Below are 72,089 nucleotides of genomic sequence, written 5' to 3' on the forward strand. Positions count from 1 at the left end.
TCTGTCGTTCGTGAGATCTAGGGTCCAAGTCTTGTGTGACTACCATGTGCACAATTGCGTGTTGGAACGCTCGGAAACAATCTGTGATCTTGGTGTGTTACTTGACAAGCGTCTCAGCTTTAGGCCGCACATGGAGAATGTTTTGAGTAAGGGCAATCAGCTATTAGGTTTAATTTTTCGTTTGACTAAGGAATTTCGAGACCCGCTTACTATTAAGGCTTTGTATTGTTCAATTGTGCGTCCTGTACTAGAATACGCTAGTGTTGTATGGTGTCCCTCTGCCACCATTTGGTCCCAAAAGATTGAAAGCATCCAACGAAAAGCAACACGCTATGCCATTAGGCTACTTCCTTGGAGGGCAGGGGACACCCTCCGTTCGTACGATGCCAGGTGTCTTTTGCTCGGCATACAACAGTTGTCTTCACGCCGTAAGTCGGCCCAATGCCTCTTCATAGCAGGACTAATTAATAATCACATCGATGCGCCTAACTTACTGAGTGAGATCCATTTTTCAGCGCCATCAAGAATGCTTCGGCCTCGACATTTTCTAAGGGAAAAGCATTTTCGCACAAATTTCGGACAATCAGAACCAATCAATGCTATGACTGCAGTTTTTAATGAGAACTCAGACCTCTTTAGCTGTGAAATGTCCCAAGTAACTTTCCGTGACTCTCTGCGTGCGCGTTTTGCCTAGTTTTGTTATATAGTTCATAAGTGTTTATGTAGACTAATAATGTCCGATGGACCAAATAAATAAATAAATTATCCCCCCTAATCCTTGAAATCAATGTATTCCTAGAGATTCCTTGTCCACAGTTTTACTTACTATATTTTTTTGGTGGCAGTCCACCTAACCTAACTGATCGCCTTACTGGAGGAGACTTCGACTCACTACGTCTTCGTTTCTTCCCAAAACACATCCTTGTACACATCATTCTCATAATAGTATTTCCCATATGGACGTAGTTTATAATGGTGTACAACCCTCGCATTTCCATTAATATTAATCTGATATAATGACTAATACGTTTCAAAACAATAGCAGGAATCCATCTAATCAATTCCTTAAAATGATTTCTATACATGACATTTGTACGTGGTTTATAATCCTTCACTTCTTGGAAATGTTTTCCGTCTTGCTCTTTATCTGCATTTGTACTCGATTTTACTTGAACAGTCTGTTATCTTTGAGTCCTTCGCCTTCAGCTTACTTAATAAAGTATGAGGCATGTTCTGTATGTAGTCCACTCTTTATTGTATGCTTTTGATAATGAACACTCGCGATGATAGTTTAGCACGGAATGCCATTCTATCTAGACGAGCTGTCAAACGTCCGTGCTGCCAGGCCGTTGCATATATAACATTTCCTCCCCCTCATGATGAAACTGGATGTGCCTTCTTTATGTGGGTGAAATTCTAAGAGGAGCTCGTCGAAATCTTGTTGAACGCCGTGGTGGCTGCGACGGATGTTCCTGTTGTTGTGGACTGCTACTGGGTGTATTAAATGAGTCGTCTGAGGCGGTGTCTTCCCTTAACGCAGCTTCGGATGTTGTGTTGGGCCGTGACGATAAAGTTGGCTATTGGTATTTTCCATGGCATCATATATTTGTACATCTTTCGGCATATCCGCTGTTATCGTCAATGCAGGAGGGGTGACGCTAGATGGGGTACATACGATCTCATTGTTGTGGTTGTTTTTGTTGTCTGGAACATGGTAGCGTATCTGGTCGATGTGTCGCTTCAAATGCTTTCCCCTGTACTCTATTTTGTAGTGCAGATCTCCTATGCGTTTAAGTATTGCGCCACGAATCCATTTATCTGTTTTGGCATTCCCCGATAGCGAGTAAACTGTTTGTCCAGGTACGAACGTCCGGAAAGATGGTTGAAATGCTGATTGTTGTTTCTCCATAATGTTTCTTCTGGTATCTTGCGGTCTGACTAGGTCTATCTGTGTCCGTATGTTTCGACCCAAGAACAATTTGGCCGGCGATTCTCCTGTTTCACTATGTTGGAAACTGCGTTCGTACATAGCGTTCGACTTGACCGTTGGTTGCCGGGTGGTATGGTGCTAACAGTTTATGGTACTTCACACCCCTTCTCTGCAGGAAATATTTTAATTCGGTTGCTGTGAATAGCGGACCGTTATCTGGTAATTGTAACTGGTATCCCGTGTGCAGCAAATAACTCGTCCAGAATTTTGATGGTTGATGTTGTGGTCGTAGATGATGTGGAACCATATATTCGAGAAAAACACAAGTGTGGGCCCGAGCTAGCAAGTTGAAATGTTCTGACCGTCGGTAGCCCTAGTCAAGGTGCACTTATCATTATATGGGGCCAAAGTGCCAAGCAGGTCTCCAAGTGGGCCATATGGGTGTTCCAAGGTTTGCACTCAAATGAGTAGAAAACAGGGTAAGGTACGGTGTACCAAGAATCACTCGGGATATGGATGGCCGAGTCAAATGGCATAGCGTTGGAAAGGTCTCAACGAGACCTAACTACCCTTAAAGTATGAAGACCGAGACTTGAACGACCGAGAAGTTATTAAGTGGACAAGTGGTAAAGTTGCACCAAAGTCCGTGTTACCCGAAGTGGTACACGAACACCCAATATTCGACCAAAACACAAGTTTGGACACGAGCTAGCGAGCTACATAGAGCAAAATGGTACCAAGGTCGAAGGAAATGGGACTTGGACCAAGAATACCACCAAGTTGATGAAGAGATAGCAAGTTGGCGTAGAATAATTATAAATTGGTGGTGATAATACCAACAAAAAAGTATATGAGGGCAGTTACATCCATTTACTATATGCGTCCACGATGATTAGTAGCATTGACCCCGCTACAGGACCAGCGTAGCCAATATGGATACGCTTCCACGGGGCACTTGGGTATGTCCAATGATGACTATTGTATTTAGGGGGCGTTGGTCCGTGGCGTGCGCATTCCGTACATGACTCTCCTTTATGTCCCCTGAGATGCCGATCCTGCCTTCTCTAAACCTAATCAAAACGCCAAAGAGCGACGCTACAGCCGTGGGCCCTGGTAATAGTTGTGAATTAAGTGAAATTCCATTATTTTTTGCTGCCTCGTCAAATACGAGTCGCGGTTTCGGGTTCGGCTTATTCTCATTTATGACCAAAAAACGTGGAATATAATTAACCCTCCCTTCGATACATGCTGTCCCACGCTCAACCCTTCCTGCGTATCCCTTTTCGCAAGAGGATCGTATCTCACTGTGATACCACAAGCGAAGGGTTTCGTTTCTTTTCAATCTTCGTTCAAAGCATTCCAGTCTCCTGTACGCTTGGGCATAGCTGTTGGGTAGCTTAGGAGTGTCACTTTTCCACAATAAACCAATTTCATATCCGTATTTTCCCTTTACGAGCGTTTCTTTCATTAGCAGCTTAGCTCGCTCAATTTCCGGGGATGCCAATAATTTTGAATCTACCCTTACCCCGAACTCTTCGGTGGAAAAATAGCTCCTTATCAAACGTTGCATTTCCGCGACTTCCTCGTTTGCTTCAAATATTGTAAGCAACTTCCCCTGTGAGGCACCACCCTTTCCACCCATGACCACCCAGCTCAAGTGAGTTTCGGTGGACATCGGTTCCCCCGGATGTCCAACCCGAGTATTTTTCCCGTACGTTAAATGGGCGTGGGGCAATCCAAGGAGAAGCGTTGGAGTGCCTTCATAACTTTCGAGGTCGATTCCAGCTAAGTGTTGATAATGGCGCTTTAACTCTCGTGCATCAACTGACTGGGTGGGGAGATTCATTTTACTCACCGTCCTTATCCCGTCGAGCTTTAGCAGGATTCCCTTTGCATCCATATTCTCTATCGAGACCTCTTCGCTGTCCGGTTCCTCCTGCAAATCGCCATTCCTCCACGATAAAGTGAGTGGCTTCAACGAACCTTCGACGTTAAGGAGGTCTTGGGTTTCCTGCGACAACAAACTCGCCGAGGATCCCGAATCAATTAGGGCAAATGTTTTTACTATCCTATCCCGGTGACGTAGTGTCACTGGTATAATTTGGTACAGCATTTCTACATGAATGGAGTGCATCAAAGTTTTCTCTACTGGAGTGCTCTTTCCTGCCATTATTCGATGCAACAAGGAATTGTGGCGCTCCTGCAACCATTTTCTTTGCACTGTTGGGGGAAGGCTGCACCCCCGTGCCTCATGATCGGTTGCCATGCAACAATTCGCGCAAACTCTTAGGCGCCTCACTGTATCCCACCTGTCATCTAACGACATATTACGGAAACGCCGACATTCGACGGTTGCATGATTGTTCCCACACACCAAACATTTAATCCATTATCGTGACTGCTCCGGAGAGGCTACTGTTACCGCCGACCGTGATGGTTCGCCCGAGCTTTCGGCATGGAGCCGCAACGCCAACCGTTCCTTTGGTCGGAGCCATTCAGCCAGGTCCTTCAGGGTACGAAACCTTTCGTTGCCTTCATTAAGCCTTTGTTCTATCCATGCGTATTTTTGATCTTCTGGCAGCTTATTTACCAGGTCCTTAAGGAGCCGTTGGTCGTTCAAATACTGCTCCTGACCGAGCATGGTCATATTAATGACCATGTCGTTCAACGCGTTCATAAAGAGAATGAACGACTTCGGCTCAACCATGGTGGGGTTCTGGACTTTCATTAGTTTGTTTAAACAAGCCGAATAAATAATGTCGGCGCTCCCAAACTCTTCCTCTAATCGTTTCATGATGTTCTTAACATTTTTCTCGTCCAGCATCATCCCACTGACACTGACTGCCGCCTCGCCTTTGAGGTTTTCGAGGTCTGTAAATTTTCCCTCCTTGGTGGTCTTATCAAATATGGACTTAAACCGAGTCCACATTTTAAAATCGCCATCAAAGGTTGGCAGTTCCTCTAGGGAACGTCTTGGAGGGCCCATGGCGTTCTCCTTAAAACTCTCTACCAAACTCCTCACGAGGCCCTCCAGGCCCGAGGCCTCGCTGGGCTGTTTCGGTGGATCAGTGCTCTCCACCCTCTCGGATTTGCCCGGCGCTGGGAAATTGATTACCCTGATCTGCTCTTTTTGTTCCTCACTTGTCTCACTTGGCCCAATCTCCCTCTCTAGCTCAACTACTCTCTCTTTCTGCATTGCTTGGAGAGCTTCTTGTAGCTGGCTCATCTCTTTGCGCACTTCCCTTTCTACTTGTTCTCTCTTGTCCCTCTCCTGCATTTCCTTCCGCATCTCGCAAATTATAACGTACATTTCGGTCGTATCCCCTTGTTGTTCTTTCGTATTTCGTTTTGTTGCCATGTTTTACTCACTGCGTGGTGGCTCTGCTGCCCGATGCTGTTGCTACCGATGACTGCTGCTGCCCCATGATGCTGCTCCCCGATGATGCTGCTGCCCGATGATGCTGCTCGATAATGCTCCTACCGATGACTGCTGCGATGACCGACCGACTACCGCCGGTGGTGTTTGTAGACTGCTGGTGACCGACCGATCGAGTACCGCCGGTGGTATTTGTAGAGCTGCTTGCCTAGTCCAATCGACTACCGCCGGTGATGTTTGATGTGCTGTTTCGTGGTCCGACCGACTACCGCCGGTGGTGTTCGATGAGCTGCTTGTGCTGGTGGCTGTTGTCCCAACTTCCTTCTCTTTTTGACTTCACAACTTTCACTTCCGATTCTGTCGACAATTTTTCACTCACTGTTCGAATCACTTCCTGATCGAATTTCACGCACTCTCTCCTTATTCTGGCTGCCCATTGGTTATGGTGGGCTGCTCCTGCGATTGTCCTGCTCCTTCCGGCTTCTGTCCACCACTTTCACCTTTGCGCTTCACTGGTTCACACACACACACACACACTTTGCTGCCCGACGGCGAGGCCTCTTGGTCGAGACGAGCGCCTCCTGTCGGCTTGGCCGGTGCAGGGCCTCCTGTCCGATGCAGGGCCTCGTGGCCGGGACGAGTACCTCTTGGCGACTGCCCGTCGAACGGCTGGCCGGTGCAGGGCCTCCTGGCACTAAAGTGCCTTCCGGCCGCTAACTACTTTCGAACCGGTGTCCTTCCCAAGTTTCTCTCTGAAGCCAATGAAAACGTCAGACAATAAACCTGCACGGTTTTCTCCAAGCCCGTAGTCGCAACTCCAACGAGGAAGCAAAGGGATGAGTCAGGTAGAGACACTAGCCGATTGGTTGCAATTTTGTTCTTATTTTAGGTAATCCAAAAAGTTTCTGGCACTCGCTAAATATTGGTGAAGCCCGCTTTACAATATTTTCTGCCATCGGTCTATTTGATTTAATTGCCTTTGGCATGTTATTTTTTGCCTTAAAGAACTAAATCTCTGGTGTTCTATAGTCGATGTTGCTTAATAATTCTGTAGTTGGATGATTTGTATTGTTATATTGCGTGACTGCTTGTTTTTGTAATAATCTATTATCCGATCGTTCGTATTTGTGCATGTTCGTATTCAGAATATCCGTTATTGCACAGCGTGTGTTTCTAATCTGTTCATTTGATTCAGAATAAAATGTACGCACAGCTATGGATACAACTAGTCTGTTCTGTTATTATAAGGTTGTTGTGTTCGTTTGGTTGTTTCACATCATCTCCTATTGTCGTTGTACTAACATAACGTTCTTTTGTGAAATTGTTATTGCTATGTGTTTCTGGTAGTGTACTAACATAACGCTCTTTTGTGAAATTGTTATTACAAAGTGTTTCTTGTTGGGTTTGCATTACAGTTTCTTCTGCTAATATAGCAGTTTGTTTTCCGTAATAATCGCCAGATCTTTCGGCAGAATGAATGGTTTCTAAACTTGAGGCTTCGGAGTTCGTAGTATCTAAGAGGTGTTTCTTAGGACTCGAAGAGTTTTTTGTTAATGTTTCATTTGCATGAATTTCTTGTGGTATTCGACTAAGAGCGTCAGCGACTATGTTTACCTTTCCTTGCTTATACTTCACTTCGTAATCGTAATCTTCTAACTCTAATCGCCAGTTAAGTATTTTTGAATTTATTTTCTCTTTGACCTGCCAAAAATTTGTCAAAATTTCACCTTCTTCACCGCCGAAATTTTCAGTATTATGTGAAGGAATTTCATTATTGTTAATAATGTTTCTATTGGCTGTAAACCGACTATTCGTGGAGGAATCTACTTCTATTTTTTCTGTATGAGTTTTAAAATGGTTTTGTTGAACTGGGTTGACCTGTGAATATGTTTGACTTGGCCCTTGGGTATGCACAAAAGATGTTTTTGCATTTGTATTAGTTGCAAATGTCTTGTTAACTGCACCGGATTTTTGATATTTTGTTTGTGTCAATTGAGAGGATATTTTTTCATTTGCAGTGAATTTGCAAAGAAATGCATAAGCAGTTTCAATACTATCAGGCTTAGATGCTTGTACATAACCGAAATAAGGGTGCTTTAGCCCGGCAATGAATGCGGCAAGTACATCGTCTTCTATAAACTTGCAGATGGCTGTCCATCTTTCACTGTACACGCTGTTCTGCTTAGCAATTGTTTTAATGTTAAGCATCAATTCTTTTGTTTTCTTATAATATGCATGATCACTTTGTTTATTCGACCAAAGCTGGGCTTTATATGTGGCCAGCTCTTGACGATCACCAAAAGCTTCTATTAGTACTATTTTTACTTCTTCAAAATTTATCGGGTTACCAGCTAAACACAGCACGTCCTTAGCATTTCCACAAATTTTATTTAAAATAGATTGTACGTAAATAGCGTACACCTGGGAGCTTACTAAATCTTTGAACATTTTCAGAGTGTTTTCTACTACTGTTAACCAAGACTGTAACTGTTTTCGATTTCCATCATAAGGCGGTATCGATTTGATTGGATCGGGGATCCGAAAAACATCACTAGTAACAAGAGGCAATGAAACAGGAATGGAGACGCACTGTCAGTGCACTATGGAGCGAAAAGAGCAAATTGCCGGGATAAAATTCGGAACCAAATGTTTTGCAATTTTTTTATTGTAATATCGTGTAATACTATTATATTACACGAAATTATGATGTTTCTGGACAATCCCGCCAGGTGGCGCTGCAAAAACCACATATTTTTGGACTTTTCTATGGGTGCATTATTTTTTCAACATTTTTTTTAATATTAACTTAAGATTTTTTTTAGTTTGATGGAAAACAAACTAAATTTACAACAAACTTTCATTCAAAATATTGTTAACTGGAAAATAATTGATATTTAAAGCATCTAACGCGGACATAACGTCTCCTAACGAAGAGATACTATCTGAATATTCTTAATTTGTATCATCATCTTCTTGGTTTTGAATTGGCAAGGGTCTGTTACTATTTGAGGAACTGTAATCTACGAAAAATGTGTTTACTGCGTCTGGGTAAGAGATTTGTTTTTTTATTTTTCAACCATTTAGCCAGAGATATTGTTGAAATGTATGGATCGGATGATTATAATGCTCTCATAAAAATGTCTTTAATATTGAATTCTCGTGACATTTTACGGGCGTGTTCTCTTCTATCCTGTCTGTATATTTTATTTCTATCTTCTGCTGCTTCCTCTCCTAAGATTTACAATGATTTCACCTACATGCGCAAGAACTTTATGGACAGTAGAAGGCATTTTTTATCAATTGTAATAATGTATGTAAAACAGTTATGTGTCTTTACAATATAGACGAATAGTTTTTGAATTTAAAGGCTGTGAACAGTTGATGGCTATTAACATATTTCGAAAGCTTTCTATAAGTTCAGTTTCTATTTGCAAAATATCGCTCAATTTTTCTATGTTTGAAAAATCCCGACGACAAACATTTCCCGTCGTACTTCTTCTTCTTGGCGTAACGACCTCTTGGTCATGCCTGCCCGTTAAGGGCTTACGAGACTTGTTTCCCTGTTGTAGTACGTGGATAGTCAGTCCTCTCGTACAGGGGACGGTCCTCGGTTGAGATTCGAACCCACGCCGTCGAGGTGGTGAGCCCCGGCGCTCATGAGCCGATTTTCTAACCGGCGCTACCGCTCGGCTGTCGCGGACCCCCGTCGTACTATTTCCATCCATTTGCCTTGGTTCATCTACTTTAAATTTTTTTCTCCAATACATTTTTTTTTCGATCATTATACTTGCTTTTATATTTTTTAGTAACCTTCCATTTTTTAAATCCAATTCTGTATTCTGTTTTGACTCTTTCGCAATCTCGATAACAATTGGCTTGCAAACCTTACACTTTGTGGCATCAAGTTAATCCAGATGATACCTGAATCGTCACTAATGAACGAGAGACGGATAGGCGTTAACGCCGATACTAGTAAATCACTGTCTGATGCGGTATTTTCTCCGGAACCATGAAACGGTTGATTGTAAATGCTGTGTCCACTAGATCCGTCAATGCCCCACGAGCACAATAATACGACGCTTAGTGAATTACACAAAGAAGATGAAAGGTGCCGCAAGATTTCTGCTTTTTGTATTTCAATTATTTTACACGCAGTGTGATTGATGCTTACTTTACTTTCAATGAACTCTAACGCATACCAAATGTTTTCCTTGCAAGAAACACTGTTTTTCAAAATGTTTATGATATCAAAACGTATATGATGTGTAAGAGTACAAACAGAATGAAGAGTTAGTGTAGGGTACATTATTCCGAGGAATTTTGGGTATAAAAAGATGGGTTTGTGAGCTGTAGAACAAGTAAAAGCGACATGATACATTCAAAGCAAACCAAACCAAATTTCATTCTTTGCCAGTGAATTGGCTTGTCTTTCCCCTTTTACGTGATGTTCAACCACTACCCTGCTTCACATTTTTCATTGAATGAGAAATTCAAATATTTCTTACCACACATGATGTTGCATATGGCATGATGGAGACGCCCAGTAGGTGATAAACTATAAGCCTCACATACGAAATTCAAAAAAACAGGTAAAGTTCGCGCGTATATGCAAAAAAAACCATCATTTATTGTTACAAAACATTCTAGACTATAAGTGGGTATGCAACATATTACAATCTTTTACGATCCTTAGCGATGGCGTAAGGTTAAAAACAGAAAATTGAAAAAATTTCTAGGAGTTTAACGAAACAATTCTTAATATTTTGTGACATTCAATTCCAATTTACTTAAACTGTCATCAATTTCAAAGCAGGATAATATACCTTTCCAAAACAATGCATGAAATTTGATTCCGGCCATTTTTATAGGAGTTACAGACCTTGAAAGTTGATGGATTTTTTTCAATTTTTCACGCAATATTTTCACAAATCTTGACTTTGACGGGCTGTTTCTCAGAATCTGGAAGAACAGGGGCTCTAGTTTTTGCGTCATTTCTTAGTTTCATCTTGTTGTTTAAGAAAACATATTTCATTTTTCTGAAATCCAAAAATGAATTTTTGATTTTTATCCCGGCTTCGCTCCATCGTGCACTGGTTCGTTCTCGTAGCCTTCGGCGCTGCGAAGTGGTTGCCCTAGGTGACAGTTGTCGATGCCGATCAGTATCCTGGGCCTCACTTTCTCATAGAACGCCAAAGGCAGTCCCTTGAGATGCTGGAATCGCATCGAAAGTTCTGGCACCAGGACACTCTGTTCGGGCAACGCCAGACTGCGCAGGGCGTGTACCTTCGAGAGCAGGTAAGATTGGCGCTCTCCCAGTCCCGACAACCTCAACGAAAGCTGAACCGAATCCTTCTCGTCACGTGTGGTCTCCCCGGTCATTTGTATACACAACGGATTGGGTGTCCCGACAAGACCGAGATCATCCACCAGCTCTCGTTCCACGAACGTCGATGATGATCCGTCGTCGAAAAAGGCGTACGTGTCTACCGTTCCTCCAGGGCCATGTACCGTTACCGGGATGTAGCGGAAGATAACGTTTCCGCAGTCCACCACGTGGGCATTGCAGCTAACATGTAGTAAGTCGTGGTGTGTGGAGTTGCAACCGTCCTTCTCGCATAGCTTTCGAGACCGGCACTGTCCCGTCTACAGAGCTTCCGGTTCTTCACAATCAACCAGCGTCCTTCAACGTCCAGCTGCCCAAATGTGCTGCAATCAGCGAGCTTATGGTTCGGCTGGTTGCACGCAGCGCATAGTGCTTTGCCTTTCTTCTGCGCGTCATGAAGTGTCGGTTCTGGTGTTCCTGTAATAGTGTGCGTGTTAATGCGGCTCACCTGGTTGCGACGGTTGTGTTGTGATACCTTGTCGTCGTGAAAAACCACCGACAATCTCGAGTCGAGACGAGTCGTTCCAGCCAGTGCTCGAGGTCCGTGAGCGTGGCTTGTGGTAGGTCAAGGCGGTGATCGTTCCAGCGCAGTCGTTCCGTCGGTGGGAGCTTTTCAACGATCTCGTGGAGCAGTGTCGGGTTGCATTGGTACTCCCACAAGCCGCACGCCTTCACGGTAGCACACATATTTAAGACTGCTTCCCCGAAATCCACCAGCGTCTCGGTTCGGGTTGCGTCCGGTGATGGCATCCTTCGTAGTTTTTGGACGAGGGAGTTCGCTATGACCTCCGGTCGTCCAAACAGCGTCCGGAGCATGTTAATCGCCCCGTCAAGGCACGAGGGCAGCAGCAAGCGGAAGAGAACCTCCTGCGGCTTCAAAAGGCGTTGAAGGGAGCACTGGAAGCCGTTAGGTACCGGAGTGTATCCGCACAATGCCGTTGGCCTCGTGTAGCTTGAGATGAAAACCGGCCACTCTTCCGGGTCGCCGGAAAAGGTCGGGAGCTCGCGAGTTAAACCTTGACAAGCCGTCAGCCGACTTGCCAAGGTCGTTTGCTGTGCCCATGTGTCGTGCATCGTGTGTGCCTGCTGCGGTGAAGTGTGGAAATTCGGTGTTCCGTTGGTCCCGGGATGTGCAGTGAAAGGTTGGGCTAGCGCTTGTGGGGTCGCCGCATCCGCCATCGTCGGGTTCGCCATTGCTGGATTTAACGATAGGCCAGCCATCATTTGCGTCGCTGACGGCCCTGTCCTATCGTACGCAAATCCGGGTCCAACGAAAGACCGGTCATCATACGGCTCGCCCAAGGCCCAGCCGCCGGGAAAGGTGCCGCAGCTCCCTGGCCACCATAGGTCGTCGAGCGCCCGGTCATCCTTGTAGCTGCATCTATCGGTCGCACCCACACTGTGCAGACGCCATCGTGCTTTCGGCTGCTGGTGTGCCGGCCATCATGTGCGCGTACGATGCTCCCGGCGTCAGCTGTTCGGCCATTGCCCTCGGCATCAGCTGTGTGTGCGATGCACTTAACGCGTACGGTGCACTAGAAGTGAACGCGGGTGCGGCCGGGACGACGTTGGCCACGCTACCCGTAGCGCGGGGCGCCTGTGCTGATGATGCCGGTGGGCAAAATCTCGCTTGCATTTCGAGGTTTTCTGGGTGACACCCCGCTCCCGACACGGTGGACGCCCTTTCCCTCTCGAGGCGTTGCAGCTCGAAAGTAATTGCACGTAGTCGGTCGAACTCGATTGTGTGCTGAAAGGACAGTTCTTTGATGATTTTGCGATACTTTTTGAAGTGTTATACTTTTTAATGATGTCTGAATCTGTTAGTTTGCTAATGTAAGTCTAATTTCATATGTTTTGAAATCTTTTTCCATCGTTATGATGGATAAATTATGACGTTTCGCTCCAACAAAGTGGTGTGACGCATATTTCAATAAAAACTTCAATAATATAATAAACCGAATCATCCGAGTGCTTTGTGTCGAAACTAACTTACACACCACTTTAGCTAACAAAAATACGATGAAATGTAACTGTCCAACTTTGCGATTGGCCGTCAAAATTCTGACTTTTTCCACTCTATTGTTTATTGCGCCGCTTGGGTACGATTTTTTTCACCGTTCTTTTTGCACGTACTTCGTAGGAAGGTGCACCAAGAAGATGCAATGAACAAAAATCATTGTGGTCGATTTTAGAGTACTTAGAATTGATAACAAAGTCGGACGCATGCTCATTTTTTGAGCGTCCGGATTAACTTTGGGCTCAGTGTATACCATACCATACTCACCTGGCTTCGTCCACACAGAAGCATACTCACCCATATACGGTGCGCGTTTTTGACATCCGTCAAAAACTCACTACTAGAAATCCGGCCCATACTCGCTGTGTGGAAACGGCCCTTTAGGCCGCTCATACCGGGCCGCTACACGAACCGCAAACTCCAACCGAGAACTCAAAAACCGTATAAGGTTACGTCAAAATCTTTTCGGTTCGTGTAGCCGCGTTTTGTGGTACCAATGCTGTCGCCAGTCAATGCAAGCGAAAAGTTTCTGACAGTCTATGCATGTGTCAGTCTCTGCTGTTTTTGTTTTTGTTATCAGTTAGCTCAAAAAGCTGCCTTCGAAGCAAACAAGATATCATCTTCAGTTAACACAAAAAGTTAAATATGGATAATCTGTTGATGAGTGAAGAGTGGCCAACAACCCTATCCAGGGTCATCGAGTTAAGTACCCAAAACTCTCAACAACGCAACAGGCAACGCAACAGGCGTATTGTGCGTAGGTGGTGGATGCGTCCAATTTTTTTCCGGCGGCAAGAAGATGGCAACCGTTTGCTTGACAATATTGTAGCAGAGCAAGCAAATGAAACCATGATTAACTTTCTTCGCATGAAGAAGGAAGATTTTGATGTTCTCCTTGACATGATACGCCCAGAAATAAATAGAATGAACACAAATATGCGCGACTCCATAACAGCCCAAGAACGGTTGCTTATAACGCTGCGCTACTTGGCAACTGGAGAAACATTCAGTAGTTTGCAGTATTTGTTTCGGGTGTTCGGGGTCAACATTCTTTTTTTATTGTAGGTGTCTCGTTCCTCTATAAGCAATATAGTCAAGGAAACTTGCTCCTGCCTTACTAAAGCTCTACGGTCATCGGCTTTGTTCTACGTCCTAAAATAAATAATATATATGTAAGAATATTAGTAAGTAGAATAAAGTAAGAGTCGCGGGGGTCCGCGACAGCCGAGCGGTAGCGCCGGTTAGAAAATCGGCCCATGAGCGCCGGGGCTCACCACCTCGACGGCGTGGGTTCGAATCCCAACCGAGACCGGACCCTCCCCTGTACGAGAGGACTGACTATCCACGTACAACAGGGAAACAAGTCTCGTAAGCCCTTAACGGGCAGGCATGACCAAGAGGTCGTTACGCCAAGAAGAAGAAGAAGAATATGTAAGAACCGTAATCTTACACTAACCGTTCATATTTTTCATAAAAAATGTCCGTTCTCACCTGACGCGCGTACTATCTCTTTGATTCGGTTCCGCTCATCTTGCCTTGTTTACCAGCGAATTCCGGATGAATATTTTTAGATGAAATTAGCTGGAGAATTCAAAACCACATATATTAACAATAAAAAAAATACAATCGCACACACAGTTTGAGCACGAAAGTCACTTTACTTTTTAGTATTTCGCGGTTATTTGTTGTGCTTCTTTCCCACTTGATCCTTACGTGGTGCCGCTTATCATTCGAGTGACTTCCCGCTCTCCGGTTTGCCAAACCCTTTATCTCGGGAGCCCTTTGTTGTTATCCAGCATCCATCACATAATCCCCTTATGCATTTGCACCGGGTGCCACATTGCCGAAAAAAAACCTGCCTAGTAACCTTAAAATCCAACGGAAATGTAATTTAGTTTCATCACAGGCAGAGACGAATGACCGAGGAGGTCAAAGTCTCTGAAATTAAAAAAAAAGTTTCATCACAGGGAAAAAAATCTCAAATTAAAAATTATAGCTATAAAATGACAAAATATTACCGTAACTACAAAAGAAACACGTAAATTTATCACCATATGTTCGTTTATTTTGTTTTTGAGATTTGTTATGTTTACATTTATTTCTTTTTCGTCTTCTTCTTCTGACGCATTTGAGTTTTCGGTTAGCTGCCAAAAACTTCTCGGGTGCAGTTTTCAGCTCACGGAGCTGAAAAGTTTTTTACGTAAACTTCTCGGTTGTTCCCCTCTTCTCGCCGAAAAGTTTTTGAGTTTGCGGGTCGTGTAGCGGGGCTCATAGACGGCGCGTGTCCGACGCGTCCGCGTCCCGAATGTTATCGAACATCACTCAAAATTGGGTCTAATTGACGATTAACGAATTGTCATTTACCCGCGTGGGACGCGCATCGTCTAGGTGACCACCCGCCATTTTGAACGCGCGTCGCCAGTTATTTGTTGTGTTTTATTAAAAGTGTTTGAAGTTGTGCTTGAAAAGATAAGAAATAAATCGGGAAGCAAAAGAAGCTGCTCTTCGTTTAACTAGTGCATGGAGCAATCTCATCAGATTGTACATGACTTCTTTCCAACAACCCCCGACCAGGGAATGGATGAAGCCGATGCTGCTGGAGAGGAATGAGCAAGCAAGTATGCTGCTCGAGACTATATTGAAGGAGGAACTAGATACGACCATAATTAACTTTATGTGTCTATCAAGAACTGACTTTGATTATTTGCTGGCCCAAATCGGCCCAAAAATATCAAAATTAAATACAAACATGCGTAAGAGTTTGTCTGCCAAAGACAAGCTAATAGTAACTTTAAGATATTTGGCAACAGGTGATAATTACAAAACCTTGGTGTATACGTTTCGGGTATGTTGTGGAGACGCAGCTTCATCATCCACTGGAAGCTGCAACGCACGCGGCCATCCTTCCACTCGCCGCTTTCGGTATCCGATAGCGGACGAGGTGAACAACAGGATGGCCGCTTCGCTTCCCGACCGTCCTAGCGAGAGGACGCATATCGTCTCCCGGGAGCTGCCTCGTCCGTACCGTATTTGTCCATCCTTCACGCGCAACCCGTTTTAAAGTGTAATTGTCTAATCGTTAATTTGTAGATAATAAAATACTTTTTTTAATGTAACATAAGACACAACAGGGTAAGTATATGGTTATTTGTGTATTTTTCTAAGATTTTATTTCGTTTTTGTTATTTCCATTGTCAGATTTCGGCTCAATCAATTGGAATATTCATTCCAGAAGTATGCGACAGCCTTATTGAAGTTTAAAGCGACTTCGTAAAGGTAAGAAAACATATCGATTTTTTAGTTCAGTTTTTCAGTTCTTGTTATGTATTTTAAAAATACACATATCGTTTACCTACTAAATAGAACAAATCTTAACCTAATTTTAAATAATTCAGAAATTCATCACATTACTTAATAATTAACTACTTAAAATAAACATAGAAAATCAACAATGTTAGAAATTATGGATCATATCCATATTGTTGGACGAAGCGGGACTCCTCTTCTTCGTTTACTAAACGTCTTATTTTAAGAGTTTGCTTACGCCGCTCTGGGCTCCAGTCGTGCATAATATTACGCACACGTTCGAGCTCATCTGGAGCTTTGAGATGGTTGATTAGCTCAATTGGGGCAGATCCTACTGTTCGTAAAGTGTCCATCACTTCTTCAATATAGCTTATGTTAGCCTCTTGCCATCGTCTTTTTCTTTTTGCGATGGTTTGGTTCGGTGGAGTTCTCGGAAGTGGTGGAGTCGACGTACGAGATGGTCCTGGAGGTGGTGGAGACGACGTACGAGATGGTCCTGGAGGTGGTGGAGTCGACGTACGTGATGGTCCTGGAGGCGGTGTTGGACACCCCGTATGTGGCATCGAGCTTTCCTCCAATACCTCGATTTCGATGCATTCCACATGTTCATGATGTTGAATCTGATATGAATAAATATAGGATACAGAGAATTATTAATATATTTATATTTACAAAAAAAATAAATTAAATAATAATATTTTTCTTTCTATTTGTAGCTCCCCAATTGTCCAGATGAATGGTTGAAAGTGGCTCAAGGCTTTCAAGAGAAGTTTAATTTTCCACATGTGCTCGGGGCCATAGACGGAAAGCATGTTGCTATTAAAGCACCTCATCATAGTGGAACTGACTATTTTAATTACAAAAAAATTTTCAGTAATTTTTTATATGCCGATGTGGGAAGTAAAGGAAAAATATCTGACGGAGGAGTTTTTCGTAACACTGAAAATACGAACGTATCATCCAACATGTCAGTTCCTGCAATGTTTTTGGGAGATAAGGCTTTCCCATTAACCAGCTATTGCCTAAGGCCATTAGGAGGGTCTACTGAAAGAGGATCGATCGAGCGCTATTTTAATCAGCGGCACTCTAATGCCAGACGCACTGTAGAAATGGCATTTGGAATACTTAGTGGAAGGTTCCGCGTACTTAGAAAACCGATAGAGGTGAAGGAGGATAATGCAAAAAAAATTGTCATGGCTACGATTTATTTGCACAATTTTATAAGGAGAGAGGAACGTATAAGAAGCAGTGATTCCCGCATCTTGCTCTCGTCACAAACTAATACAAATTTGTCAAATTTTGCGGCAAGCGGTGCACGCGCCAGTCAAGAGGCCATAGGAATAAGAATGCATGTAGCAAATTATTTGTTGAACAATTAAAACAAATATACTTACTGAATGTAGATGTCACTTCGGATGTCTAGATACTTCAGATACTCAAGGAAGAAAATCCTTACATCCACTTATTAGTTTTTTTTTCATATTTGTTAGTATCGTCTATTGATAAAAGGTATGTACTTACTGTGTCAATCGTCTTGCCACATTTCGAGGTAGCGTTTAAAAAATGCCATGGCATGGTACGCATACCATGTTGGGTTGTGAACTTCGTCAGACCCTAAAAGTAGTTGCGTACGATAACATTAATTGTTTTTCACTTATATGCAGATAAACATACCGGAACCAGTCACCAAACTTTGCTTGTATGATGACCGAGTTTTTCTGTACGTCGATTGCAAAGACGTCCATTTGTCTTTCAGCTTATAAACTTCGACACCGAATTCGTTTGAAATGTTTTCCCAGTCATAATTTCTTCGGGTAATATTTTTATAGTTGGGATCGGTGCGATCCCAGAGAGAAGGATGCTTCTGTATGCACTCAATCAGCATGAGTGCATCTTCTTCAGTCATTTGAATTGTCTGGAAATAATATTTATCATGAATTAATAAATGCATCTTCAGCCGCATCATCTCCTTTTGATTAAAGACAAAGTGTGCTCAAACTGTGATAAGCAGGTGTATAAGTTGAAAATGTCCGGTTTTCTACGGGTGTTTTCGGTAATCAAAAGTGGTACTTTTGACCTCAACGACAAGAACCATCCCGGACCAACGAAAAAGTTTGATGACGCAGAATTGCAAGAGCCGTTGGATGCAGACCCTAGCCATACTCAACAAAAGTTGAGCAGAAACATTGAATGTGACTTATGGGCAAGATCCAGAAGCGTGGAAAATGGGTTCACCATGAGTTGACCGAAAGACAGATGGAGCATCGTAAAGTCCTTCGTGAAATGCAACTTCAACGGTACCAAAGCAAGTCATTTTTCTGATCGGATAGTCACTGGTGAAGAGAAGTGGATTTATTTTGAGGATCCTAAGCGTAAAAAATCTTGTTTTTCACTTGGTGAAGCCGCCCCATCCGCTACAAGACCAGTTTGTTTCGGCCGGTGACGATGCTCTGTGTGTGGTGGGTCCAAGAGGCAGTGGTGTTCCACGAACTTTTGAAACCAGGTGAAACGGTGATTATTACTCGTTACCAACAACAAAAAATTAATTTGAAATCTGAATTGATGGAAAAAAGACCGCAATGGGCCCGAAGGCATGGTAAAGTGACAATGTACCGTCGCACAAGGCTAAAGTCGAAGAGTGGACCATAAAAGACCTCAACTTGGAGATTCTATCACATCCGCCTTACTCCCCAGACCTGACTGGTTCAGTTTATGACCTCTATGCTTTTATAAGCAATGCACTTTCAGAGCAGTACTTCTCCGAATATGAAGATGTCCAAATGGGTCGGCGAATGATTTTCATCGAAGGCCAAACAGTTGTACACTGTACCTATAAAGTCAGTACACAGCAGGCTAAAAAAGAAAAAAAGGCCATTTACTCTGTAAGGAACCAATGTTTAAAAAAAGTAAAAATGAGGGATTGTTTCTGGAACTATCCTCTCCATTTTGATGTAATTTGGCCGCGATACGAGTTTGGGTTTCAGAGATGTGGTCAAAATAGAGCCATAGCACCCTAAACACGCATCAAAAAAGTGAGTACACAGCACAATTTTTCATCATGTTTTGTGTTGTATTTTGCTTTTGCTTGGATTTTTGGTAGTTGTTTGGGGTTTTATGACATGAAATGTGAACGATTTAATCAGTACAACTATGGTTGATAACAAATTCACCTCTTTTTAGTGTCTGGTGTAATTGTAAAGCGTTATCCCTGTCTCTCGATAAGTGTCGTGTTCTGTCGTTCGTTAGATCTAGGGTCCAAGTCTTGTGTGACTATCATGTGGACAATTGCGTCTTGGAGCGCTCGGAAACAACCTGTGATCTTGGCGTGTTATTTGACAAGCGTCTCAGTTTTAGGCCGCACATGGAGAATGATTTGAGTAAGGGCAATCAGCTATTAGGTTTAATTTTTCGTTTGACTAAGGAATTTCGAGACCTGCTTACTATTAAGGCTTTGTATAGCTCAATTGTGCGTCCTGTACTAGAATACGCTAGTGTTGTATGGTGTCCCTCTGCCACCATTTGGTCCCAAAGGATTGAAAGCATCCAACGAAAAGCAACACGCTATGCCATTACCCAAGGAGACACCACGCTATTTCTCGCTGATGTTCTCGGGGGTGATTCGTTGGCGAAGCCAAACCGAAAACACCAGCGAGATACAGTTCACTTTCGGTGATAGCCGGTGAAGTGAGAAAAAATTTGCTCATTCCAGAAGAGAAAAAAAAAGTTCTTTCGCTCTCCTGCGTATGTCTTCTCGTTTTGCCAATTCTCGGGTTTTTTTCTCTTCTGTGGTGCTCACACTGTGTGGATGTCGGTCAGATGGCTGTTGATGGTCTTACGGAACTATTTTCAAATCGTGACCCGAGGGAAAAACCATCCATAACAATCAAGCATCCTCTTAATTTAAATTGGGGGAATATAGAATTAGCACGATAGTAGGCCTTCTGTATCTGGCTCTGTTCCGTAAGCCGACCAGCCACTTGTTCTGCAATTTTGGTTCCGGATCTTACGCACTGTTTGATGAACCGCATATTGTTTTCGAATGCGTAAGTCGAAAATCCATCAAGTGGTCCTAATCTTGCAACCTCATCAGCCACGTGCTGTAAATTATGAACGTTACTTGTCATAAAACATGTCCCATAATAACGTCCGAAGTTTTTAACAAACGCATCAAGCATTTGTTTTCCAATTGCCCACAACGGCTTGTGCTCTATGGAACTTAAAATAGTGATGCCACAAAAATACAACAAGAAATGGTTGTATGCTTCTGGCAACATAAAATCTTTCAACACCACCACACTAATGTAGTGGAGGAATGTGCGGAATTCGTTTGCCTTCCAAAGGGCAATTTCGTTTTATTCCCGCATATTACGCAACTCGGAGGGCAATCGAGTCCTAACCAAAAAAACGGAAACAACCTTCTTCAAAGGGGGTGACCAGTGTATGAATTGACTAGCGTTAAATTTATTCGCTAGCATTCAATAATTTTTTTTGTGACCCCTTCATCCTTCAATAATTTTTTTTGTGACCCCTTCATCCTTCAATAATTTTTTTTGTGACCCCTGCGTCGATCAAATGCAAACGGTCACCAACAGGAACACCCTGAATCAAATCAAAATTTGATAGGTTTTCCAGGAGTGTCCTTCCTGTGTGATGCCCTCCATAAATTCTGCTTCTAAATCCCTCGTCCGTGCGCGGAAGGGCTCCAACTTCGTTGAAAACAACAGTTTTTCCACGGCCAGATTGCACAGATGCGCCGACAGTTGTGCATGCTAAGCATCCATGCTTGCCGTTGAAATTTACTTTAGCTGAAAATGTACAACCGTATTAACTGTCTTTATTCAAAAAGTGTCAAATTTAATTTACCTTTCAAATATGCTCGCATTGGTGCATCGATGAAAACTTAACTAGTTAGGCCCAGCAAAAGTTCCGACAACCAGAACCGGGAGTTGGGGCATTCCTACCAGCCTTACTTGAATCGGAATTAATTGTTTCCGACTTTTTCGAAAAAGTGGTAGGCCATCCATAGAAATATCTATCTCCATCTGTTCTATATCCAGAGTAAAATTTCTAAAAGTAGATCAAGATTAGTTAACTAGTTATTATCTCGAATATACGTAAATAAAAACCTCAAAGCTATGTTAGCCAAATACCTACTCAAAATAATTTTGCATGACCTTCTCAATTCCAGCATACCACAGGTGTCCACCTCCAACCGCCTTTATTTGTGTTCCAACCGGAGTGGATGGTTTAAGAAGGGTCCGTCGCGTTTAGGGAGATCCTGGGCATTGTTACCATGCTTCCTAAATAACGCTAGGATTGTTTCGGTAATGAATTGTGAAAGGCGACCAGTAACTGTGATGAACTTAATTGCATCTTGAAGAGACATATGATTTATAAAACTGTATGCTCCTTCTTGTTCCACTGTGTCGTCGACAGATTCAAAATTCCCAATGTGCTCATGTTCATCCAACCTTCCAGTAATTAATACATTGCTTCCTGCGTTAGCATTGTAACGGTTGAAAGCAACAGTTTCTTCTGGAGTTATATCTAAAATACGAAGAAGAATCAAAATTAATACACAGTTAAAGCACAGCCGGAAGGTGAGCTGCACAAACCTTTGTTAATCTAATGATCGCAGCATCTGTCTAATCAGTTATCTTACTTTTATAATCGATGATTTATAAAAACAATAAATCACATACAACCAAATTTTCATACATACCAACACCCAGATCCGGCCAAGGAAAAGTCGTTGACGATGCTCCATCGTAAAATTCACGTAGGTCACTTAAACAATTTTCCTCTAACTCTTCCATGACACGAGTGCGTTTTCGATAAAATGAGGCATCATTTATATTACGTTTCTCCATTTTATGACAAAATATTTGCAATATTAGCTGAGATGAGATTCACGACAATCACTTTAGGCGACAAACCATCAAATGTCATCATAGTAAGAACTCTTTCGTTTCGTTTCGAATATAGAAGAACATCAAGTTACCAACAGCGATGGAAGAAAACAGCGCGAAGAAATATTTCGGCGTTGACTGCAAATGACTAAGTACCCAACCTAGGGCCCGCAGGGCGAGACAACGTGAGGAATGTGGAGAAGATGAGTGATTTCACTCATTGTGAGTGACTTTGTATCGCGGGGACCTTTCCATACTACCCAGCCGGCAAGGGTCACTCAAAAATTGAGTTTCTCGGCTACGTTTCACCCGTTTCCTTCCGTTTCACCCCCCCTTTGGCCCACACTTTTGAATCGTTTTGCAACATCGTCGATACATTGAGCAGGCCGTCCTACTTTCTCCTTCGATCAATTTTTTTACCCGTCTCGCTCTATGCTACTTCGAATATTTTTCAATCACCCGCGTCGTGTATACACATCGTGTTTGAATGTATGTGTTTGTGTAAAAGATTTAACAGGCTTGCTAGGTGAGTAGGCGTTTAGTTTTCATAAAAGTTTTGGAGTTACAAATGTTTGAAGATTAAAAATTTCAGATCTTTTTTTCTAGGTTTTTTCACATAAAAAATGAATAGAATTCGCCGTGAAAGTTATAACCGTGTCCGTCAGTTCACGAGGGAAGGGGAGCAGGCAGCGCAAGCAGAATGGGGAGCTGGGAATTTTGGAGAACAGATGAACTTGCCTCGTGGTGTTTCTACATTTAGATGGCCGCTTGGTAAGTATAAAGAATGATTATTGTTCAATCATTATGTTGTGAAGTGCAAATAATTTGGTGGATGAAACAAATGCTGGTTTTACCGTGACTTCTATAAGTATAGATGCAAATTTATTTTTTAAAATCCGATTATAGAGCGCATAAGGTTCAAAGAACGGTAACGAATCGGTCGAATATTCAAAACAAATCAGAAAAACCAAATAATGATAGTAGAAATAGTCATCTATTACTACTCAAGAAGTTTGGTTTGGCGTATTGTTTACCACTGTTGTGTAGTGAAAAGGTAAATAGTACCAATCCGTGGCTCTTTATAAGAATTAAACCATGTTAAATCTCCCACGGATGCACTGCTGGGTCCATATATAGCATTTGTATGAATAAAGTTCAATTATTCAATTCAAAAGAGATTCTTCCATATTACAAGATGAGCCCTTATGACTACCAGCAAAAGCATTAACGTAAGCCAATATAATATAATAATATAATTAGTCAAAAGATAAATACTTTTTCCACTTACTCGAAAATGAAAGGTTTGTTTTTTCCCTTTGTTACTATCTTTTGTATTAATCAATTTGGATCTATATTACAACGACCATTTCGTTTTTTTTGTTTTGAGCCTATCACGCTCTATAATTGAATTTTTAAAAAAATCGCATAAAACCAATACTTTTTAACTATTAGAGTTAGACATTATTATTAGGAAATAATATCATGTAAGAGATGGTTAAAATAGAAGATAAAATAAGTAATTTAAGTAACATAAATGTTGATGATAATTTTTATTTTGATGTTCATGAGTTTATAGATGATAATGTTAGCTTACAAAAAACGGAAGTGAATAGCCCAGGACATCGCGCACGATATAGTGGTTTAAGAAATAAATTGCTAAAACACTCTCGTTGGAACGGGAATGTGGAAGGGCATCATCAACATTTATAATTAAACTTAATTTTATTATCATCACAAATTTCGGTTATTGGCGTGCACTGATATCAAATGCTCTCATCATGCTTTCAAATGTCCCAAAACATTTTAGGTCCCTACTTCTCATTTTGCCGAGTAATTGTTTTAAAACTTTCGATAATAATAATTTTTCAAATTCGCAAAAGGCGATCTTCCTCCCTTTTATTCTTTTTGCCGTGTACCCAAATGCCGATCCAAAATATGGATCGAGCAAGGCATAGAAAGCTTCATGCATTCGTTGTTCCGAACGCTTATTTGCTCAAAGTAATCTTGTTCGACGACTTTCTTGTTGAACGTTTTTAACTTGTCTTTGATCGAAATACGTTCGTAAACAAAGATTGATCTATTGAAGGCCGAATGTTCCGGTGGGGGCATAGGGCCTTAGTTGCCGATCCTTAATCCACAGAGGTCTACATCACCAGCTTAGCTGGCGAAGGTCCAGGAAGCTGGATTCAACAGCCGTACTGGTGCAAATCCTCGCAGACGAAGAAAAGAAGAAGAAGAAGAAGAAGAAGAAGAAGAGGAAGAAGAAGAAGAAGAAGAAGAAGAAGAATGTTCCGGTGCAGTTTGAACAAACCGGCTATCCACCAAAAGATCAACCTTGGCGTGAATGCACTGCACAGACCTTAGTAGAAAAAATGAACTGCTTGCGCCTTGCTGAACCATATTTAGCAACGCAGAGCAATGGTTGGTACACGGCATCACCATACTAAAAGTAAAACAAGTAAATAAATAACGAGTCTGTATAACATTTGCATTAAAAAAATTAGACAAATTTTCATCGGTAATAAGAAGAAAGTTAACCAAGCTAATTGAATGATATGAATTTTATTGTAAAATTTAACCTTTTAAGTACTTTTAAAAAATATTCCGACGGCCAGTAAGCCGACCATACGGTCCTTGGCCGAAACTTTAGCCATAGCCGACAAAACCAATCTTGTGAGGATGCTTTACAGTTGTTTTAATGCAATCATGCCCAAATACTACACCATTTGGATTTTAAAATGTTGGAATAGGTCCTACTTTTATTTGAAGTAAATGTTTTTCGATTGGTTGTACTTGAGAGGCATAAGAAGGGATAGTAGTGTGGGGTATTTCGATTACATTTGACCCGTTCAACTCCTCCGATGCTCTTTGCACATGATTTACTGTGCCCAGGTATGTCTAAACCACTGAATCGTACTGTTTATGATGTTTTCTCATTAAGATGCTTAATTCCGCATAACACTACAAACTATACACTTCTCCATACGCCGGAAGTATTAACAGAAAGAACAGCGACTTTATGCATAGCCTTCTCGCTGGTTTTCAGCCACGATATGGTGTTCTACAGCCACGCTATGAGAGTTAAGGGACCTCAAAATATTTTAAATGTACTGTAACAAGCTTCAAAAGCAACATAGAGTACCAAGGTTTTTTACCACTTGTTGCCGTCTGGCTTTAAATAATCTTTGGTCACGTGGTCCGCGATAAAGCTCGATGTTTTAACACACAATCAAACGTAGATGGGTTAATGTTTAGGCTAAGGCGGGTTCAATTTAAAAGATACAGTTATAAAACTTGTTCTAAAAATAGAAATGCTACTCTTTATTTTGCTTCCAACAGAAAATCGCTAGCGTTTTCCGGTTTTGCATGAAAAGTCGTTAAAATTTGTCTATTTTTGTTTAATGCAAACGTACACTTCCGTAAACATCCTTTATAACACCACGCTTCCAACATTCCGGGCTCTGTTTGGACTCCAACACTCTGGTGCGAAAGCTCCATCGCGTTATTACATTTATCGCAGTTCATTGTTAATGGTAGTTGCAGCAAAAGAGAAGTAAAAATTAACATAAGTGTTATTTTTCATGAGTTCGAAGCTTACCTTACGATTCCGTTCAAATTTTCATCGGCAAATGCCGATCTAAATATTACATAATAAGAGGGGCGTCATGCTCAGCGGACATAATTTAATCTGTCTTGATAAATATCAATTTTTTTATACATTCACGGCTTAATTCCTGTGCGAATATTGTAAAATGAATTTTGACAACGAGTACACATTATGAATTATTTTTAAAATGATGGTTTAGGTTTTCATCATGCTTTACCCGCTTTTTCCGACCAACATATTTTGGCCGAAATAAAATTTCACTTTGATCTAGTATTCCTAGACAGTTCGCAGTATTCAACCAAAACCCAAACAAAGCAGTGGTGTGTGCTGTGCGTGGAGCAAAAACTAAGTAAAACTAGTTTGTTTTAAACTGTTAATGAAGTATTTAGTGTTATTTGCTTTCTTTTAGCAAAAAGTGTTAGTTCCTGCCGCTTTATACACGGTTGCTGCAGATTGGACGAATCCGGATGAAGTCGGATGAAGCCGGATGGAGTCGGAAAAAGCTGCTGGATTGATCAATGGAAAAGGATGGAGGAAATTGTTTGCACGACAGAAAAAGATAAGTATTTTCATAATCTATAGTACAGTTTACTATCATTTTAAGCATACATCGTATAAAAGATCATTTTTTAATTGTTTTTCAGACCACCTTGACGGAGCTGAAGCAGGTCGTCAACCCCAGTTAGCAGCCAGCAGCTGCTGCTGCTGAACACCGCTGTAATGCTGCCAATCATTACTGTGCACGGTAAGTTATAGTTTAGTCCGTGAAAGTGATCTTAAAATCATAAAATTAACTCCGTAATTTGTGTTTTGTTTTTCAGACCATCGGCTGACGGAAAAAGTGAAAAGTGCGTTGACAGTACGATGGCCGGACGCTGTACTGCTGCCGTCTATCGCTGTGCTGCTGGCCTTAGGTGCGTGAAATAGTTCGTGTGAAATGCGTGAAAAAGTGCGTGAAATAAGTCATGTGTGTAGTGCGTGAAATTATAGTTTTTAAGTGAATAAATTGTGATGTAATTATTGTAATAATTTTTCTCATTTCGTGTGTTCACACACACGTTTGCATTTTGATGACACTAATACCACTACGCAAGGGATACTGCGGTACGGCACGCACACATGCTCAAAACGAGCTCATCTCACGCACACACTCTCAAAAAAGTAACTCAGAGTCGCTTAGAATCTGGGCATTCTAAGCGGGTCAATATGGGGTTCTAAGCGGGTTTTGATGGTTTCTAAGCGGGGTGTGCAACACATTTTTGCTGCGACGTGACATTTTTGCCGAGCGCCCGCTATACCTATAATTATAATTTCACTATAACTATAACTATAATTTCACGCACTACACACATGACTTATTTCACGCACTTTTTCACGCATTTCACACGAACTATTTCACGCACCTAAGGCCAGCAGCACAGCGATAGACGGCAGCAGTACAGCGTCCGGCCATCGTACTGTCAACGCACTTTTCACTTTTTCCGTCAGCCGATGGTCTGAAAAACAAAACACAAATTACGGAGTTAATTTTATGATTTTAAGATCACTTTCACGGACTAAACTATAACTTACCGTGCACAGTAATGATTGGCAGCATTACAGCGGTGTTCAGCAGCAGCAGCTGCTGGCTGCTAACTGGGGTTGACGACCTGCTTCAGCTCCGTCAAGGTGGTCTGAAAAACAATTAAAAAATGATCTTTTATACGATGTATGCTTAAAATGATAGTAAACTGTACTATAGATTATGAAAATACTTATCTTTTTCTGTCGTGCAAACAATTTCCTCCATCCTTTTCCATTGATCAATCCAGCAGCTTTTTCCGACTCCATCCGGCTTCATCCGACTTCATCCGGATTCGTCCAATCTGCAGCAACCGTGTATAAAGCGGCAGGAACTAACACTTTTTGCTAAAAGAAAGCAAATAACACTAAATACTTCATTAACAGTTTAAAACAAACTAGTTTTACTTAGTTTTTGCTCCACGCACAGCACACACCACTGCTTTGTTTGGGTTTTGGTTGAATACTGCGAACTGTCTAGGAATACTAGATCAAAGTGAAATTTTATTTCGGCCAAAATATGTTGGTCGGAAAAAGCGGGTAAAGCATGATGAAAACCTAAACCATCATTTTAAAAATAATTCATAATGTGTACTCGTTGTCAAAATTCATTTTACAATATTCGCACAGGAATTAAGCCGTGAATGTATAAAAAAATTGATATTTATCAAGACAGATTAAATTATGTCCGCTGAGCATGACGCCCCTCTTATTATGTAATATTTAGATCGGCATTTGCCGATGAAAATTTGAACGGAATCGTAAGGTAAGCTTCGAACTCATGAAAAATAACACTTATGTTAATTTTTACTTCTCTTTTGCTGCAACTACCATTAACAATGAACTGCGATAAATGTAATAACGCGATGGAGCTTTCGCACCAGAGTGTTGGAGTCCAAACAGAGCCCGGAATGTTGGAAGCGTGGTGTTATAAAGGATGTTTACGGAAGTGTACGTTTGCATTAAACAAAAATAGACAAATTTTAACGACTTTTCATGCAAAACCGGAAAACGCTAGCGATTTTCTGTTGGAAGCAAAATAAAGAGTAGCATTTCTATTTTTAGAACAAGTTTTATAACTGTATCTTTTAAATTGAACCCGCCTTAGCCTAAACATTAACCCATCTACGTTTGATTGTGTGTTAAAACATCGAGCTTTATCGCGGACCACGTGACCAAAGATTATTTAAAGCCAGACGGCAACAAGTGGTAAAAAACCTTGGTACTCTATGTTGCTTTTGAAGCTTGTTACAGTACATTTAAAATATTTTGAGGTCCCTTAACTCTCATAGCGTGGCTGTAGAACACCATATCGTGGCTGAAAACCAGCGAGAAGGCTATGCATAAAGTCGCTGTTCTTTCTGTTAATACTTCCGGCGTATGGAGAAGTGTATAGTTTGTAGTGTTATGCGGAATTAAGCATCTTAATGAGAAAACATCATAAACAGTACGATTCAGTGGTTTAGACATACCTGGGCACAGTAAATCATGTGCAAAGAGCATCGGAGGAGTTGAACGGGTCAAATGTAATCGAAATACCCCACACTACTATCCCTTCTTATGCCTCTCAAGTACAACCAATCGAAAAACATTTACTTCAAATAAAAGTAGGACCTATTCCAACATTTTAAAATCCAAATGGTGTAGTATTTGGGCATGATTGCATTAAAACAACTGTAAAGCATCCTCACAAGATTGGTTTTGTCGGCTATGGCTAAAGTTTCGGCCAAGGACCGTATGGTCGGCTTACTGGCCGTCGGAATATTTTTTAAAAGTACTTAAAAGGTTAAATTTTACAATAAAATTCATATCATTCAATTAGCTTGGTTAACTTTCTTCTTATTACCGATGAAAATTTGTCTAATTTTTTTAATGCAAATGTTATACAGACTCGTTATTTATTTACTTGTTTTACTTTTAGTATGGTGATGCCGTGTACCAACCATTGCTCTGCGTTGCTAAATATGGTTCAGCAAGGCGCAAGCAGTTCATTTTTTCTACTAAGGTCTGTGCAGTGCATTCACGCCAAGGTTGATCTTTTGGTGGATAGCCGGTTTGTTCAAACTGCACCGGAACATTCTTCTTCTTCTTCTTCTTCTTCTTCTTCCTCTTCTTCTTCTTCTTCTTCTTCTTCTTTTCTTCGTCTGCGAGGATTTGCACCAGTACGGCTGTTGAATCCAGCTTCCTGGACCTTCGCCAGCTAAGCTGGTGATGTAGACCTCTGTGGATTAAGGATCGGCAACTAAGGCCCTATGCCCCCACCGGAACATTCGGCCTTCAATAGATCAATCTTTGTTTACGAACGTATTTCGATCAAAGACAAGTTAAAAACGTTCAACAAGAAAGTCGTCGAACAAGATTACTTTGAGCAAATAAGCGTTCGGAACAACGAATGCATGAAGCTTTCTATGCCTTGCTCGATCCATATTTTGGATCGGCATTTGGGTACACGGCAAAAAGAATAAAAGGGAGGAAGATCGCCTTTTGCGAATTTGAAAAATTATTATTATCGAAAGTTTTAAAACAATTACTCGGCAAAATGAGAAGTAGGGACCTAAAATGTTTTGGGACATTTGAAAGCATGATGAGAGCATTTGATATCAGTGCACGCCAATAACCGAAATTTGTGATGATAATAAAATTAAGTTTAATTATAAATGTTGATGATGCCCTTCCACATTCCCGTTCCAACGAGAGTGTTTTAGCAATTTATTTCTTAAACCACTATATCGTGCGCGATGTCCTGGGCTATTCACTTCCGTTTTTTGTAAGCTAACATTATCATCTATAAACTCATGAACATCAAAATAAAAATTATCATCAACATTTATGTTACTTAAATTACTTATTTTATCTTCTATTTTAACCATCTCTTACATGATATTATTTCCTAATAATAATGTCTAACTCTAATAGTTAAAAAGTATTGGTTTTATGCGATTTTTTTAAAAATTCAATTATAGAGCGTGATAGGCTCAAAACAAAAAAAACGAAATGGTCGTTGTAATATAGATCCAAATTGATTAATACAAAAGATAGTAACAAAGGGAAAAAACAAACCTTTCATTTTCGAGTAAGTGGAAAAAGTATTTATCTTTTGACTAATTATATTATTATATTATATTGGCTTACGTTAATGCTTTTGCTGGTAGTCATAAGGGCTCATCTTGTAATATGGAAGAATCTCTTTTGAATTGAATAATTGAACTTTATTCATACAAATGCTATATATGGACCCAGCAGTGCATCCGTGGGAGATTTAACATGGTTTAATTCTTATAAAGAGCCACGGATTGGTACTATTTACCTTTTCACTACACAACAGTGGTAAACAATACGCCAAACCAAACTTCTTGAGTAGTAATAGATGACTATTTCTACTATCATTATTTGGTTTTTCTGATTTGTTTTGAATATTCGACCGATTCGTTACCGTTCTTTGAACCTTATGCGCTCTATAATCGGATTTTAAAAAATAAATTTGCATCTATACTTATAGAAGTCACGGTAAAACCAGCATTTGTTTCATCCACCAAATTATTTGCACTTCACAACATAATGATTGAACAATAATCATTCTTTATACTTACCAAGCGGCCATCTAAATGTAGAAACACCACGAGGCAAGTTCATCTGTTCTCCAAAATTCCCAGCTCCCCATTCTGCTTGCGCTGCCTGCTCCCCTTCCCTCGTGAACTGACGGACACGGTTATAACTTTCACGGCGAATTCTATTCATTTTTTATGTGAAAAAACCTAGAAAAAAAGATCTGAAATTTTTAATCTTCAAACATTTGTAACTCCAAAACTTTTATGAAAACTAAACGCCTACTCACCTAGCAAGCCTGTTAAATCTTTTACACAAACACATACATTCAAACACGATGTGTATACACGACGCGGGTGATTGAAAAATATTCGAAGTAGCATAGAGCGAGACGGGTAAAAAAATTGATCGAAGGAGAAAGTAGGACGGCCTGCTCAATGTATCGACGATGTTGCAAAACGATTCAAAAGTGTGGGCCAAAGGGGGGGTGAAACGGAAGGAAACGGGTGAAACGTAGCCGAGAAACTCAATTTTTGAGTGACCCTTGCCGGCTGGGCGGGTACGCTCTCGTATGTTGTGCTTGCGGTTTTAATGTGGAGAAGGCTCAATCGCGGCACCGGGCCTGTAGCGCGAATGCGACAGAGGGCATATGAGTTGCTGCTTCTCGCTCCGATACATGGGGAGAGGGTACTAGACCTCCACAGAGAGAAATAAGCTCACAAGGTTCTATTTATAAGGTCACGACATCTTACGCGTGGAAGCGAGAACACAACATTTGTAAGAGCGAAAGGCTATATTTTTGGTTCAGTATCGCCGAAAATGTTTGGTTGGGTAGACTAAATCCTTGGAGGGCAGGGGACACACTCCCCTCGTACGATGCCAGGTGTCTGTTGCTCGGCATACAGCAGTTGTCTTCACGCCCTAAGTCGGCCCAATGCCTTTTCATTGCAGGATTAGTCAATAATCACATCGATGCGCCTAACTTACTGAGTGAGATCCATTTTTCAGCGCCATCAAGAATGCTTCGGCCTCGACATTTTCTAAGGGAAAGGCATTTTCGCACAAATTTCGGACAATAAGAACCAATTAATGCCATGACCGCAGTTTTTAATGAGAACTCAGACCTCTTTAGCTTTGAAATGTCCCAAGTAATTTTCCGTGACTCTCTGCGTGCGCGTTTTGCCTAGTTTTGTTATATAGTTCATAAGTGTTCATGTAGACTAATAATGCCCGATGGACCCAATAAATAAAAAAAACATAAACATAAACATAAACAATGTTGCGGGTTTATTTCTCACAATGACAAATTTAAAATACGTTAACGAAATAAAACGGCACGATAAACATTATAAATAAAACGAGTTCACTTCTCTATTCTACAGTTTCCGACAAGGTCAACGACCTGTGAAGACAAACCACCTTGAATTTCAAACCATGATTTAGTACCATAAAAGAATTACCTCTTGGTTTTTGTCGGCTGCTGCTACTTTCTTGTTCAGTCCCAGCTGCAGTTAGCGCAAAGCTTCTTGGACGCTGGCTTGTATTTTTATAAAAGCTGCCAGTCCGGCGGATGTTTGTAAAGTAATCCGATCGAAACGACATTTTTCACTTAAAAATGAGAATGAAAATATTATGGAAAGCTGTCTACAAAATCTTAACTATCTCTCTCGCCTCATCAACTTCGTGGGAGAGGGGTGTTGGAGAGGAACGAAATGGAAGCAGAGTGAGCTGCTCGCCCGTGTGCAGATAGGACAATACATACAAATCTTAAAGCTCCCGATTGATTCTTGCGGACTGGGTTTGTCTCGAAAGCGGGTGATTTTGCCTCTAACGCACGTTATTTTGAAATAGCTCATCAACTGTTGTCTGTAAAGCAACTGGTATTGAAATAGCTCATTGACAGTTGCCTCTAACGCATCTCATTTTGTCTCTAACTCATCCGACTATGTTTCTAGCGCGTCTGGGTCAAGCTGAAAAATAAGGAAAAACCAAAGTAATTGTGGTTTTGATACATTGTATGTGAAGTGTTGTGCGAGCTGGAAGAAAAGAAACAGTTGATTAACATACCTTAACACAATAGAACATTGAAAATACAATCAAAATTCTATTTTTATCTCTTATAATAAATTTCTTTCCGAGGGTCGACCACGGCCCAATAAACACGCGCACGAACAAGAAACTCGTAGGTTGATTCGATGTCGCTACTTTGCCAAAATCATAAAATGGACCTGTCAAGCAAAACCGGCCAAAATTACACAACACAATAGAACATTGAAAATACAATCAAAATTCTAGTGGCTTCAGTAAAAGGAGTTATCCTGTGCGCCATGATGAAGCACAGATTTAACAGTAACAGGGCCAGATTGTTTCGTATCTTATTTCTGATCCCGCTTACCGTCGTTCGACAATTGCGGGCACAATTGACCTTCTACAGAAAGACCTAGAAAGTGTAACCTGGCCATAATGAAGCCTACTATGGGGTGGTTGGGGAGCCGACGGGCCTGGCCTCAAAAACCCAGTTAGAATTAATAATTTCACTTCACTACACGCACTCCACTTCTGTGGTAGATGGTGGAGGTGGTGGACTTGCTGCGTCGCGGACTTCAAACGTTTAGAACTTTATCGCGCACATGAGTCACGGGCGGACTCTGCTGACCGGACAGCATGGAAACACTTAAGGTGTTTTCCCAAATACACGGTACGGAACGTTGGGAAGCGTCGGGCCTTACCTCGGGTAGGGGGACTTCGACGTTCCGGGAGAAATCAATAAATAGACACGAGGTTTAATTTATCATTATCTCCGATGAACTGGCTCATTTGTCCAACTATCGGTTCTTTATTTATACCAACTTTTTGAACGATTTTACACGGTTTTTAGGAAAGTGTTTGTGACGATTGCCGAAATAGTTGACTCGGCTAGATGATGTCAACTTGTGTTATAATTGGTCAAAGTGGTAAAGGGTGGCTTTTCAGTGCGAGCTAGTACATAGCCTACGCTGCACTTTGAGTGCGTTTACCTCTTGTTTACCAGCTAGCTTGTTGGTAAACCCTTCGTATGCTAACCAATTGGTTTGCGCCAACCAGCGCCTGTTGTTTATGCAATAATATGCATAGTCGAGGTGATTCTATCACACTTCCCATGTGTTTTTTTTTATGGTACCAAAGGTGGGGCTGTCGAGTGACAGCTGCGCTAGGCACATTGAGATGAACTATTGACTATTGAGATGAGTATTACAATTGGGAGGACGGAAACGACACAAACTGCCAGACTTCTCGACGATGTCCCAAACAAAATGTAAACAACACTTTCAAAAAATCTAAAAAATGGCAGGCCGTCTCGACGATCCAAAACGACGCCACCTACGTGTCGAGACGACGCGCGGATACGAAACGACGCGGATACAATCGTCGAGCAGGTTGAACACTATCCGCATTTGTGGCCCTTCTGAAGAACTATCTCCCGATGCATTGAACTTCTTGTTCGAGCGTGATTCTACGTTATTTCGAGAAGAAGATTTATGAATGCTCTTTGAAAACCCCAACTTAAGATCAATTGCCAGTAATACGAGTTATACTCGTATGTGCTTCCAATACATTGAATAATATTGTAGCCCACACTATTTCCTATCCGAAAATGAAAGAGAAGAGGCGCGAAGGCGTGAGCGGAAGTAAAATGCCAACTGTGTATCATCATATTAGATTCTCAAAAACTAGCAAACAAACAGCAAATCGAACAATAATTAGCAAGGTGCATGGGCTTAAACCATTTTGAACAAAAATATTCAATTATTCGTGGACAAAAATCTGCATTCCGGGATTGCTAGAAATGATTAAAATAGTTGGATTTAATCAAACAAAAGCATTATAAAAAAATGTTTAACCTGTATTCTGTAGACCGAGACAAATTTATAACGATTTTAAATAAATGAAAGTTATGACAAAGAGTCTCAGTTACACAAAAGGAACACGGATTCCCACTAGGCAAAAACTTGCATGCAAAAACTCCTAATTTGGTGTCACCTCGATTTCGGCCATACAAAATTTAGAAGAAGTTAGGAAAAGTCAGGAGTTTGAGCCACAGGCTTATGAGCGTGTGTGAGTGAGAACGTACATCCCAGATCTATGCATGTGTTGGTGCGAACCATGGAATTTGTGTATGTAGTAGTAATAAATGATTTCTTTTGTTGATGCCGCAAAAAAAAATGTCAGACACAAATAGTTAAAATTATGAATCATTTATTTAACACTCAAAACATGTTGGAACATTTTTACAAATACTCACGTATAATACTCTAGGAAGTAAATGAATTCACGGGAACTGCTTATCGCTTCGAGTGTTTAAAACTTCCGCACACAATAAGCCATCGCGAATAAGCACTCGTCTATCCTGCGGTTCGATTTGGTTGTAATCGTCTAAAACGGGAGTGAGATTTCATTACGCTGCAGCTGGTACGAAATGAACATAGGCATGCTTGTGCTTACCCTTTTTAACAAAGCCAGGATTGGCGACAACGATTGCGTCGGAACTTCCGACTCCGACTTTGCCTCCTCGGATGTAGTTTCCCCGCTCGTTTTGTCGGCTTCCTGAGATGCTGCTATCCTTACTTTTTTCAGTTGAGTGTCTCCATCGAACTGAAGATAATAATGTTCTGAAATCACTGAAAGAAATTACAGATCCGCAGAAACTAAAACAATTACCACGATTAGCTTTGCTTTCGCGTGTGTTCAACTCACTTCTTGTTGTGATACTGATCCGGCTTCTCGAACTTGTCATTTGCTCACTGACTTTCTTTCCACGCACGGTTCCACTAACACAGACAATGTTTGAATCGCTGTGTCCAAACACGGGAAGTTACGTGTATACCACCCGGGTTGGATCCAATAGAACGTTGATTTATACAGATGAGCGGGCCAGACGATGACAAGCTACACGCTAAAAAGAGATGGCATACTCGACATCTTGTGTGCAAAGACCGAAGTATGGGCCAAGAGGGATCGGGGGTAGGAAAACTTGTATGGTAACGGCTACATTGACTAGTGGGAGCTGAAGCGTAAGTTTGACGACCGTTCTAGTCGGAAGTCGGTTGCAGAAGAGAATCCGCCTCGTGGTTTTATTTGATACTAGCTTGACGCCCCGGCGTTGCTCGGTTTTTGAGGATTGAGGGATTGAGAAAAGAATTATGGTTTTACTCTTTACTTGAAAGTCACGCGCTTGAGAGTCTCTCGAGCGCCATCGCGCCCGTCTGCCCCTGCCACCGCTAACGACATCATCTACGCGCCGCCAGCATCATACTTACTTGCCTGCCTCCACTGCACCTGTCACCACCGTCGGCACCCATACTCCAACGGGTGCGGGGAGTCTCTCGCAGCCTGTCAGGGCTAATGCGGGAGATTTGGTTGCCACCAACACCGCCAAGCGCCGTCTGGTTGCCCGCTCCCCCCCCCCCCCTTCCCCCCGCCGGAATCCGACCCCACATCCCGCATCGTCCAGGGCACGGCATTGATTGACGATTAATCGGTGCTGATAACGGTACCTCCTAAGTATTGGCTTTACCTCACCAGAATCGCCCCATCGGTATCCGATGATGTGGTTGATCGATTGGTCTAGCGACAACTGGGCACCGATGACGTCATCATAAGGAGGCTTCTTAGCAAGGACAGAGACCTGAGCACTGCCACCTTTATTTCATTCAAGGTCGGTCTGACGCCCCACCTTCGCGACAAGGCTCTCTCGCCGGCCACGTGGCGCGTCCTCCCCACCGCCGATCTCTGCCACTAAACAACCTGCCGTCACTTCACCAACCACCACTTTGGATGCACCACTGGACCCGGAACTTTCCCGGTCTCCGACCGTGCTGGAGCTTCACATGCAGCCTTCACTAGCGACCGACGCGTAACTGAGCTCAGGCAGCTCTCACTTCATCAAACTCTTTCAACATCATCATCATCAGCTCCGGTGGCACGGAACTTCGTACACTCACCGGCCCCCGCAGTCACCTTTCCTGCAGCAACGCCGATTCATTGTTTTTACCAAAACGTAAGGGGCCTGCGGACGAAGACGAATGAAATCCGGCTGGCCCTTTCCGAATCCGTCGCGGATGTTATTATTTTAAGCGAAACGTGGCTGGATAACGACATTCCGTCTGCGATGCTGTTTGATGCATCATTCTGTGTATTCCGTTGCGACCGAAATCAATCGAACAGCAGGCACTCTCGTGGCGGAGGAGTCCTCATTGCATTTTCCCAGCGGCTCCCATCGTCTCCCGTGAATCTCCCTGCTGGCGCACTGGAGCTAACCTGGGTGCGTATCCAGCTGGACCAAGCGTCGCTCTTCGTGGGCGCTGTTAACATCCCGCCTGACCGCTGCTCGCCTTCCGTCATTGATGAGCTCCACGACAATATCGGGCTAGTTCGCGAACGTGTCAAACCGTCCGATCACGTACAAGATACCAATAAGAGTGAGAGAATTAGTCGAAGACATTTCTCCTTGATCCTTGAAATTTGGTGCCAAATCAAAACTACACGTTACTTTCACTCCATGAACCGTCAAACGAGGATAATTCTTTTGACCCTGTTTAGGAGCTACATTTATTGATGCAAATTCCTTAGACCTGGCTGCTACTTGCTCCAAGCATTTAGAGCCTTTTCTTACACACCTTTTAAGAAACTGCAAATGGTTTTCAAAGTCCTACGCAGAGAAGTTTTCAAGTTGTCCATGTACTTGCACGTCTTCATACATGTGAAGTAAATTATGGACGTTACTAGTCATATGTGTACGACCGTAATAGGTGGGAAAATCTTTCACAAATTTGGCTATTAATCTTCCAGCAACGGGCCATAAATGTTTGTAGGCAGAAGAAGAAAAATAGTAACGCCACAAAAATAGTGAAGGTAATGGTTATATCCTTCATTGTGCATAAAATCTTTGTATATAACAGGACTGATATAGTGCAAAAAAGATCTAAATTCAGTGCCTTTCCAAAAGTGAAGGGAATCTAGAGCCCGAAACGGTCTATTAATTTCACACGGCAATTTTGATTGATTTAAAAATTTTGAAATGTGCACCTTCTGGTCACTAGACCACTGATTAAAACTCATCATTTTATGGGTTAAAAATCTCTGGAGCAACTTTCGACTAGCACCTAAGTCAATCAAATGTAGTCGATCAGCAACTGGAACATTTTTTATCATATCCAAATTTGCAACATCCTCTAGAGGCGTGCGGATTACTTTATGATGTGCTCTGTCTTCTCTAGCACGAAATCCAACATCCGTGCGAGGTGCTGCACCTACACCTTCAAAAATTACTTTATTTTCCGGCTGAACGTGGATGCCAAGAGTAGAGCATTTAGTGCACCCATGTTTAGCCGAAAACGACATCACCGATTTAATAAAAGATCGCGCTGGCGAATCGGCTATAAATGCGCTAACGCATACTGACACTATTTTGCCAAAAAAATTTAGGCCTGTTAGTTGCAATTCATTCAACTCACGAACAAGTGGCCGCAAAAAACTCTCTAAGTTGTCGGGTTTTTTTTGACCACTAAATATACCGGCAACAAAAATGGGACAATCCTTCAATTCTTCAACTTTCACAAGTATTGGCCAAAATTGAGTTGACGAACTTTTGAAAAGAGGTAGCCCGTCAATAAAAATTTGAAGCTTAAAATTCATTGCTTCAGGAATGCTACCGTTGAAATAGTTTTTAAGGGCGACTTCAATTCCCTGGTACCAAAATTTTCCACCGGTTACTTTTTGTATTTCATGTGCAACTTTAGGAGTTCTCACAAGGGTTCGGGCATCTTTTGGAAGATCAGGATGACCGAACTTCCTTAAGATTGCCAGTAGCAAATTTACAAAATTTCGAGAGAGTTGTCCTTCTATTGCTAAATAACGCAATGCCTCCATCAGGGTTTCAAATTCATCCAAAAAACGATAGCCTTCGTCCCAAAACTCTTCACTTGTACTACTTGTGGTCGGAATGTCTGGAAGTTCCTCAACAACTTCAGAATCAACATTTTCTATATTATTGTTAGTAGTTACGTTTCCACTACCGCTACTCTCACCAACGCTATCCGAAGTGTTAATAACACGAACATCTAAAAAGAAAAGAAAGACAAAAAAATAAGAATTAGAAAAGACTTTTTTGCTCTGCTAATATATGACGAACATATTTTAATAGCGGTATATTTTAACACATTGTAAATTCGATTACGGTACCACAGTTCACTTTACGTATGATTTATATCGTACCCATGTCTCAAAGTTATTTTAATACACTAAACATCTTTCCTCGGGCCGGGTTGTATCTAATGCACGTATAAACATTATTCCTTTATGCACTTTTTAATCATATAAGAACCGAAACCGGTAGTTCACAGTTCCACATATATCACAGGCTTCACAAATTTCGTTCACTTTATAAATATATAATATTGTATAAATAATACTAGAGAAGTTTTCATCACATTTGCTTTGCGATGTCGGCCATTGTTGAACTTACCACCCAGGCTACCCGTTGTCGGAGATATAATCTCCATCTCCGCTTCTACTTCCTCATCAAGCTCCGCGATGTATCGAAGTGCCTTCCTGTATTTCGATGATCTTGATGCCATTTTAAGTTGTTCGTTCTACAGTTGATCGTTCTACAATTAAAAAGAAAAATTAGTTTGTGCTGCTCTGCTTGCTTGGTTGCTTCTCACCGCGTCACTGAACTTGTCAAATTGCTGGCCGAAGCGTCGAGCAATTCTTGCACCAACACAAGGACAATGCACCAGTGTAAATACACGGGTCACTATTTTTCGCACACCATATTGGATCGAAGCAGAACGTTCATTACACAGAAGAGCAAGACAGAAAAAAATAGTCTGTATGAGTAACAGGGATGGCATGTTCAGTGTCTTGTGTACAAGGTGGAAAGTATAGGTCAGGGGTGGTTGCGGATGGAGGAAAGTACTCGAAATTGCCTAGCGGGACCTCCTCCTGTTAGGGGATCTAAACATCCCCCACATCGACTGGCAGCCAGCGGTTGCATCAAGCTCCTACGTGCCGGCCTCCTCCACGCACACCGCACGATTGGTCTTTTATCGATTCTTGTCCCTCAATTGAGATCGCCGTGTCTAGTTTTGATATTGTAATTTCGTCGTTCCTTTCCGATTGCTGTCCTCCTCTACGCCCTCCCCCTGATCCTCCCTGGTCCAACAGGCAACTTCGCGCGTTGAAGGCGGATGTAAAGCGTACGCTCCGTATTTCCAACCGTGTAAACAGCGAGCTCCATAAGAGGGCATATAAGTATGCTTCGGCTGCTTACCGCGGTCTCAATCGGGGTCGCTATGGAGTGTACCTTCGGCGCCTGCAAGCCCGCTTCTCATCCCATCCCCGCTCCTTTTTGGCGTCACGTCAACTCCAGGCGGGGCTCTTCCTCCCAACTCCCCTCCTCCCTGTCCGACGGTAATACGACTGCGTCGACCCACGCTGAGATGAGTGGGCTCTTTACCGTACATTTTGTGGGAAATTTCGTTGACCCAGCGCGGTCTTATGTGTCGATTGCTAGGGCGATCTCTGGGGTCCCGGCTCTCTCGACATTGCTCCACTCTGTGCCAGTTGGCAATGATACTGTTCTGTCTGCACTCTCTAAAGCCCTCTTCCTCCCCTAGTCCCGACGGTATCCCTTCTTGCGTTCTTAACCACTGTTTAAACATGGCAGGAATTCCTGGTGGCGGGAACGGGAAAAAGTAGCCCAGTTTCGACAAAATATCCAGCGAGAACGAGCTTATTCGTCCGATCTGTCGAAGTGAAGCTTTGTTTACGTTTTAGTTTGTTTACGTGATTCAAATTGGCGGCAGGTAAAAGAGGAATTGTGAATCATTATCTATATCTATAAAATTCTTGTGTCACGGTGTTAGTGTTCAAACTCCTCCTAAACGACTGAACCATTTAAACTCAAACTTTGCACACACGTTCCTTAGGTATGAGAATAGGTTTTTAACTATGTCTCATATCTGTAAATTTTATACTTTTTTAATTAATTACAATTTTCTATCGTCATACATTGGTTTGTTTGTTTTGTTTACATTCAGCAATGACACATAAAGTGAACTACAACAAGTATAAACGGACACAGCAACATGCCTTTTGACATACTGTGGTGGTGAGTTTAATACAAAAGTGGTGAATTTAATTCAAACAAGTCGTTTCATATAAGTGACGATAGTAAAATCTTTGTTAATTTTTGGTAATAATAACTAATGTTGTTAATTGGTGGTAGTAGAATATGTGTTCAAATTATTGTTGCTTAGAGCAGTGAGAAAACCTTCTCATTTACCAGTGTTGTGAAAACGAATTTCAGTATAGTTACTACAGCGAGGCTATGAACTCGCGAGTAGGGACGAGCATGCTTATTCGTCACGTTTACATGCAATCCAATGTGGCGTAAGTTTTACTGTTACCAGGACAAAATGCGGCGCATAGTCATGATAGAACAAAACGTGTGTTCAAACATTAATGTCGCTGAATTTAGTCCGACAAGCTATGATTAGTATCGAGGATCGTTGCATGGTAATTAAAAATGGATATCGTTTCTCACAACGTATCAATGTTGACTGATGAACAAGCATATGTTTACGAACGCATTATCATGGCAGTATCAACGGGACAAAGTGGTATCTTTTTTTGGATGCCCCAGTCCGAACTGGCAAAACATTTCTCATATCGCTCTTGCTTTCCAAAATACGAGCAAACAATGACATTGCAATACCAGTTGCTTCATCTGGAATTGTAGCTGGAAATGGAGGTAGAACGACGCATTCATCATTTAGGCTACTTCGAAACATCAATAGGAACACAAAAGCCGTATGAAACAACAAAAATCAATCACTCATGGCCTAGGTCATGCAACAGTGAAAAATAATTATCTGGGAAGAATGCACCATGGCAAAGAAGCATTCTCTTGAGGCGCTGTACAGAACACTCAAAGGCGTGAAGTGTAATAAAGATTGTTCCAGTAATACAGTAGATCCCTGCAGTACGCTATTCTCGATATACGCGAATTCGCAATACGCAATTTTTTACAACTGACAGCCCATAGGGTTGCTCGACTTCTATTAGTCAGTTTTACTTTGTTTTGGTAGAATGAAGTTTTTAATATGCACTTTTTAACAGAGATATAATGAAACAATGGAAAAAATGGAACACTTATTAGTTATTTGGATAAAAGATATGTTAAATAAGCGGTTTCCTCTCAGTGTCAACTCTTCAATATGAAGTATAAACTATATGGCAGAGGAAATCCCCAATACGCGAATCGATATACGCTATTGCGTTCGGTCCCAAACATTCGCGTACTGCGGGGACCAACTGTACTGTGTTTCTCCTCTCAGGTGATTTCAGGCAAACTCTTCCCGTAGTGCCACGATCCACCTATGCTGATAAGATCACCTGAACTTGCCTTACTCATCGGTGTTGTGGAGCAATATTGAAAAACTTTAACTAAGCATAAACAGGCACGTCCAAATGCTACAGGATCCATCAGCTTTTACTTTCTCCAAACAGTTATTAGACATCGGCAATACACCTTAGCAGATTCTTAAAAAGCTCTAATAGAAACCCAATTTAGAAAACTAATATGTACGTCATACATGGCTTACCAGGCGTACATAAAACATCGTTCATTCAATTGGTCTGCTTGATTATTAACAAAATAAGGATGATAATCATTAGCAGCCTCACTATAAGCTTTTTACGACGTAAAAAGTGTAAATACAATGAAATTAATGTACTTAAGAAATATAATGTGACCGTTAAACCAATTTTTAACAACATCAAACGGGTCAGCTAGTCAAATATAAAGATTATGAATGGTGATGTTGAGTTCCTCCTCCAAAATTTTGCGTAGAAGACTACTCGCATTTTGGTTTCTCTTCAACAACAATCGGAGGAGATTTGCGTGCGGCACAAGAACGCTCAGGCACTCTTTGTCGCGGGTGTTCTCCTCAATCACTTGGATGCCCCTTCCCTCCTGTCCACAATCCATTTCTATGCCTCATCTCGCCCGCTACGTGATAGACCCTCGTTGGCTATCCCCCGTCGCCTCACCCGTTACGGCCAAAACGACCCGTTCCTCCGCGCACTGTCTGCCTTCAATGACGTTTACAGTCTGTTTGACTTCAACTTCTCTATTTCCCAATTCCATTCTCGTCTCCTCTCTTCTCCAGCTTAGTCCTTCCGTTCGGTGACCCTGCGTCCTCTACCCTTTGCTAATTTGTTGTAATTAATTTTAAGTTTAGACTGTAGCGCCTTTATGTAGGCACTAAGCAAATGTATAGTTTATAGTTATAGGAATTAAAGTTATAGGAATTATAGTGAGATACTAGTGTTAGTGATAGGAATTTATAGTTATAGGAATTATAATTAGAGAGGGCAGGGCAAACAGGGACAAAGGATCATTCGCGAGTCAAGCAAAACTAAAACCGGGCCGTCAACCGAAACTAAAGCAAAACGCGCGTTACGAAAGATCAAAGAGGTTACTAATAAATAAACTTCTTAAACTAAAGGTACTAAACTTGATTTTTCTTAGTTTTCTGACGTCTTCGTATCGTAACGTTCGAACTAAAGTTTAGTTTGGAAAGATTTGGAAGAACATTTCAAGACGTTATAAAGGCCTCGAGGCGAATAACAGTAAGAGCATAATAAAATAAAAAAAAATTCGCATCTAGCGAAGGACTGCAAGTCGGATGGGTCCTGTCGCACGTGTGGGGAGCGTCATCTGCTAAACATTGCTTTGACGATATCGATCGTATGGCGTCGCAGTTGGTGCACGGGTCGATTGTGGCAACCGCCCAGTGGAAGATACAACCGTTCGCGACTCAAATGGAATTCCTGATCCTAAATCCTAAACCCATCGGCGGACATCCCAACGACTCCCACTGACGTGTATTCCTGGAGGATGCCGGTCGATGCAGTTTTGGCGGATCCATCGTTCTACATCTCAGGCAGAATTGGCATCGTCATCGGGGGAGATGCGTTCTGGGAAATTCATTCCGGAAAGAAACCGTCGCTTGGCAAGAGACGTCCGTGGCTGGTAGAGACTCCCTTCGGTTGGGTCGTTGCGGGTAATACACCCCACTGGAAGCAGGACACCCCACTGGAAGCGATCCTGAATCGATTCCGGGAAAGCGAAACCCTTCCCAACGAAGCCACGTATTCGGCAGAGGGCATCTCTGCGAGAAACATTTATTATTTTTACATAGTCTAGCGGATCGTTTGCGACGCGAAAACGGGTCGGACCACGCAAGGGGGATTTTTGAAATATTTCCGGCGCCTGGTCCGACCCGTTTTCGCGTCGAACTGCGCGGGCACGATGCGCAGTAAATTTCGACCCGATTTGACAGCGATGACGGGCTGTCAGATTCAAATTTGATGGTGGGTTCAAATTCAAAATAGTGGGTTCGAAAAAAATTATCCATCTAGGTTCAAAAATAATATCCTCTCTAGGTCTGGTTTCCCTCCTCATTCCGCTATCTTTCCTCTTTTTTCTCTTAGCCTCTACCTGAAATGCACACTTGATTCGATATTCTTTCTTTTTTTTATTGTCACGGTCGTGGTTAACAGTGGTAGTGATTACATTGGTGATAGCTGTTGAAGAGAAATTTTGATTGTTTGGTTAGTGAGGATTGAACACTTATCGTTATACATACCATACGATGCGCAGACCGGTTGATCTATCGGCAATGTTGGAAAGTGTCTTGTTGATTGTCTGTTTTATTTTACGTAACGATGGATACATTTTCTCAAAATTGCACTCGCGCGAAATAAGGTGGGTAGTATAAAATCATGAAACTAGAGGTTGGAGTTGAAAAATTTGACGAAGTTTGAGCAGTTTAATAATGAGTTTGATTTTTCCATTGTGCTGTTTTTAGATTTTAACAGTTAATTGACGGTGACTGCAGCATGTTTTGATCAGAAAGCACCCGCCAATAAAGTGTTAAGTGTGGAAGTATTCATGCTATGACATCCACCGGGACAATCAATGAGAAACCCACCGAAACAACTGTAAACCGGCTCTAGACATTCCATCGTCACTGTGTACCTTTTCAAATTCCACCAGCATCGACAAATAACGGTAATTATTGAAATCACGTTTCAAAGATATAACTTTTTATTTGTGCCATTTATAAGACAACTACTGTGTATCATTTATTTTTATCAGGAGCTTTCAAACGCAACCTTCACAACCATTAATATCATACCAGCATCTAAGCCATCGATTTCTGGCAAGTGAATCAAAGAACAAATCTTCTTTCATTTGTTGCATGAGTTTTGTCGTTTGCAAGGCTTGCTTTACATTGAGTTTGAGTCCCATTTTATCTTTCCCAGTGTTTCGTTTCACCAGCCAGCAGTCGCCTCATGATGCTAAGATCGATAAGATGCAAACGATCCGCTACCACGACATCCTGGACTATATAAAAAAAAATTAAATCTTAAAGAGGTGTCATCGTTCTTTGGTGTTCTGGATAGGCGCCTTGCCTGAATCCTCCATCAGTTCGTTGTGTTGCTTGTATCCCAGAAAATACAATGATACGAGCAACGCTGCCGTATTGACCTACGACGGTACATTTCTGGCAACTGTTATAACGAGCATGTCCTACTACACCTGTGAAAATTAAATGAAAGAAAAATTAAATACATGTGAAATTGTCTGCAGATAAGTTTTGTAGTCAACCTGTTATGAATGCTCTTGCTGAAGTGTCTGCAATAATGGCCTTTAGATGTATCGACACATGTTTCCCGTTGATGTTTACTCCATATTCCACGAGGTTGTTCATCTCCGTGACCATGAGACGTAAAGATTCCTCAACGTTCGTCGGCTTCCTCCTACTACAGAAAATAGTTCTCGTCATCACTAGTACTTTCGGCATCTCATGGATATTACAAAATATTAGGCAAAACTCCATGATGCCACTTTTATGCAATGGTAATCCATCCATTGATATATGTTGCCATGAATAAGTGTTGCATTACTAAAAAACAAAACAATAAAAATTAGTTATTTACACCCACAATTATATTGCTTCAAAAATGCACCCGATATGATACCAATACTGGCCGCCGCTTATTTCTATTATATTGATCGATGGCTTACGGTTGGTTCCTAATAATGTTCTTGCACTTTTAGGTAAGTTTACTGCCTTAGCTTTTTTCATAAGATCCAAGATCATATCCATGATCCAGAGCGTTTCGTTGTTATCGAAATTCGATTCGCCACTCTTTCGCAAACATTTTCAAGAGATTTCTTGTACAAAATAGACACCAAGCTTTTACAACACACTGCAAGACCGTTTGTTTCAAAATGTAAACAATTCCTCAACGGGCTGTTGCTCACACGCACAAGTCTATGCTGTTGGGAAAATAACGCGAGAGAAAAGGACGGAACGATAGGGCAGACAGCATTTGGATTATCATCAGGTAGTAAGGGGTATGACAAACGGTGGAAGAGTGGTTGCGGGGTAACTCTCCCGTTGTAGAGGGGTTTTTTTGTATGGAACTTTCATGGGTTTGGGTCGAAACGCCATTTTTTCTCTCCTTGGGCAGGCGCCGGAAATATTTCAAAAATCTCCTTGGGTTGCCTATCCCAAGGAGCGCCTCACTTGAAAGTTTACTTGAATCACGAGTACTAGCCCAGCCTCCATTTGAGCCGCTCCTACAATCCTGGCACATCCACAGGAGAGGAGACTCCGGGCGTTTAAGCTCCTGTGTCACCGCTCTGGAGAGTCCTAGGCAGGCGAAGTGAAACTCACACTTGCACAGCCCACTGCAGATGTATAGGCTATCGCTAGCCACCGGGAGAGCGCAGGATTTACAGGTGGCCATATTAAGGCTAGGCAGCGCAGCACTAAAGGCGAATCTGGCACACACACACACGCGATTCAGAACAGAATCAAATGCCGGTATGGGGAATTAATCGCCAAAAAAATCAGCTGTAAGCTGGACTGGAGCCACCCATATAAACCGTCAATAAGCGGGTCGTCAACTGTAGAGTATCCGAAAGACGTTGCGCTGGAATAAACACAGTAGGCAGCAACGAAACACAACGAAAACACGAGACCAAGCGAGAGCCCGAGGAACAACGATCTTCTACGAGATGCAATGTCGATAATGCTAAGGCAATTCCAACAACAATGCTTCTTTGCCACGATGTCGCGTCGCTGCTGCACATCCTTGCCGTTGAATACTGGACACATGGAGTGCGGTGAAAATCACTCGCTTTGCAACAAACACCGTGGTTGCCCCGAAGATTTGTGAATGGCCTTCGGTGACACATTCTGTCGAGAGTTGCCGGCCACCTTGATCGACGAATCCTCTACAAAGGTGAGTTTTTTAGTTGTTTTCAGGATCTGGATCCGTTCTTCGACATATTTCATCATTTCATTTCAAGGATGGTCTCGCGGTCGAACTTCATCAACAGCATGTTTGACAAAGGAGTATCCCAAGTCTCCACCGCTCCACCTTCAGCTTCACCACCCCATTCACATGACGTGTGAACTCGTCTACCAAATTCGTCAGAGCTTCGAAGCTCTCTGATATGACTGTTGGAAGGAAATGGTGCCTCCGCCAATACTCTCGAATGAGACTGCGTATATTATCGTACCGTTTCAACAGCATCTTCCAAGTGACCGCGTAGTTATCGTTTGTAAACGGTGTGTGCTCGAAGGGTAACGCAGCGTCGCCATTTAATGATGATAGCAGGTACTGCAGTTTAGCGATCGCTGACAGCTCTGCTGAATCATCGATCATCGATTCAAAACGGTCGCGGAACGAAAACCATTTTGTAGAATCACCGTCGAAAGTAGGCAGCTCAATTTTCGGAAGCCGAAGATTGGTCGCATTTGGCCGACCAAATGCCATTGTCGAACTTGCCAGCATTGATGAATCATTAGCGTGTCCTTGGGAAGATTCGCCCGGAAGACTGATTTCTGCCGTCTGCATCGCTTCTCCATATCGATCCTTTCACTGATGCACGCTTCTAACGCTTCATTGCTATCGTCAAGCTCTTCTAGCTTCGCCATCGCCGCGAAGAAATCCTCCTTATGCTTCTGAAGCCCTTCCAATATATCTGGCACTTGACCCACTTCATGCTGGGAGAACGTTTTCATACGTTTTTCGAGTGCCTTAATATTTTCCAACGCAATCTTCTTTTTATGCTGGATCGCTTTGAGCTTTTTGTCCATTTCACTAAAAAATTTGGCTCCCTTATTTATTGCTGTTTCTTCATGCTCGCTTGAAGCAAATGCGCGCGAACTCGTTCAAACTGTGATGGCGCGCAAAACGTGATGGCGGTTGGATGACACAGCACTATCGAGCGATGCGGTGTTACGCTGTAGTGCGTTCACTAGATTTGTTCGGAGTCTTGTGAAAACTTCTCTCTTCTTTGCACTGTCGATTTCACACACGTCGAAGTCCTTGCAACTAATCACACTCGGCGACGTAATCGTCGAATGCTCTACCGGCTGGCTTGTTTCTTCGACGTTCACGACGTCAAGAACACCAATTGTCCTTGCGTACGTCGTAAACGTAGACCGATATAATTGTTCGTAAAACAATTTTTGAGTACAACTTTCACTCAAATGTAAGAATTTTCGGATGGTCTTCGTGAAGTAAGGTAACCTTACACCTTGAGTTCCAGTTTGCTACTGTTTATTATTCTGTCAAATATAGTTCATTTGCCTAATTCATTTGACTTAGTTCCTAATTTCCTTATCGTTAATCCTTTTCATTAATTCTATTATCTATTCTAATGATATTCGCCAGAATGTAGGCAACATACTGAACTTTAATTTCCGACAACTATTAAATCTTTGTTAAAGGACCTTTAAAGATTCAACGTTGTATAAAAGAAACGATTGATTTTCAAAACGCAGTGCCATTGACTGGTTTTGAAGGAAGATTTTGAGACGGACTTATCAGCGTATTCATAGCTTCTTTGAGCTAGCAAAGATTTTAGACTTTTGCATTGTGAAAGGAATCAATTTCACCATGTTGAAATAATAATAAAACATGCTGAAGTCTATCAAGCATTGGAAATGTTGCTTGGGATACTCACCCGGTAGGATACGAATGTACTCCGCAATCATCTCCCAATCGGCGTAGAACGCATCTACCGAGATGTACTGTATTAGCTGGACCTTGCTCCAAATCCCCTCTATATCCATGTACTGTATCTTTCCATCCAAGGGATCACCGAACAACTCCTGTCTGAAGGGAAAGAACAGATGGGCCTGCGGCGAGTGGAAAGAGAAATCGAACGTACGTTTCAGATGCCGGTTGATTCGATGTTGCCAAGAAGGCAAACCTCTTACCTCTTCCAAAGAAAAGAACACCGCGTCAACGGCGTACGCCAAGCATTTATGGAACTTCACGATCTTTGGGGTGTACGAGCGCCATTTACCTCGCTCCAGTTCGGCCAACGGTTGGCTTGGCAGGCACAGCTGACAGGATAAGGAATTGCCGGTGGTTCCCATCCTGAAGCAAGTTTTGTGGTAGCTGCGACAACACGTGCTGCAAGTTCGCGATTCACCTTCCAGAGTCCGGTTTCGTATCGGCAGAGAAATCGGGCGCGTGCAACCAGAGGACGACGAATTGGAGCAAATGTTTATTTCGTGTCAACAATCGTGCCAACAGACGACACTTACATTATAAAGCATCGATGGCTTCCGGCACTCCAGGCATTTCCAAGGGGGCTTGTTTGGATGGGTCGGACCCGCACTTTGCTCGTGGTACTTGCGCACGCAGGTCTGGCAGCTTACCAATCCTGGTCCCTTCACCTGGCACCGAATGCATTGGATGATTTCTTAGTCGGTCTAGAAAATGGTTCTACTTGAATTATTTATCATACATTTTTCGCTGGGGTTCTCTTTGAATCAGCCAACATAGTAGAGCAACAAATCTGCATTCAAGGACGTAAACTAACTGTTAACGAACTTTTATTTGACGACCCTTTTGATTTCAGCTATTTATATAGTTATGTGAAACACAAGAAGGCAATGCGCCACGCGCGAACTAGCGGCCACAACGCCACGCGCGAGCCAGCGGCCACAACGCCACGCGCGAGCAACCGGACACCAGCATGGAATCGTGGGAACGGACGCTTCCGGACACCAGCAGCCAGACGCTTCGTCAGCGCAATCGGCGCGGCTAACGTAGCCGTACTATTTCCAATAAAGTAGTCTTCAGTCTTAAGTCGTCCAAGCTCGGACCAACATCGGAAAATAAATAGTTCATTTTTTAAAAAATCCGAAAGGGAAGTTATCCTATTACTATATATTTTCAAAAGACAAAAAGCTAATCTATCCGACGACAGTATGCACATTTCGCTCGATCAAATACGATCTAAGTTAGTCGCAATACCTTTAGTTAAGGAAGGAGAGATGGCTTCTTCTTCTTCTTCTTCTTGGCGTAATGACCTCTTTGTCATGCCTACCCGTTAAGGGCTTACGAGACTTGTTTCCCTGTTGTACGTGGATAGTCAGTCCTCTCGTACAGGGGAGCGTCCGGTCTCGGTAGGGATTCGAACCCACGCCGTCGAGGTGGTGAGCCCCGGCGCTCATGGGCCGATTTTCTAACCGGCGCTACCGCTCGGCTGTCGCGGACCCCTGAGAGATGGCTTATTTCCCTCTTCTTCACACGCTTGTAGAGTAAGATAAAACAATATAACCAAATAAAATAAAATGTCTCAAAACAATTAAAACCGAATATGGTTCAATTTTGGGCAGAATACTTCAATTTCTACAAAGTCCTATATTAACTAAACTATTGCAATGATTGTTTATGATCAAATAGATTATGTACACAGGCATAGTTGTTTATAAGGTTAATATTTGCATCATATTGATTCAAAATCTAAAACTATATTGTTTAACTCATACCAGAACCAAAATTTACATCGAATAACATAGCATGAAAAATATGAAAAGTACTTAAACTAAATGAAATGTGTCAACTAACGCTATAACTACACTGTAAGATAAAAATAAACATAACTATTTACATAAAATTTACAAATTATTGCTTCTACTCCTATGACACGAAGTCTTTCTCAGATTTTCTAAATTGACTCTTTCATGCGCGGGACGTAACTTATTCATCATAAAAGTTGTTAAAAACTCTGGAGTAACCAAAACGGTTTCGTTGGACCCAACTTGTTCGAATAAGCTCAGAATATTTTTATATAATTCCTAATCTATTTTGGGACAATCTGGATTTCTGGATTTGCCAGTCCAGCTACATTGTGGCAAACTGCCTATCAAAAATTAAGTCTAATGAAACATGTAAACGATTTTGTACAGTTGAGCTAGTAATCCTATTTTAAAAATAATCTGCTAATTTTACACCAAACGTTCTATCATCCTGGAGCCGTGTTTCTAAGCTATCTAATTCTTCTTTAATTGTGATGGTCTGAAATTGGAAATCAGTCCTAGAGTCGGATACTTCCGTAGGACGGATTGCTACAATTGAGGTTTCCAGTTCTGGGCAAGCGTGTTTTACATCACGATTGGTTTTATTCGACGTCAGTTCAATGTTTTCCACTCGGAGCGTATGTTTATCTATTTTGTCAATGATGTCGTGAAGAAGCTGCATTATTTCATCATTTAGACGCGTGGAGGTAACTACAAAAATAAATTCATTTAAGAAAAAGTGGAAGGTTGATTTAAAACTTGTGTGTACTTACCCGAAGGAATTGATTCTTGACGTAATTGAATATTTGTGGTTGGCGGAGGATTTTCTGGATAGTTGTAGCTGGAATCTGTTGCTGTTTTGTGGCCGGGAAAGAAGGATTAACCTTCAGGTCTACGACCAAAAATACCTACGTTAACATACGACCGCCTACCCGGGTAGGCCATACGTTTTGTATGGGGGTTTGCATTCTGCTGTGCTTCAAAGCTAATATCTTTTGTTCTAAATGCCGTAGTGAGTTGAAATTTTCAGTAATGATACTTAAGAATGTTTTCTAACACATCCCATTCAAATAGTAATATTAAAAATTCGATAAGTAAGTAATTTTTTCATTCAAATATATTTTATCCCATAGATCTACAATCGCCAACTCTGTAAACCATACATTTTCAATAAGTTATTGTGTTTGTTTATACTTCTTAAGTTTCTGGTGAAGTAACTTCTTGGTGCCTTCAACATTTTTGCTTATAAATTGAAATTTCAAAGATGTAGAAATATTTTTCTATTAAATTTTACGTTTCGGAAATGTTCATGTTCCTCAGTAAATTCAGTGGCATATCTGGAGGAAATTCTTCATTATGCATTGTTACAACTGATATTTAAGCCTCAACATTTTAAAACTTAGCTCATATACATAAATTCGATCGTTTTGTTTCAAACGATAACAGTTTCTTTTGTATTTAATTCAACCCGTTGCACCATGATTTTATTGCAATTAATAAATTATTATTTTGTGTAGCAAATTATGAAAGTTCACCTAGAATGCTTTCGTTGCCGCTGTGTGGTCCAAAATGTAGCATAATTTGCATATTTGTACATCGTCTTCGAGTTTATTTCATTACTAATTGTTCGAGGAGTTCGAGGAGTAAAACAGTCTTTCATAGTGTGTCTTAGATAAATTTGGATTGTTTTCAATATAAAAATAAAAAGAAAATCCCGAGGGGCACCTCCTTTCACCTACTGGTGGTTTGTCTTGGTACAGAAAAATATAAACTCTCGTACAAAACGTATGACTTACCCGGGTAGGCGGTTGTAGATTTAAGGGGTATAAATAGAAAAATGGTGTAAAAAAATACTTCGAATAAAAATAAAAAGTCGATTTTCGGCAGAATGATAGGGAACATGTTGCTTGAGGCATTCCAGGAATTTTAAGTCGATATAACTGTTCAATTCGAAGTAATTGCAAAATAAAAGGGCAAAACTTACCCAGGTAGGCGGTTGTAGATCTGAAGGTTAACGCCAATTGCAATCCAACGTTTTGTACATAGTTCCGTAACATTGGACTTTCTTTTTAAAGTGGTCGCAACGGGTATTTCAGCTAAAACTAGTTATCGTTAAAAACCCATTTCAATCACAAAAAGCCATGAAGTAAGTAATGTTATTGATTTCAATAACTGTTTTATCTTACCGGTTTTAAATATCGCTGGCTTTTCGGCAATGGGTGGCCTTACGGTCATTGTATCTGTATGACATTGAACCGATGGAGCTTAAGGACCCGGAGAGTAAAAATAAGTTTAACGCATATAAATTAAAAAAAAACTTTTACGCATTTTACATTTTAAAAACTTTTACGCATAAAAATATTAGATAATTCCACTTGCTACTTACATGGAATATCGCGATGAAGAAATTGAGTGAAGGTGAAAGGGAAAATATACCAAGTCGTTCTCTCGTTGCTATTCATATTGCTAAAACAACCAACTCTGTCAATACACCTGCCACGGATCAACTGGTTTGCAGGTTGACTTCACCTCCTCGTAAGTATTACAATATTGATGGTTCAATTACTGCATACAGTCTGACAAGAAAGTATCCGTACAGTCACCAATTTCAACTTCAAGCCTAGTTATCTCAGCGACTACGTGACCTAGGACAATCATTTAAACGACATCTCGTAGATAAACTTCTATTCTATCCAATGAGGTCTTAACATTTCGAAAAAGTTACTTGTAGGTCACTTTGTTCTATAGAAACCCAAAAAAAGGCTCAAAATCGATGACAAAAAAGTATTCGTACACCCGACTTTCTTGACCAAAAACACCGGTAGTCAAAATATCAGCCTAGTCATTATTTAGAGTTATCAAGTGTCTAAAAGTATGGCGGCAACAATTTTATATCTATTATTTTTATATTTTAACGTGAAATGGCCGGTGAAACTAGGCAAACAGCTGCAACCGATAGAGAACTATCTTTTTCTTGTGATGTAAAGGGAACCTAACTTGGCAAGTTTATGAACCCTGTGAAAAATCTCATGCTAAGTCTCAGGAACTTATAATTCGTCGAATTAACCAGGATGCAACTAGACTAAACCCCGCAAACAGACACCTTTCGTGGTTACTCAATCGCTATGGGAGGGTGATTGCTCGAAAAGCTATTAAGTTCTTCATACTTCGAGTCCTCAAACATGACGAACGAAGTGTCTAGTGCATCAATCATATGATTTGGATTTCAACTCTTAAGAAGGTTTTTTGTAAATAACAATTACATTGCATTAATGTAAGTTGCAAACTTTTCATTTCCTAGGAAAGAATAAGAAAGACTGGGGATTTGCAAATCGCTGTATTTTGATGCCATTGGCGTGTAGGCTCAGTGTTTTATACACTATATACAGACAAAATTAAGCAATTTTGGCCAAAAAACGAGTAACAATAGACACCAGACGTCGAACTCAACCATCATTACGAGCAACGTTATTCCAACTATAAAACACAGTAGTTGAGAGTTTGTGTTATGGTGTTCCATTAAGACCATTAATCGAACTGGAAATATTGAATTAAATATGAATCATCTGTGGGACATAGTCTACTTCGCCCATTTTGTCACTTGAACAAGCCATGGCTAGGTTAAACTTTAAATGTTCAATAATATGCTCTCTGAGTCAAATAACGATCCCAAGAATAGACCATGTATTGTCCAAGAATTACCACTTTATGAGACCGTACAAGTGTTGACGATACTCCTAAAGTCTCCGGAATCGATCTCTGTACAACATTTGTCGAAAGACGCCTAGATTTACCATGAACGGGACATTATCTTGATCTTAGTAGACCCCTTTAGAAACATTATAGAAATCGGGTCAAATTTCCAGCATCTTTCGAAAAAAAAAACTTGTAGAAATGATGCCTTGGCACTTGCTGGCCATTATTGAGGCAAGTGGCATTGATTGTAACATATTGGCACATCAGGTACCGATGGCACATCATCAATACTCATCATGTACGGATACTTTTTTGTCATCGATTTTGAGCCTTTTTTAGGGTTTCTATAGAACAAAGTGACCTACAAGTAACTTTTTCGAAATGTTAAGACCTCATTGGATAGAATAGAAGTTTATCTACGATATGTCGTTTAAATGATTGTCCTAGGTCACGTAGTCGCTGAGATAACTAGGCTTGAAGTTGAAATTGATGACTGTACGGATACTTTCTTGTCAGACTGTATATCTCTTACCGTGAAAAGTTTTCTCTTCCACAGCAGTTAGTTCAAGCTATCGTAAGAAATAAAAAATTCGCGCACCACCACAAGCGTAGCGTAGCAACAATAGCAGCAGAGTTGGGCCACCAAAACACATGGGTGCGAATTCATATGCAAAAGAACGAAGTAACATATCAGCCAAAATGAACCCACATGATAGTGGCAAAACCCCGTCAAATCTGGGTTCAGATCCGTACAGATGTGAGTCCGAACCTAGATGCGCGTATCCTTAGCTCTTTCCAACATCCCTCGAGATATCGGGATATCTGCAGGGATGTTTGACAGACGATGGGTACGAGAGAACAAAGGAAATCTGTAGACGTCAAAGATCTGCACAGATTAATATGTGACGTCTACGGGCTGCTTTAGTCGGCAGACGGTTAGTTGCTGCTTTCCGTCAAACCGCCATAGTGAGAATCTGTCTATCCGACTCCGGCTGTGTCTGTTAGCAAAACGAATAGCTTGACGGACAGCGAAAAACCAGGTGCTTGGGTGGGAGTGGGCCAACGATGTCAACGTTAATGTGCGCGAACCTGGTTTCCGGGGACGAGTAGCGTACGAGCGGGCTGTATGTATGCCGATGTACTTTTTGACAGGGCAAGCAGCTTTGTACGAAGTCCCTGGTGTCTCGGCGGATGTTCAGCCAGACGAAGTGTTCTGTCATTAGCTTGACAGTGATCCTTATGCCGGGATGGCACATGTCGTGGACAGCATGCAGAAGTTGTTGTTGGAAAGGCGTTGTCGCGTACGGTCGGATTACACCGGTTGGGCAATCACAGTAGAGTGCTTCGGTACTACCAGGGATTACTACTTTTTGGAGAGTCAGGTCCGTCTTGATTTTACCGTTGATGATATCGGCGAGTTCAGGATTGCGGGACTGATCTTCTGCCAGTTTGTCGTAGTCGATGGTGGAGACAGACCGGATGGACTCGATGCGGGAGACTAGGTCGGCCGTTATATTTTTTTCGCCTTCTACGTGTAGGACGTCGGTGGTGAACTGGACGATGTAGTCGAGATGTACGCTTTTCATCAGTCGCTGGAAAAAGCATCGCCACGGCAAGCGCGACTAGCGGCTTGTGATGGTGGAAGTTTCGCCCTTCCAGATGGTGTCGAAAGTGTCGCACGGCTAGGTATACAGCGGCCAGTTCGCGGTCGTATCGATTTTTTGGAAAAAAAACCGAGAGGCTGCAGCTGTCCATCGATACTGCTGCGGCGAAATCGGACGCGTCACACCATAGGGAGAGTTCGGCGTCGCTCTCCGGGTGTGCCAACAAAGTGGCGCCTGCCAGTTGTAGTTTGTGTCTCGCCTTTTGTTTCCCGGAAAGAAGTAAGAAAGAAGTTGATCATCGCCAGGAATTTCTTGAGGTTCATGGCGGTGTTTGGTCTCGGGAACGTTTGGATGGGCTCGCCTTTTTTCGGGAGTGGCTGGATCCCGTCGGTTGTGACGTGGTGACCCAGGAAGGAAATTTCCGGTTTGGAGAAATCACACTTGGCCACGTTGATGGTCAATATGTGCTCCGTGAGACGGCTAAATAATTGGAGAAGGTGTCGTAGAGGGGACGTAGAGAAGACGATGATGTGATCTATGTACGGGAACACGAAGTCCAGTCCCCGTAGCGCGTCGTGGATCAGCCGTTGGGGTGGTAATGGCCGTTTTGGCAATGGCATCCGGATGGATTGGTATCTGATGGTACGCCTTGTGGAGGTCGACCTTTGAGAAGATGTTTTTTCCACGTAGCTGTATTGTGAAGCCTGTCCGCTATGGCAGCGGATATCGGTCTGGGACGGTTTTCGCGTTCAGTGCCCTGTAGTCTCCACAAGGGCGCCAAGTGCCGTCCGCTTTCCCCTTCATGTGAAGTGAACTGGACTAGCTGCTGATGGACGGTCGACACACTCCTAGCTGTAGCAGGAATTGGAATTCGGCCCGGGCTGCTGCGTATTTCTCTGGTGTCAATATCCGCGTTTGAGTGAAGTTTGATTGACCACTCGTCTCTGTCCGGTGCGTCACTTCAGACGGGAGAGATGTTCCGGGGCCGCTGAGCGTTGTTAGTTGTGGAAACTCGTTGAGCAGCCGGGTTATTGGCGATGTTGCGTCGTAGACCTTAAGCGTTGGTTCCCGTTGATCTTGGTCGGGAATTCCAGGTGCGCTAAGGTTTGTTGTCGCGTCCACCAAGCACCTCCGGCGCAGGTCGACTAACAGATGGAAATGTTGGAGGAAATCGGCACCTATAATCGCTATCCCAACCTCTGCGATTATGAAGTTCTTCAGATACGCGCGTCGTAGACCGAGGTCTAGGGTGTACAGCGATTCGCCGTATACTTTAATGGGCGTTCGGTTGGCGGCAAACAGGTGCATGGTGATGGCTAAGTATGTTTTGTGTTCCTGGATTTGTGGATGACGGAGACGTCGGCGCCGGTGTCTATAAATCTTTTGTTGTGTTTTTCGGTCCACGACAATAAGGCAATGGCTTGCTGGTGTTATTGTTTGAACTTGCTTGCAGTCTTCTCCGGTATTTTCACATAAAGAGGTACTCGCGTTATTGCGGTTAACGCTTTCTTTCGACTGGTGGCACTTCCACCGACGAAACCAAACATGTTATTGCGCCCCTGCTGCTGTTGTGGCTCGAACGTGCACAGGTCCTGGCACTTTTTCATGGCGTGTCCGAAACGCTGGTGGGAGTAACAGAACTCGCCGATTTTCGATCGGTTTGAGGACCGCGAGAGGGAGCACTGCCGGTGTTGAGGTTCTGCACGACGTTGTTGGACTGCCATTCCATCCAGGCGTTTGGAAAGCTCGGCTACCTGTCGCGAAAAGAGTTCGACTGCGCTCGATGTAACTTCCACGATGCTTTGGTAGGGGCCCGTGCGATGGTGTAATGCATAGGAGTCCATTACTGCGTCGGCGACACTTACTTTTTCTGCTGCGGCTGCTGGGGCGGCGATCACGGCGCATTGGATGAGCGGAGGCAAACGTTCTATCTGTTTTCGCACGAAGCTGCGGGCTTCGGATTTCGCAAAGAAATTCACACGTTGGAATTCACTAGGTTAAAAACGATAACTTTTTATTCTTTCTATAACGGTATTTGTTTCTAGCACTTAAGAACACTATTAAACATGACTGACGATTTAGCATGAAGCCTTGGGTTTCACGTCGAAACCGGGTTAGCGTGAAAGGTCGGGTTTGATCCACGCGGCGTCAAACCGAAAGGAGAAGAGCCTTTCACGCAGAAACCGGATAAGCACGGAAGTTATCCGGTTCGTGCAATAAAGCCATCGATATGCGGATCGATGGCTCGTTTTTCCGTCATGTCCCGTCGGTGGACACTGCGACCACACGGCCGTGCACGGGTCGCATTCGGCGTGAAAACCCGGGTAAGCTCCGTGCCTTCTCGTGCTGCCGGGCCTTCACGGTATGCTGTTTACTGCCCGATGTCCGTGCCGCACCAAGTCGTTCCTGTTGCGTGCAGATCCTTGCGCTGCGTGCCTTCTCGTCCTCCGTACCTCTTCGTGTTGCCGCGCCGCCCAGATCCTACTTCATGCAGTCAGGTGCTCGCGCCGCGCCGAGTCTCTTCGTGCTGCCGCGCCGCCCAGATCCTGCTTCATGCCGTCTGGTGCTCGCGTCTCGCCGAGTCTCTTCGTACTGCCACGCCTGCCTCTTGTTACCTGGTGCTCGCGCCGCATATTCTCGTTCCTGCTCCGTGGCTTCTCGCGCTGCCGCACCTTCACGGTCTGCTGCTTGCTGCCCGATGTCCGCGCCGCACCGAGGCGTTCCTGCTACGTCCAGATCCTTGTGCTGCGTGCCTCCTCGTGGCTCCTTGTGCTGCGTACCTCCTCGTGTCGCACCGCAATGAGCCTCCTCGTGCTGCCGTGCCTTCAGAGCATGTTGCTTGCCGCCTGATATCCGCGCAGAGTCGTTCTTACTCCGTGCCACTACGTGCCGGGTCCGTGCCTCTTCGGTTTAGATCTGCTATCTGCGCAGTTGACGCTGAACGACGCAGGTATCAAGATCCCGGTGAACAAGCAGTGTGAACAAACATCATGCTCACCGACGGAAGCTGCACCCAGGACATCAGTGTCTTCGTGATACCCGGTCTCACTGACCAACCTGCCCGCATCATTGGACCAGCCGAGTTGGACTTACCAAACGTGGTAAGTCACAGATGCGAAGTTCCATCATTCTGGAACAACCGACCATCCTGGGTGCCAAAATATGCTTCAATGCTTTGGGGCAAGGCTTCCTTGCCTACCAAAGAGCTGACTCGCCAAAATTCCAAAATCGGCTGGCTTATTGGAGGAATACTACGTGACATGACCTCAGCAAACTTAAGGAGTTGTCTGGAACGATTCTGGACAATCGAAGAACTCCCAAATGACGCTTCCGACTACACAGCCTGGAAACAACACGAACACGAATCGCACTTTGAGGACCATACCTCCATCGAGGACGATGGTTGGTACATTATGCAAATCCCCCACGGGGGGAGCTGAATCAACTGGATAATTCAATGGAGCAAGCGAGACGCCGCTTCTTCGTGCTATAAAGTCATATTTCTAGCGACGAACCCACCTACGTTGAAGATGCTACGTGATCCCTTATTCCTGTGTGGAAAAGGGGGACCCAACCACCGCGAAACTACGTTGGTGTTGGACGCTTGAGCGAAATCAAGACGAGATTCTTTTTGAACGAGCTCCAAGCCGTTGGACCCGTCACCCACCTGGACTTATTTCGAATCTGGATAGAATTTCGCACTCAAACCGTGGTGGCGACCCCTGGCATCGTATAGATTTACCGGCAAGTGAGGGTTTCCGAGCCCGACACTTGGATGCTGCGCATCCCATAGCGCGTCAAGCCAAATGATACGGTGCAACTTATCTGACTCCTAACCGTTACGTGCGGCGAGGCTGCTTCGTCTGAACAGCGCCTTGTAGCCCAAATAAGCCGGGAAAGAAGTGCGCACTTCTGATGCAAGGGTAGCTGACGCCATCCAATCATCGTTCTACATGGACAACCTTTCGTTGGGCGGGTCGACTCCTGAGCAGCTACGTGAGCTAATGACAGGCGTCGAATGAGCACTCAACATACGCGGGATCCCCGCGGAAAAAAGCGCTCACCTCTCTTTAATTTCCACCCGTTTCACACTACTTCCACCATTATTTTAACCCCTTGATCCACAAACTCCTATACCAACCATCCCCATACTTCATGCACTCCCCTTTGCTTCGCCTTTCCCGTCCATGGTTCAACGCAGTGAGCAGCTACGCTCAGGATCTTCTCCTCCATTCCGTATTCTACCTCCTGCTTCAAACAAAGTAGTTGAAACTTTAGGTATATCGAAAGTCAAACTTTTGTCATTTGTATCCTTGTCCACGTAGTTTAACCAAGAAAGTATTTTGTCGAGTCGGGTTTTCTTCAGAAAAGATTGAATAATGTTGATTCAAAATGAATAAAAATACATCCCAGATTTTATTGCAACGATAATAATATCAAAGAAACTGCAATGCACCAATGGTTTTGACATTTCTATTTGCTTTATCATTTACCACATAACCTTGAGTTCAACAGCCTTGGTGTTAGCTATCGAAACGCCATTGCTCAGTTGTGTTGATGATTCTGTGATGTAGAATCGTGTGCCAAAAAATGGGCAAAAAAGTGTGTTTATTGGTGATGTATCGTAAGAAATCTACCATGGAACCAACATTGGGAAGTAAGATTCCTTATACAGGTAAGTGTTGTTCATAATTTGTCAGTACAGCAACGAAATACCTCCAGCAACACCTTGCGGTATTCTTGTTCAATTGTAATTGCCCGGTCAAAGGTATTAATCAAATGTGATTGCTTATCTTTTCTTTTCTTTCAGGGTCCAGTGCAACAATGAATAAATAAAGTGAGATGAATAAAAATCTAAATGAAATTGTGTGAAAACTAAAAAATACATTGTGTCGTGGTTTTTTGTTCGATGACATTTCGACTCCGGGCATTCGGGGGGGCCCGGGTAAGGGAGTATGGTTAGGAGGGTATGGAAGGGGAGTGCGGAAGCTTGAAATAGGGGAAAACCCACTCAAAAGTCACTCAACATCGCTCACAATCATACAAAATCCTGTAACAAGAATAGTCATGTTACAGGCACGATAGGGGCTTGTTACAGGAGTTCTTTTCAGCAGGGATGCCACTACAAAAGTGGGCATCTAACTTACCAGATAGTCCAGTTAGATAGTCACCGGAAAGATTCAGCTACAAGATCTCTGGTGAGATGGTTTCGGATAAGACGAAGTCGCATCATCTCATATGATCGAAAACTGGAACGGATTCGCCAGCTACCTGCCGCTTTTCAGACATCCCCAATCCCGAGGAGGGCATGACCATGTCTGGCTTCAGCGACGCATCTACGAAAGCTTATGGATGCGCCATTTACCTTCGCTTTCTGGACGACCAAGGAAACCCGCAATCCCGGTTAATGTGCTCCAGGTCACGATTGGCACCCAGCGAAGAGGTGACCTTGCCGCGACTCGAATTGCAAGGAGCAATGCTTCTTGCTCGACTCTATGCCAAAATAAAGGACGCCTCTGGCACCCGGATAAGCCAAACCCGTTGGTGGACTGACTCTCAGGTGGTGTTGGGTTGGATACGTTCCGACAACACTAAGTAGGAAATGTACGTTAAGAACCGGGTGGCAAAATTCACGCTGCCACGAATTGACTGGATTGGAGCTACGTGCCGACGAAACTCAACCCAGCCGACATCGTGTCCAGAAGTCTACCTGCCAACAAGCTAATAAACAGCGAGACGGCGAACTCTTGGCGCAACGGACCGAGTTTTATAATTACCGACGAAAGGCCAATCATGCCTCAACTCAACTACGTGACTGCGTTGGAGAGGCTGTCGGTGCTCCTCTATTGCTGACAGGCATGATGAGGAACGATTCTGATGACTTGTTATCCCAATACAAGCACCATACAGCGTTTTATATCTCACCTAGCAACCGCAGCAGTGTATGTAGAACATCAAAAATGATAGCCTACTGCAGAGTATTTGATGTTGAATCGCAAAACCCACAAATGGCAACACAAACGGGTAAGTAGAAAAACCATCACTTTCTAGGATCTACCAGAATGAAAGTTGTCGCGTGGATGTTCGAAGTAGGCACGACCAGTCAAGGGGTGCAGGTAAAAGTAGGGGAAAATCGCTTTCCGATCGCAAACATACTTTTGCGAGGATTGTTGTGATTCGCGCTCGTCAAACATCCGTGAGACAACTTTCATTCTGGTAGATCCTAGAAAGTGATGATTTTTCTACTAACCCGTTTCTGTTGCCACTTATGGGTTTTGCGATTCAACATCAAAAACTCTACAGTAGGCTATCATTCTTGATGTTCTGCATGCACTGCCGCCGTTGCTAAGTGAGATGTAAAACGCTGTGACTCTACGCGCACCCGTATCCTCCGTGGAAAAATCAGGGCCCCTTCAGCTAGACGAATTGGGGTACGGACTCCAACTAATAATACGTGTGATGGAAGTTACGTGCTTCCCCAATGAGGTCAAGGAGAGACAAGACTCCGGGTCAGTCGCTCCCAAAGGTCCCCTGCAATACCTCAAACCAGCAGTGAAGGATAAGGTGATCTACGTGCGGGGACAATTTGGGAAAGGTGTCTTGGCTTCGTCCGCCAAATCAGAATTTCCTAATTGTCCTCGCGCACCTCGTGCTTAGTCGGTGATCTCAGCCCGGACAGCAGCTCATCGTCATGCCGTGGGTTAAGTTGGAAGGTAAAGGTGTCCGAAGAGGTGTCCCACCAGAGGCCGAGCACTTTCTCAACCGCAGATTGGCAGCACAAGTTTACAATCCCGACGGAATCTGCTCCCAACCGTAACTCATCCGCCACCCGTCGTGAGTTCGAAACCCAGTAGCGAATCTCAAAGCCGCCTTGAGCGTGAATTGAGCAAACGTCGTATCAGCGACCTCGCAGGAGCATATATGGAACAAGCTATGCCTTGGCGGGGTTGTACTTGGCAAAGCGGGTCCAAACACGGTCCAGCCTAACCGTGTCTTCTCTGCCATCGGCTCACCCACCCGTCCCTCCTTGCTCTTGAGGGAAATTCCTAAATGACCGTTGTCGATACCAATTAGGATCCTAGGAACCGCCTTGTCGTAGGATGCTATGGGGAGGCCTTTCAGATGCTCGAATCGCTTCGCCAGCTCTTCCATGCACGCCGACTGCTCGGAGAGGGACAGGCTTCGCACCGTGTGGACCTTTGCGAGCTCAAAAATCTTTGCCGAAGGATCGACTCCCGAAATGGTCATCTTCACCTCCACCGATTCATCCTCCTGCCTCACACTGTCTCCTGTCATCTTCAAACATAACGGATGCGGCACCCCAACCAACCCCAACTCATCGATCAACGAACGATCGACAAATGTCGATGATGCTCCATCATCGAAGAAGGCGAGCGTGTTTACCTTCTTTCCACCAGCACCATATACTACAACGGGTGCATACCGAAACAAGGTGTTAGTGCCGTTAATGTGCGCGTTGCAGTGTTCGAGTGCGCGTCCCGGCTCGTTTATGATGGTAGTGGTGTGCGCGAATCCGGTAGTGTTTGTCCCTGTTTGTGCCGTCGTGATGCTCGCCTGATCGTAAACAGCTGGGTTCTTGTTAACGTTTTTCCTCGGCTCCGAAGGGTGCGTGTTGCTGCCGCTGCCGCCGTAATGCAGCAGCCGGTGATGTATTCCGCGACACCTGTTCTCGCCACAAGTGTCCCGCACGCGGCATGTTTTCTTTTGCCTGCGTAGGCACCTTTGGCACAGTCCTTCACCAGCAACGTACGCTGCCGTGGGGTGAGCGCAAGAAAACCGCTGCAAAGCACCAACTACTGGCACTCTCCACTGCACACTATGCAGGGGTCATCCTTCCGGGTTTCCGCGGTGTGGTAGTTGATCCCTTTTGGTCCTTTTGAAGCCGGAAAATATTTTCGAAATAAACATCGGCCATTGCGTGATGTCCCCCGAAGACGTTGGGAGATCATCCGTGATCCGCCTGGCCGCCTTCTGTGTCGCGTTCAGCTCACGTGTGCAGTGTGACGGTTCTCTCACGGTGCTCGACGGCCCACCATTTCCCGCAGCCGGAGCCGCCATCGCGTCGTGCCGCTCGCTGGTGGCAGGATGGCTTCGACCGGCACGGGAATGGTGGAAGTCATCCAAGTATTGCCGCCATCTCGCATATTCTTGGGACTGACGTTCCTGGTAATCCAGCTGATTTGGTACTGGTGCCACCGAGTGACGCCAACTTGTGACACCCGCCATACCATGACCTCCCCGGTGTACAAAAACTTGTATGCAATCACTGAACGCCATACATTAGAATTACTGAACGCCATATGCTTGAATTACTGAACGCCAAGCAATAGGAGTCTTTTTGATATATGGCGTTCAGTAATTCGAAAAATGAGAGGAAAGAACTCACTCTCCTTCTTTTATGGGTTACCCCTCCTCGTTTCTTCCTTCCCACATTTTTCCCCATACCCTCCGGGTCTACCAATGCCCACGAGGGAAATGTCATCCGAAAATGTAAACAACAACTATTTTGGAATTTACCTTTAGGTTATGTTACCGTTTTATTAATTTAATTTCTCTTTTTACACTTCACTGGCACTACTCCTAGGTCTACTTCTGGCAAAACCTGCAAAAGAAGAAAGACTATATCACTTATTATGTACAATTATGCACAATATAAAGATGGAATACTTATCTTCTTTCCATTGCCAGCATCAAGTGGAAGAGCGTTGACAATACTGAAGCACGATCGATTTTCATCTGCTTTACATGTTAAAATGAAAGCAAACACTTTATTAACCAATCTTATCTATTAACGAGCTTGGTTAGATTGAAAACACAACTATTTTTCACACTTATATTTTTACTGCACACGACGCACTCCAAGTGCTGCTGGCAGCTATCAACACTGAACTAGAGTTGGAACGTTGGAGCTGGATCGTATGTATTCATTTGCTCCATATAAGAAATTTTTCATTCCATCCGTAAATTAAGTTTTATTGGCTCCTCATATTGCATTATGAAGATTCATTGTGCTTAAAGATTGACCCACTCGTTGGTAAGTGGCAAATGACTGGCATGCAGACAATTTGACGAAAGCTGTTCGCTCCGGAGCAATCATTTACCGGTAACAAATTGTTTGAAAGCTTGTAATTACATAAGCTGTGAAATCATATAGCCACCTGAATACCAGCTCCTTGCTCACACGGGACAGGTAGACTAGCATTAACCACTTGCCAATTTCAGGCTTTACTGCGTACCCTACTACCAATTTTGAATGAACTCAGGCCTATCCCCGTGGATCGGAGCGAGACGCAGCGACTGACTTATGCTCCGTCGCATTCGCGCTGCAGCGCCGAAATTTTTCAACCCGCTCTTGAGTGAAACTTTGCATGAAAAATGAAATAAAGCGACGGATGGAAAGCATAAACCGTTACAGTTTGAACGGAAAGTTTATTTTTGAACTTTGGATGGCACCGGTGCTGCCACCAACGGTAGAACATTTTCCATTGTAAACAATATTGACGCTTTCAAATCTATTATCGATGCACAATAAAGAGAAGAAATAAAACAAACATAGCTCCTCAATGGTTATTCCTAGCCAAGTGCATCATACAGACAAAAGATAGTCCCACTAAATACCTACCCAAGGAGAACCCTGCTGCACTTGCCTACCAAAGGTATCCATGCCTACCTAAAAGAACCTTGCCGAGTGTATTTTTGGTAGGCATGGACACCTCATAACCTACCAATAATTTGTTTTGGGAGGCACCGCAGTGGAAAGAGGTACTGGCTGTCAAACCTTTGTTTGTTTACTGTTTACTGTTTACTGTGCAAGTCTGGCCAACTAGCAAGCATTCGAAAACAGGAAGGGACGATGACCCTCATCGACAGGTATAGAAACTGCAACGCAGTGTAAATAGTTGGTCGGTGGCCAACGGACTTCGCGGCGATCATCGGTTGTTACCGGTTGTAACATAGTATCGGTGGCCAGTGTTCGATAGCAGCGCTTGGATTGACCGACTCGGGGTGGTCAACCGGGGCCGTGTTAACTCGCATCAGACAGTAAGTACGTGTGTAAGAACCCACAGCAGAGAGTTCTTACTGATGATGATTTGTCCGTGCTTTTCACACATTTCAGGGTCTCGACAAGGAGGAAGAAGCGGCTTGAAATAATCATCAATACGTTCTACGTGTTTTCACTGGCCATGACGGAGTGCTGCTGCACATCGTACATCGAAGGAGCCTGCTACGATCCGTGGTCGCTGTTTGCCAGTACGAACCAGAGGAGGCGTCGGACGATTTCTGAACATTTCCCCTGATTGCCTACCGAACCGGACGATATATATATAATATTATAGATGTATCAAAATAATAAAACAATCAAAAATATTTTCCTGTATGAAAATAATTATTATGGGAAAGAAAAGATATCCTGAACCCAGCTCATATAATCTACTACGAATGGGTATACGTTTTTTACGCGTATAGCCAGAAATAGGTGTTATAAACACGTTGCACAGTCACGTTGTCAAAACAGTTCTCTTTTGCGGTGTCCCGCAAGTATCAGGAGAATTGTTTTACCCTTCTTTTCAGAAGTGTTTTACATCCAAAATTGCATAGGAAATCTGCTGCAAAAGAAGGTGTAAAACACTTCTGAAAAGAAGAGCGATCAGGTCTCAAGAGAATTCTTTTACATCAAAATGACGCCAAAATTTCTCGTTGGGTATGCAATAATATTTATATCATCTCAATCGCCTCAGAAATGATTGTGTTTTATATTATCAAAGATGTATGATTTCAAAAGCATTCGAAGCATTCTCGTGCGGTCTCTTCAAAGCAACACTCGATAGAATAAAGAATCCTTCGACAGAATTTCTATATGTGGAAATGTTGTCATATACGTTATTACAAAATCGTGTGTGTGTGTTACATTCTTATAATGACAACGAGAAAATAGACAAATATTATTCAATTCGAACGATCTGTTAGCGCATGCACATGCACATGCATATCAGCAATTCCAGCGCTAGAAAAACAAATCACAAGTTTTCTAGTTGCCGGTTCAAGCTGTGTTCTAAGAAGGGCGGATGAGATTGTTTTCCTCCCGCATTCAATTTTTACTCTTCTCCCGCAGTTGCTACCATTGCTACCGCTTTACGTTTTACACCTGTGAATAAACGAATGCATATCAAACTAACAAATGTTCGGCTATTCACAAAGTGTGTCCATTATATTCAAAACATAAAAAATATATCCCAGCGATACATTGATCATTTGAATCAATGATCTCGAACGCCAATTATTGCGAGGTGTTCGACGCTATGGATTCATGTTCGCCATTTGATATTTGAAATATAGAATTCTTTTTCGAGTTTTATCTTCGGGCGTGAAAGAGGTCCAAAAGTGGGGCATTTAATTTTTTAAATAATCGACATAGACTGTCCTTATACCGATCAAATCTTGATTAGTGACAAACGTTTGCATTTCGGGAATATTACAATAACGTTTGCATTTAAAAAATGAGACAAATTTTAACGACTTTTCCTGAAAAAACGGAACACGTTAGCAACTTTCTGTTAAAAGCAAATTAAAAAGTAGCTTTTCGTTTAAATTTAGAACAAGTTTGACATCAACCATCTACGATTGATTTTGTGTTTAACATCCAGCTTAATAGCGGACCTCGTGACCAACGATTATTTAAAACCAGAAGAAGACAAGTGGTAAAAAAACCTAGTACTTTATATTACTTTTGAAGCTTGTTACAGTATTTTTAAAGTGTTTTGTGGTCCCTAAACTCCCATAGAACGGCATATCGTGGCTGAAAATCAGCGAGAAGGATTTGCCCAAAGTCGCTGTTCTTCCTGTTTAGACTTCCGGCGTATGGAGAAGAGTATAGTGTGCAGTGTCTTCCGGAATAAATCAACTTTATCAGAAAACACGATAAAGAGCACGATTCAATGGTTTGGACATACCTAGCCACAGTAAATCATATGTAAAGAGGATCGGAGGAGTTGAACGGGTTAAATATGATTGAAATATCACACACTGCTAACCTTCCTCAAGCCTATCAACTACAACCAATCGAAAAAAAACATTTACAACAACTGAAAACATTCCTACATGGTTGGTTTGGTTGGCTATGCCAAAGTTTCGGCCAAGGCCAACTGGCCGTCGGAAGTTATTTTGAAAGTACTAAAATCTTAATCTTACAATAAAATTTACTTTATTCAATACACGTGTTTGATTTTTTTCTGATCGTCGACGAAAATTTGTCTATTTTTTAATGCAAACGTTAAGGCCGTGTTTCTCAGATCAAAGGTTAATTACAAAGTAACGGAGTAACTTTGTCCGGCAGTGGTTAATTTTCTATCCACCTGAGCAGTTGCTACACGAGTTTATGTATTTATATTAGGGTTACCAGCATTAAAAAAACGAATACATTTTGACTAAGGAGTGCCATCAACCTGCTCTCTTGTAAACTGTCAATACATGATTTCACCTTATGCTGGGAAACGATTATGTCTCCGGCAGAAGAAGATGTTGTAGCGCATTTTGCACACAAAAGTAGCTTTTGATAAGAGCTAGATTTTTATCCGTTACTTCCGAATGCTGTCTCCAATTGGTTTATAGATTTATGTGTAGATCTTTACTAGTTTCCAAAAGACGTAATCTCATGAAACAATCAAATGCTAAGCAATGAAAAATGCGAGGCGACATCGAAATCTGAAAAAAAAATCATTGCAACTTGCAGTTGGATGTAGTGGATGTGGGTAAGCTGTGCAGTTAGTTTTTAACCAGATTTTGGCATGGCCTATCTTTGTAAAAGTAATTTCTTATCTGTAATATATTTCAAGCTAGGTATGAAGCAAAGTTCCTCGTAGAGGAAAAAGTTCCTCGTATTTTGCGATCAAGCATGAAGCAAAGTTCCTCGTAGAGGAAAAAGTACATCTTTCATCATTCGTACTGTTCTGGCTCCGCATCCACTTTTGGTTTGCATGTTCTTAACGTATAAAGCACATGTTACATAAAAAACATGCAACTTAAGCGCTTGGTCACTGTTAATGACGCCGGCAGTACACTGGGCCTAGCGCCAGTTTGTATTGAAATTTAAATCAAACATTTTGCGGTCATATTTTAGTACCTTTTATTACATGTTAAAAATGTGACGAACAACTGTAATAATAACACAAAGAAATTCCATGCGCATATGTATATTTAATGCTGCGCGAAAATATAACAAAAATAATCATACGGTGCGATCGGTTGTCGCCACACGAGTGTGGCAAAACAAGGATCAGCTGGTTCTTGTTAGCGGTTCTTTTTACAAGGTCAACGCGCGTGCGTTATGCACATGTGTGTATCAAGCGACGCGTCCGTGTACTGTCACGCAAACACCAAAGCGGTCAAAGAAAACCCTAGATAAACCCGAGGGTGTTCAAGATTCTCGGTGGACTACTGGAACAATTCGAGATTAACACCCCACACGCTTCGGACTGGCAGAATCAAATGGTAAGTAAAAACTTTAATAACAAAGACAAATATATACATCTTTCACCCTCAGGCAACATATCAACTCCCAAAGCCGAAGGAACGGCGGAACACCTGCTACCAGGCGAGCAGAACACATCAGGAGGTTACAAGAGGACCGCAGAGGGGAGCGAGGCAGCAGAACGAGAAAGGCAGAACAGAACAGAAGAAAGAGAAACAAACGGAACAAGAGTTGTGAAATGTTTTTTTGAATTTTTTCACATTTTTTTGCAAAGGTTCAAAACAAAGCTTAAATTTGTTGAATTATTTCATTAATTATTTCATACGCTTCAATTATTTCATGAACTCCGGTGCTGCATCAGAAATGAACGGAGCTGCTTTAATAGGAAAAGTAGCCGAACACTTCACAGAAAAGCAGCGGTCATTTTCCATAGCGAAATGTTGGTGGGGTACTTGCCTGAGCAATCAAGTTATCTTTTCGACGCACGAGTCAACTATAAAAAGCAGTATTTGATCGAGCAGCGAATATAATTCTAATATTCGTTTTGTCCGTGACTTAATCAGTAGCATAAAATAATGAATAAATGAATAAAGATTATGGTGTTATAATACCATATTTTTTTATCTACGAAAGGACTCGCTCCTTTGCTGGATCGGATGCGAAGATGTCGTTCTTTTCTGGAGCTATCCCATCACTACACTGATTTGTCTTTAGACAGCAGGAATGCTGACGGCTACTATGGAAAAATACGATGGTCAAAAATAAATCTAATTGGTGAGCAAAAAACGTGTTTGCGAAGAAATAAACCATACAAAAAATATGTTTGATTGGATACTATTTATTTGTAAGTGCGTCCGGTTGTATATATTAATCAATCGCACTAAAAATCGGCAGTAACATTGTAGAAAAATATCCGGAATAAAACTTTGACCAGATGTAAATCAAACCTTCCTACTGTGGCAAATGTAGTTAGGTTTCGAGGAGAGTGACCGGGCCGCTACACGAACCGAAAACTCCAACCGAGAACTCAAAAACCGTATAAGTTTACGTCAAAATCTTCTCGGTTCGTGTAGCCGCGTTTTGTGGTACCAATTCTGTGAGCCACGCTACACGAGCCGCAAACTCAAAACTTTGCGGCGCAACGAGGTTTTTGTTTTTGATTTTTCAGTTAACTCAAAAATCTTCCTTCAAAGCAAACAAGATCTTATTTCAATTCACACAAAAAGTAAAAGATGGATAATCTGAAGTGTGGCTAACTACCCTATCGCGGGTCATCGAGTTGAGTACCCAAAACTTGCAACAACGCAACAGGCGTATTGTGCGGAGGCAAGAAGATGGCAACCGTTTGCTGGACAATACTGTAGCAGAGCAAGCAAATGAAACTATAATTAACTTTCTTCGCATGAAGAAGGAAGATTTTGATGTTCTCAAGTTACATAAAAAGTGGTAGAATAAAATATTTTAATCTTTATCATTAAACTTTTTGAAACTTTTAGATTTTGGAATCAGTTGGTGGGCCGGACTTTGCGAACCCCTGATCTATAGTGAATTTATAATTGATATTCTAGCTATAAAATAACAAAATATTAACTAACCGTAACTACAAAAGAAACACGTAAATTTATCACCATATGTTCGTTTATTTTGTTTTTGAGATTTGTTATGTTTACATTTATTTCTTTTTCGTCTTCTTCTTCTGACGCATTTGAGTTTTCGGTTAGCTGCCAAAAACTTCTCGGGTGCAGTTTTCAGCTCACGGAGCTGAAAAGTTTTTGACGTAAACTTCTCGGTTGTTCCCCTCTTCTCGCCGAGAAGTTTTTGAGTTTTCGGGTCGTGTAGCGGGGCTCTGAGAGATATTTGAACCATGGACCCTATAGGGGGTGAAGCAGGAAGGCGGTGGGTGAAGAGTGGCTAGCGGTTGTGTGCAAGCAGCAGTTTTTAGGGTAGGGTGGGTAAAACAGTCAGTGAAACGGGTGGAAATTGTGTGCAAGCACTCATTTTGTACCGCGGGGCTACGTCATGACACCCGCCATACCATGACCTACGATAGGTCGTTCACCCGGAGCGGGGTGAATGCTCGACGGGCGGCTCGGCGCCATCGCGGCTTCGGCTGGTCGCGCACCCGGAGCAGTGTACGAGCTCGACGGGTGGCGCAGCGGCATCGCGGATTCGACCGATGGCGCACTTGTGGTAGCAAGGTGGCTCAACGAGTGATCCTGTGGTATCGCGGTTCCGGCAGGTCGCGCACTCGGAGCAGTGTACAGGCTCGACGAGTGGCCTGGCGCCATCGTGTATTCGGGCTGCTGATCACTCGGAGCAGTAAATTTGGCCGGCACGCCTTGGATCGAACCTCGTTCGATCGCGATGGCGAGCTCCTCCAGCTCCAGCTCCCGTTTCGAGATATCGATCTCGAACGCCCGTCGCTCCAGCGCGAAGCGTTTCCGCGCCAGCTCCAATTCGCGATCAACGATCGAAGGTTTCGCGCGCGATGGCGACGCTGCGCTCGCGCTTCCATCTGAACCCGCGTCACTATGTGTATCTTGAGTGTTCTCCATTGGACCGGCGACTCGCGATGTAGACCCTTTGGGTTTATAACACCGTACGAATAACACCGAATTCGCGACGCAACACTGGTGGTCCCGTTCTAGCCGCAACAAAAACCAACCAGCTAAATCTAAGTTTAGAATTTATTAGATTGTTAGTTAGTTAGTTACTTA

At 42.7% G+C, this 72,089-nt stretch overlaps 2 protein-coding genes and 1 pseudogene across 2 annotated transcripts; 1 reads left to right on the forward strand and 2 right to left on the reverse strand.

Annotated features, from left to right (window-relative positions):
• Positions 1-3,025: 3,025 nt before the first annotated feature.
• Positions 3,026-4,043, reverse strand: LOC131264506 (uncharacterized). Its single transcript, XM_058266802.1, has 3 exons — positions 3,456-4,043; positions 3,087-3,209; positions 3,026-3,040 (listed from the first exon to the last, which is right to left on the reverse strand). Exons 1-3 carry the CDS (start codon positions 4,041-4,043, stop codon positions 3,026-3,028), a joined length of 726 nt encoding a protein of 241 aa, XP_058122785.1.
• Positions 4,044-13,351: 9,308 nt separating this feature from the next.
• Positions 13,352-21,074, forward strand: LOC131264507 (putative nuclease HARBI1). Its single transcript, XM_058266803.1, has 5 exons — positions 13,352-13,738; positions 13,772-13,836; positions 15,970-15,982; positions 16,729-16,885; positions 21,070-21,074. Exons 1-5 carry the CDS (start codon positions 13,352-13,354, stop codon positions 21,072-21,074), a joined length of 627 nt encoding a protein of 208 aa, XP_058122786.1.
• Positions 21,075-37,040: 15,966 nt separating this feature from the next.
• LOC131264508 (uncharacterized) lies at positions 37,041-49,149 on the reverse strand (annotated as a pseudogene).
• Positions 49,150-72,089: the final 22,940 nt, after the last annotated feature.

Source organism: Anopheles coustani, chromosome 2 (genome assembly GCF_943734705.1).
Source record: "Anopheles coustani chromosome 2, idAnoCousDA_361_x.2, whole genome shotgun sequence".
Taxonomy (NCBI): domain Eukaryota; kingdom Metazoa; phylum Arthropoda; class Insecta; order Diptera; family Culicidae; genus Anopheles; species Anopheles coustani.

What these genes read in the sequence shown, in the direction of transcription:
- LOC131264506 (XM_058266802.1), bottom strand. Translation starts at nt 4,043, where the DNA reads ATGCTGTACCAAATTATACCAGTGACACTACGTCACCGGGATAGGATA. An exon ending in TTTCCACCGAAGAGTTCGGG is followed by an intron (nt 3,210 to 3,455) that starts GTAAGGGTAGAT and finishes TCTTGCGAAAAG; the next exon opens with GGATACGCAGGAAGGGTTGA.
- LOC131264507 (XM_058266803.1), top strand. Translation starts at nt 13,352, where the DNA reads ATGGATAATCTGTTGATGAGTGAAGAGTGGCCAACAACCCTATCCAGG. An exon ending in GTTTGCAGTATTTGTTTCGG is followed by an intron (nt 13,739 to 13,771) that starts GTGTTCGGGGTC and finishes TTTTTATTGTAG; the next exon opens with GTGTCTCGTTCCTCTATAAG.